This window comes from Lepisma saccharinum, chromosome 24 (assembly GCF_977018435.1).
Source record: "Lepisma saccharinum chromosome 24, izLepSacc3.1, whole genome shotgun sequence".
In the NCBI taxonomy this organism is placed as follows: domain Eukaryota; kingdom Metazoa; phylum Arthropoda; class Insecta; order Zygentoma; family Lepismatidae; genus Lepisma; species Lepisma saccharinum.
This window is the reverse complement of record NC_139252.1, coordinates 18,484,901-18,556,989: the sequence shown is the minus strand read 5'-3', so window position 1 is coordinate 18,556,989 and position 72,089 is coordinate 18,484,901.

Sequence of the window (72,089 nt, the reverse complement as noted above, 5' to 3'; positions counted from 1 at the left end):
AATCTGTTTGTTCATGTTTCAATACAGACGATGCTATGTAGGTTACAGAAGTTTTTACATCATCTCTGGCAACTGTTGAGAAATAGTGACGTCAGATAACAGCATTGGTAGGAGTCATGTGATGCATTAGCTTTTGAATTTTCGAAACCGCAAAATGATGTGGCTGAAATGTAGGTGACTATTTTCTAGAAAGAAATGTCTCGGATTTCTTTTGGTCCACGTTGCTTTGGCTAACATATCACTCCTCGACCTCACTAAAACGGATAAAACTAAAAGCTCTAGTGTGGAAAGTTCTGTTTTATTTTGAACTTCAGTGAAGAACATTTCAACAGGATTTCCAAAAGTGAGTAACTTTGTTTCTTAGCTTGCATGGGTTGGCTTTGAGTTATGAATATAGTGTTGCTTTTGTGAGTTGATTCTGAAAAACCAAACAGGCGTAAAGGATTGTGGATGGAAGGTAACTTCCTGAAAAACCAAACAGCCCTTATGTATTGTGGAAGAAAATATACTCACAAAACATACAAAGAGAGAGTATAGAAGTTTTTGAGTGTGTTTCGTGTCTCTCTCTCTGCTTTATGTATTTGGAGCATGTTGAAAATTTAATGTAACTATTTTTAAGAATTTGTGAGCAATATAGTATAGTTTCAAACCGCGTCGACTGGCACAAAGCCTGGCGTTTAAATATAGAACTACAAGCACGCCGCGCTCGAAAGCACGTTATTGAATTGTGAAACTATAGAAACAATGGCTGCGTATCCATTTTGTATGCGTACGAAATAAATTAACGAAAGACAGCACCACAAATTTGGTTTTCTTTTAATAAAGGTCAATTCCAATTGGGGGAAATTATGTTATGAGGCGCAAGCGCAGATACTTTCTTGTAGAAGAAGCGTGAAGAACTCAAAAGTTGAGACATTAATAATACCTGTTTGTTGATATAAACACTATTATTATTATTATTAATAATAATAATATGTAAATATTGTACATTTGACTGCATGCTTTGTACCTCTCTATGCATGTTGTTGAGCGAAGAAACAACATGTTAATTGTGAGCATGCTTTCTAAACTTCTAAAAATATGAAGGTACGAGTAAAATAATTTTAAAATTTACTGTAATATTTATCCGAGAAGATCATTCAACAATAAAGCCTGGATTGAATGCAACACACGTAATAAATAATTGACAAGAAAAAAAAATACCCATGACCAGGACTCGTGTTACAAAACACAACCCGCTCCGAAAAAGTGGTGTCGCTAACCACTACACCAAATTACTCGCTGTAGATTGTCCCGCCTGGAAGACCTCATATCCTGGCTACAAATTCTCCAACACAAACTTGCCAAGCGAATTCTAGCAACTACGCCGCTTAATTTCCATATTTGCATGGACGGTGGTAAGCTCTGCCAAACAAAACAAGTCTTTTTCTGTACCAATTTAAAAGTTTTATGAATCATTTCTTCTTTATTCTGACAGTGAAGTTGCGAGTGTGGAACTTCGATAGCTGCACGAGGCATCCATGTTGCTTCGCAACTTCTAGTTAGGCTGTTAACTGCAAGAAGAAGTACCAGTAAAGATAATCGATACCAGAGATCCAGTTACGAGTTAACTGTACACTTCGCAACATCTTATTTAACCGCCCCGAAATAATTCTAAGTCCCGAAATCGTAAACTTAGCAACATTGCACTTCGGCTCCAGGTGAGAGTAGCCAACTTTGAGTAGGTCCTTCCACTAGACGAAAAACGCTGCGGTGATAGGTTTTCAATTTAACACTTTGCATGAACTTAGAAACTATAAACCGCTATTATAATACACAATCAAACAGAAATAATAAATTGGAAAAAGAACCTTCAGGGATATTTACGATTCTGCTTGCTCGACTTGAAATTTGGGGGGGGGGGGGGTTTGAAACACTGAATAGAGTTTTTCTCCACCTGGAGGAAATTGCCATCAAGTTTGTGCAGAAAGAAGCAAATTTGTGAGGAGTTTATGCGACATTTTATTTACAATACCTTGCATAATATCGAACAGTTCTCAAAAACATATATTTTACGCGACTTGTCGAGAAAATGTGCTTGAAACACAGGAAGGTGGGAGTCTTCATAAACGTCAACATGTTTTTAACTGCATAACGTCATGAAGTTAACGTAGAGCAGTTGGTTAGGCGTTGCTTTCCTTATTTTTCATCAAGCGTGAAAGGTCGCGGGTTCAAATCCCACCCTCTCCTTTTTCTTTTCTTCTCTTTTTTTTGTTTGCTGAACAGATACCGTTGATATTAGAATATTTTAAAAATGAATCCGATGCATACTTGAGAGACGTCCCTTCTGCGCGTATTCCCCCTTAGAAGTTGAAGATTTCCAGGACTTAAAGTTAAAACTTTCCTTTTTAGTTATTGTTCATATGTTGTGTTAACACACACATCATGATTAATTCACAAATCACATATATGTATTCCGGATGAAAAATGTAATGTTATTTAAGTTATGTATTGTTTGTTCTTCACTGACACCTAAAATATTGATTATTTGATTTCGATATACTAAAAAAAGATATACAGTTATGTTAAGTAGTGATATAGTGCAGTACTGTAACGAAGGAGAGCGTTTAATGAGTTCAAATTGCTAAGATTGGTAATTTTATGTCCGTTCCTTCGTAATTACTGTTGTCAATCCCCTCACCACCATCTTACCATGCGTCTAAAACTAATAGTAAATCACTAATTAACATAAGTAAATGGTTATTGCGACGAAGGCCGATTCGATAAGAAACTACTGATAAGTATTTATATAGTGAGTGACAAACAAAAAATTCAAAACCTCACAATGATCGTTAATTCCTCACCGTTTGTATCTAAAATGTTTGTCGTAGTTGAACAGAAAGTACGATTATCAGATATAACAAACTTTCCGCAGTAACTTTGCAATATTCGAAACCACCATTACAGACTTAGCTCTATGTAACTTGATTCTGCGCATTCCAAGTGGCATGTGACTTACAGAGATAAATGTTAACTTCTTAGCATGGTGGATAAACTTTACACCCAACGATATACTCCTGAAAAAAATCCTGCCTAGGTGGAGAACCGCACCTACGCCCTACCTCGTAAGAATCAAGCACGCTACCTCTTCTCCAGGTATCTCATGTTAAAATTTGCTACCAGTTTGAAGAAACCAATTCACACATAATATGTCAAATTCATAAATTAATTTGTTTAATATGGAATAAAGAAGAAATCCCTCAACACTGGAAAGAATCCATAATTGTTCCTGTGTTTAAAAAAGGTGATAAAATGAACTTCAGTAATTACCGTGGAATTTCTCTACTCTCAACAACATACAAAATATTGTCTAACATTCTTTTAACAAGACTAACCCCATATGCTAATGAAATTATAGGTGATTATCAATGTGGATTTAAATGTAACAGATCAACTACAGATCAAATTTTTCACATCAGACAGACACTTGAAAAAAAGTGGGAATATAATCAAAATGTCCATCAGCTATTCATTGATTTCAAAAAAGCATATGATTCGGTCAAAAGAGATAAATTATATAATATATTAGTAGAGTTTGGAATACCTAAGAAACTTGTTAGTATGATAAAAATATGCACCAGTGAAACAGAAAGTAAAATTCGTGTGGGTATTAATATGTCTGACAAATTTACAATTCATGATGGGTTAAAACAAGGAGATGCATTAACTCCATTGCTCTTTAATTTTGCCTTAGAATATGCTGTTAGGAAGGTTTAAGAAACTAATAAAGGACTAAAATTAAATGGTGTGACTCAGTTGTTAGCATATGCAGATGATGTAGACTTACTGGGGGATGATGTGAATACAATTAAGAATAACATAACCCCACAGCTCTACAGCACCTTGGCTTACCTACCGACTGCTGGTCTCCCTCCCACACTGTTCCGCCGTCACCTGTTATAGCGTGGAGGTCTCAGACCAGTGTTGGGGTGACGGGTGATCAGCCCGACGAACCCCCAGCCGTTGTTGTAGGTCTTCTCGACCGGGTTACGCTCACTCACTCGGAGCTTCCCAATTTCCTAACGATGGTGGGTTGCCACCGGCCCTATACGTAGGCCGAATAACAATTAAGAATAGTGCTAAAATATTTTTCAAAACTGCTAAAGAGATAGGTTTGGAAGTTAACAAAGAGAAAACTAAATATATGCTTACAGGCCGAAACCAAGTGTTAGGTAATAATCAAAATCTAATTATTGATAACAACTCGTTTGAACCAGTTTCCAAATTCAAATACTTAGGAGTAATATTAACAAATGAAAATTATATTAAAGAGGAAATAAAAAGTAGGCTTAATTCAGGAAATGCATGTTACTTCTCTCTTCATAAACTTTTGTCTTCTCGTTTAATATCTAAGAAACTAAAAGTTAAAATATACAAAACAGTAATTTTGCCTGTAGTATTATATGGATGTGAAACGTGGTCCCTTACATTGAAAGAGGAACATAAATTGAGAGTATTTGAAAATATGATCCTTAGGAAAATATTTGGACCTAAAAGGGATGCGGAGACAGGTGAGTGGAGAAGGTTACATAATTTAGAACTACATAATTTGTACTCATGTCCAGATATTATTAGAATAATTAAATCAAGAAGACTTAGGTGGGCAGGCCATGTGGCACGAATGGGAGAGGAAAGAGGAGTTTACAGGATTCTTGTTGGGAAACCAGATGGTAAGAGACCTGTAGGAAGGCCAAGACGAAGATGGAGGGACAACGTTGAGATGGACCTAAAGGAAATCGGTAGGGATGGAAAAGAGTATATAGATCTTGCTCAAGATAGGGACAGATGGAAGGCCTGTGTTGCTGCAGCCATGAACCTTCGGGTTTAAGAATACTAGAGAGTTAGTTAGTTAGTTAATTCACACATAATGTCATATCTATAATTTCCTCATGGCAATTTTCATGAGGAAACGAATTCAGATAAAATCGAGAAACGCTGAAAGGGAAAAATGATGAACATGCGTTTTGTCATATTTTGTTAATTGTGTAAAAATTCCGTGTTTTGAGCAAGCAATCGTTTAGTTACGAAGTATTTTGTAGTTTGTTTAAAGTAGGAACAGGAGAGCGAAAAGGAGTCATTTGAACCAGACCCCGTTTGACAAGAAACTTCAGCTTTTTTCCAAAGACTGTATGAAAAGAGAGAGGAACGTATGAAATATAAAACATGTGTGAAATTAAAACAATGGAAACCTTGAAAGATAATACTAACGAACTTGAAACTATGAAAAACATATTTTCGTGGTAGAAAACTCCAAGTCATTTTCGAAATATGAACTTGATGTTTTTCTTTATTATGAAGTGGAGATATGGGACGATACGATCCCTCAGCAAGAAAATTTTAAGTAAGCTACCTTCAACTAATTAGGGTCCGGAAGTTGATGAAAAAGCAACTTTTTTTCTGACCCTTAAAAACAATGCTAAACCTGATATCATGTCCGTTTCCCTTCGGTTAGAGCCGAAAAACACTTTCTTTTTTACATATTTTTTTTTTTTTTTCATTTTTCGGCCTTTTTGGCTTTTAGTTTATTTGTCAGTATTTTTAAGTTTTTGTTGCATTTTTACTTATTTTTGAGGTTTATTTTCCTCCTCCTCTGTTGTTTCGTGCATTTTATATGCATTTACTAGTAAAACTTACATATTTAGATTTCTTGACATGGTCCTTTTAGCAAATTCACCATGAATCGAAAATACAGTCAATGGAAAACCATAATATTATTCTTAACTGAAATGTTTGGCAATGGATTAAAATACTTTGTGTGAAGATCTAATTTGAGGTTCTTTTTCGGGACACTATTATCGCTTTAATCTGTAGTTTTAAAGTAAAATTAGTCACAATATTAAATGCAATTACACTCTGGTATACGCGAAGCAGAACTGTATTTTCGGATTCTGGCCGACTACAGTATCATAGAAGGCCCACTCTGAAAGGAGATGAATTGGTTGATTTGGTGTTTTAAGTCAACTTTATGCATAGTAAGGCTAATCGGGACTGGATCTACAGTTTAAAGTGGGATCCGAACCGAGTGCATAAAATAACGTGAACCGTGTGGTGTAGGGGCATCGTTTGTTTATGGAATTGAAGGTCATGGTTTCAAACCTACTTCTTTGCAAAATCTTTTTCGGGAAGTAAACGGCTTTGGACGAGAATGCTTATCTACGTTTCTTGGATATTTCCGTTGATATTTATGCGCTTTATGTCCAGCATTTCCGGATGCAGAAAGTTGACATGTAAGTTCTTAATATGTGTTAACGTATAACAGCTGAATGAAAGGAAAAGTATTTCCTAAAATCCTGCAAATCACTGAAAGATTATAAACATTAGTAGAAGCATTACTTGAGGCATGCACAGTGGCGACGATTATGGAGTGTGGAGGGGCAAATGACCCAGCACTATGCTAAACATTATCTACCAAGGGAAAGAAACTGTCCTTGCCCTCCACCCTCCCCCCACCTTGCCCCAATAAGTTTTGAAACCCAATCGCCGCCACTGAGCATCCATCGCATAAATATTTACAGTAATATCATATAATATTATATTACGTTATTAGAACACTTCGTACTCGGTAAATAAAAAGTAAAAAATAATAAGGAAAGGGTGGGATTTGAACCTACGATGTTTCGATCTTGACGAAAACAGTAAAAAATCGAAAGTACTGTCATCTAACCAACTACTCCAGAAGATTGCTAACAGAAAGCTCAGTAAAACACGTTAATCTCAGTTCAAGCAACATTGTGCCGGAGTTTCGAACCATTTTTCGCCAAGAACCAAGGAAAAGACACACTTTGCAGAATCGTTTGGTGTTGTTCAAGGTATCTTTACTAAACATTTCGCATAAAATCATCATAAATTTCTTCTTGCATTCAAATGTGACCGCAATTCTTTCCAGGTGGATGAGAACCTGTTCAGTGTTTCACAATGCACATACATTTTCCTATTTTCAAATTCAGAACGAAGAATCTTGAAATATTTTGAACATTCGTATTTCTACTTAACATTTTTTTGTCTACCCATATATTTTATTATTGCTTTAGGGTATCTTTACTTTATGGAATGTGAACGAATGAAAAAAAAATCACAAGAGCGTTTTCATTCAAGAAGAAGGAATGTTGCAAAGTTGGCTACTCTTAGTTGGCTCTGAAGCGCTATGCTGCCAAATTTACGAATTCCGGACTTTGAAATTTTTCAGGACGGTCAAATAAGATGTTGCGAAGTGTACATTGAAAAACTGAAATTTTTCACTAACTTCCAGTTATGTGCTAACATGAACCTTAACTGAACATTGAAAAACCGGCCCTAAGACAAATATCTTAATCTTTAAGAAAGTCGACTTCCGGTTTGTCAAGATGTTACTTCCGGTCTGTCAAGAAAATTTTCTTAAGACAAATATCTTAAGATGTTTTCCAAGACATTGATTTTCTTGGCTCCTAATTGAGCTAGGATGATGATTTTTGGTTTGTCGGATAGGATTCGACGAGAACTATTCGACTAGCAAATAAAATCGATTCCACCCCCTGAAGTTTTCGGCAATAAAGACATTTTTTATTTTTTTGAGAAACTTGATTTGCTGGCTTAGTTTTTACTCTAATTCAAAAATTTTAATAGCATTCGATAAAAAGATTAGAAGTACTCTGCAACTTATTGGAGAGATGATGATTAGTGCTGGCTGTTTTCGAGTTATTTTGGATTAAAATTTCAAGATGTAATTTCTAAGATGTTTTGTAATTCATAAACTATGGGTTGTAGAAAACCCATTCTTATTTTATCTGCTATTGCTCGACGAATAGTATAAACATACATACAATAGACTCTCGCTAATCTGGCCCTCAATAGTCTGCCCCTCTCAGTAGTCCGGCTCACATTTGTTACTCAAGCAGAAATGACGCGCGCAACAATAAATTATTGTGTTCAACAATGTTGTTAGTTAAAAAATGTTAAACAATGCTATACATACGTACAGTATTTGAAATTGTGACTTTCTTACAGTAAAATTCAGTACATACTATGGCTTCTAAAAGGAAATATTTTACGCTTGACCTCAAGCAGAAACTCGAAATTTTAGATAAGTTGAACCGAGGCTCTTCGCAGAAAGCCATTGACTCTCTCGCTAATCTGGCCATTCCTCGCACATATGGGTGCCCGATTCGCGAAAGTGCCGGATTCACGAGAGTCTAGTGTAATGCTTATTGTTTGATTTAAAAAAATAGTGACTGAAAATAACTGTTTTCTGGAATTATGATTTATATTTCATACACCAAGAGGATTGAGGGTTAGAAACAGATTGTTTGGTAGAACAAGTTAAATATAATTATGTATACATTTGATCCACAAACATATTTTCTTATATTTTTTTTATTTATTTACAGGATTAATTAAGAAGCATATTTGTGGAAGACAACATCACCCAACAATAACATATACATAAATATAAAAAACAAACAAGCACTATTGCGAATTAGACTCAGAAGATTTTTTTGGTATGGATTTTTTTTGGGAACATACACACTTCACCAACCAAACAACACATAAAAATAACATACACTAAAAATCTTTCACCGACATGCGCTCCACGAAGACTTGCCCTGTGTGCGAGGAAAATATTTCAAGTAAATATTACACACAACATTGTCGTACCTGTGTGCCTGGTAAACATGTGACTGCTACCGAACAGTGTTCCGGATGTGGTAAACATATTACTATAAATAACATAAAAAGGCATCGACTTGCTTGCAAGGGTGACGGAGCCCCAGTTCCACAACCGTCCACCTCGACCAAGAGGAAGGCAGAAGCAGCTCCCATCAACGCGCCATCTGCCAAACGCGTCAAGCCTGTGACAAAAGCAGACCAAACCGCTTTCGAGCGTATATTGAAAGACTTTGTTCTCACTTCGGACGGCTCATGCGACGTGCGGAGTTTCTTAGATTGCGAGCGGGGCAGGATAATTTCCATCCTTCGCAATGCATTGGCCACGCATTCTACTAAGTTATACGCTTCACTATGCTGTCAGTATAAGAAACCAACCGATGAAACGTACAGCTTCTGCCACAGCACCAAGGCAAAGACATTGCATCTGGCGGATGGCGATAATCTTACAAACATCTACGACAAGTTTGTCGAGGAGCTGCTGGCCAAACAGGAATAGCACGAGGCTAAAGGCTTGGGTGGCTGGCTGTGTAGAACCCCGCACAAAATCTGCGTCAAACTTACCAAGTTCATGCCACTATCGGGGTCCAGCTATGCTCCCGTGCCATCCAAGTTTGCGGCAAAGCAGGCTGTTCTGAATATTCAGAACAGAGACACCAAGTGCTTCCTCTGGTCGGTGCTTGCTGCATTGCACCCTGTCCACTGGAAAAAACAACCGCACCGTGTTACCCACAACAAGCAGTACGAGTCGGAGCTGAAAGATGCGATGGTTCGGATCGACTACCCGGTGGAGGTCTCGGATATTCGCAAGTTCGAGGCCCGTACACACAACCCGCAGTTGGCTATCAATGTTTATGGCCTCACTGAGGAGAAAAACAAATTATACCGTATTCGGGTAAGCGACGTAGACACCAATGATGCTCAAGAAATCCATGTTTTCACTACAATCTTATTCGCTCTCTCTCTCTCGGCTTGTTTCTAGCTAAAAAAAAAGCGAACACAAACACCACATAGAAGATTGTCGCAGGTGCTTGTCCACTTTTGATAATAAAAAAACAGCAGGATTACCAGCACATCCTAGGTCCCAACATTGCTGCCGAGAAGCTTGTTCGCCACAAACTCTATTGAAATGCCAATGAGCTAGGGGTGGCAGTTTTGCCCAAACCTGGCACTGTCGAAAAATTCTACATGTACAGTGCCATGGTAGAGCACCCTGCTATCATCATCGCCGATTTCGAGGTCATCCTCAAACCTATGTCCACATGCTATCCTAATCCCAAAGTTTCCTCCACTACCCCTTACCAACTCCACGAGGCCTCGAGTTTTGCTTATGTTGTGGTGCGGCGAGGCCGACATTTTGACCCCGAGCCCTATGTGTATCGCGGTCCCGACGCAATCAAACACTTTCTTGAGAGGATGGTTGCGGAAGCCAACGAGATAGGGAAGTTCCTGGTGACCTCCAAGCCTATGCTACTACAGCTGTCTCCTGACGACGAGATCAAGCACAAGGAGGCTACTACTTGTTTTGTGTGCACCTGGAAGTTTACCACCAACAACCGTAAAGTTCAACATCACGATCACTTCATCGGCAACTACGTTGGTCCTTGGTGCAACTGGTTGCTACCTTCATTTGGTGCAAAGGTACATAAACCTTAATCTTAAAACTCAGCTAGCTTATCTACAGGGTAGGGTTCTTTGTAGACAACGAAACCAGACAGGATGCCTTCCAATGGAGACGTTTAAACGAATATATTATTTAAACACAGGATACATGGAGTAAGAATATTTACATGGCAAGCTACATTCTTCTATAATTTTCTCGTTTACAGTCAATTTTCATCTCAATATTCTTTTTATTATTTATTTTCTCTATTTGGATATTCTTCTATTTGTACTTCCTTCGTAATGGGCAGATCTGGATCGGGACTTCCTTCTCAATGAACGGTCTGGATAGGAACTTCCTTCTCAATGGACGGTCTGGATCTGGACTTCCTTCTCAATATGGAGGATCTGGACTTCCCTCTTAATGGACGTTCTGGGTCGGGACTTCCTTCTTGATGGACGGCCTGGATCGGAACTTCCTTCTCAATGGACGGTCTGGATCGGGACTTCCTTCTTGTCTTCTTTATGAACTTCCCTCTTGATTTCAATTTATTTAGGTTTTGACTATTTAACGAATTACTTTATTCTTTTCCAACCTTTTCCTCCAAGCTTTGGGAATAATACTAATATCCTCCCTTGGGGCTGCAATTGGAACGCGCCACCACTAACTAGGTACAACAGAGTGTATACTTGGTGCAGCCGATTGACATGCGCATCCAAGTAGGTGCTACAGTTAAACTGCGCAACCAAAAAGTGCTGTGGGGCGTCGATCAGAACGCGCTCGCCACTGATGTAAACAAAATTTCCGCTACGGGAATGGTGAATCAATCAAACAGATGCAATATCTGTTCAAAGACACAAACTTGTATCATTGCTTTGACTTCCTTAATTTTCATATTAACTTACATGTGATCATTGATTTGATTTATAAGATATATATATTAATTTACTTCTTTCATATTTATTCTTCGTCTTCTTATAATATATTCTATTGTTTTTCATCTTTCCAATTTGCTTTGTTCTTATTTATAAAATTATTCACATATATTATGCCAATTCTTAACCTTGCACGCCTGGTGCTGCCACCTCTATTCGTCTTTGGCAAACTATTCACATTACTTGGTCCTATTGGGTACGTAACATGGTGTAATTTGTTGGCCCAAGACCCGCGCTTCATCCCTGTATTTATCCACAATGGCTCGGGGTACGACTTCCAGCATCTGGTTACTCATCTTGGGTACGACGACATGCAAATCAACGTCCTGGCGCAGAACGAGGAGCGTTATATTAGCTTGAGCAAGTGGGTGCGAATCCCAGAATCAGGCTCCCGCATCGAACTTCGTTTCCTCGACTCCCTGAGGTTCCTCCCGGCCAGCCTCGATGCCCTAGCGGGAAAGCTCGGCGACGAACAACTGCTCATGACCTCTGCCATTTTTCCGAACTTGGACGTCGGTCTCTTCATGCCTAAGGGGGCCTACCCCTACGAATACATAACCGACCCTACCAAGTTTGCGGAGAAGTCGCTGCCTCCCCGAGCGAAGTTCTACAGCATGCTGCGAGGCTCAGGCATCTCTGAGGACGACTACAACCATGCTCAGTCCATGTGGCGCGAGATGGATTGCCAAAACCTTGGGGACTACCACGATGCCTACCTAAAACTCGATGTGACGCTTCTCGCTGATGTAATCCAGGCGTTTCGTGGAACTGCGAAGACCATCTACAATCTGGACCCTGCATACTTCTACAGTCTTCCTGGACTGGCATGGTCGGCCATGTTCCTTGTTACAAAAGTCGGGCTTGAGCTTCTTTCGGACGTGGACATGATGCTGTTCGTAGAACGTGCCGTTCGTGGTGGAATGGTCCAGGTGTCGCAGCGACACTCGCACGCCAACAACCACCACATGGCCACCGGTTACGACCCCTCCCAACCGTCCAGCTACATCATGTACACAGACGTCAATAACCTCTACGGACATTCCATGATGCTGCCACTCCCCTCCGGACGGTTCAAGTGGGCTGATCCCTTAAATTTTGACGTTGAAGGCTTCGACGATGTGGAATGCGGGTTCTTTGCAGAGGTGGACCTTGAGTTCTCCGAAAAGCTGCAGGATTTGTTCTGCGACCTCCCGCCAGCCCCGGAATTCAAGTGCCCGCCTGGATCGAACCAACCAAAGCTCGTCATGGACTTCGAGCCCAAAGAGCGTTATGTTGTGCACTACCGAAACTTCTGGTGGTTGATGCAGCGAGGGGTTACCGTTAGCACAGTACATCGAGTTCTTATGTTCGAGCATTCTTCATGGTTGAGACCATACATCGACCTCAACACCGAACACCGCACAGTGGCCACTTCTGATTTCGATCGCAATTTCTTCAAGTTAATGAACAACGCAGTGTTTGGGAAAACCATGGAGAATGTGCGAAATCATGTGGATGTGAGGCTAATATCAAAGAAAGCACAATGTCGCAAGCTTGTAGCAAGCCCGTTATTCAAGTCACGTACTATTTAGAATGAGCAGCTTGCTCTGGTGCATATAAGGAAGAGCGAGGTGAAGCTCAACAAGCCAATCTATGTTGGTTCCTCAGTAATTAGACCTGAGCAAGCTGCGCATGTTTAAAGTATATTATGGGATACTACGCCAGCACTATAACCACAATATCAGCCTACTCTACACGGACACGGATAGTTTGGTGTACCACGTTCGCACGGCCGACGCGTATAGGGATATAGCCACGGTACCAACTCTTGTGAACCTCTTCGACACGTCAGGCTATCCCCAGCCGAACCGATACACAATCCTGGCTCGCAACAAGAAGGTGCCTGGTAAACTCAAAGACAAGAAGGACAGGGATGTGATTGTCGAGTATGCCGGTCTTCGCGCCAAAGCCTATGCTATTCGGGCAGAGGGTTCCAACACAAAAAAAGCTAAGGGTGTGGGCAGGCAGGTCGTCCAAGAGCACATCAAGTTCAAGGATTACGTCGATTGCCTAAAGAAGACCAGATCGCCAATTCTAGGAGTGGAGCAGCGCATCCAGAGTGTCGATCATGTGTTGACAACCAACAAGGTGAGAAAGGTTGCCCTGGACGAACGCGACGACAAGAGGTGTGTTCTGAAATGTGGGATTCGCAGGCTCCCGTGGGGCCACTATTGTCTAGAAACTAGTAAGACATGCATCAAATGTAGTATGAAGTAGTAGTAGTAGATAGTGTAATGATGATAATGAAAAAACTCATGTAACAGAAGTTCCAATTTAATATAGACAAGATACTGGAACAATAGTGTTTATCTTCAAATGCAAACAGGTGGAGGTTTGGGATTTTTAACGGAACTAACTCCCTGCCGTGTCCTACGGGAGGAAAAAGGGGCACATGCAGGGCCAAAGAGGCAGTTTCTTTTTGCGCTCAAGTTTGATTATTTCTAAATGCATCAAAATTTAATTTTATTATTTTTTTCAGATTATACTCAAAAACTCTTCTCCACAAAAATAACATCATCGCACAATGTGTTGATAGGCAGAGTATCGTGAAATCTTAATATTGTAAGAAGATGTTCCATGAAGTATGCTCAATTATCAACCTCCACTCTTCGCAGTACATCCTGGACACTGCGTTGCAGGTTAACAAACAATCTAATGTTTGGACCTACGGTCAGTATAATTTTTATAGAATTATGCGATTTTTTTCTTGTACTTAAAACTGTTCGGTCACTCTTTCATTCTTGACATCATACACAAAAGTTTTCTCTGCAATAAGGATGACGCTGCACAGGGTGTCGGCGGGCAAGGCATCGTGGAACTCACACACAATCTTGATGTTGGTGCGATCGTTAACAACCACCTGCTTCCTCCTACATGTGTTGATGACGAACATGCGTCTGCGAGCTATAAACTCGTCAGGGTTGTAATACACGCCCACGTTGCTGGAGATCACCCTCTTGTACGCTGTGTACGCCTCGTACAATTTCAGGTAATCTTCGTTTGCAATGTTTAGGTTGTAGTTCTCGCGTGGAAAAATTTCGTTCCTACAATGTTTTCAAAATGATTGACACAAGCAGGTTTCTGAACGCACTGGTAACCGTAAAACTGGAAGAGGACTTGGGGATTCTTCAGGATGTTTGATTTGTACTTGAGGGCATAGTTAGATTCGTATTCCACCATAGGCATGAGCAGCTTCATAGACCTCACAAGACACTTGGCAGGATCGGGTAGTGTTTTTGGAATTGGGGTGGTCCCATCCGCACCCAAGGTGCTGTAACGCATCAGCGCATCGTTGTCGTTGGCGCTTCTGCGAAAAGTGACGCGCAAACCACCCTTCCACATGATCTCTGTGTAGTCGGAGAAGAAGCCTGGAAGCAGGCGCATGGGAAACAAAAATTGTGTGACTTTGGGTTTTGATTTTTGCACCTGCTTCGAATCCCTCTGCCTGGTATTATGCCGCATCGATCTTAGAGAGTTTCAGCGTTCCCACGGCTGAGGAGGTAATCCCAGGGTAGTCAACTCTATCGATGACGGTGCCATGCTTTCTAACTTCCACCTGCGAGAACAGGTGCTGCACAAAATTGTCCACGAGTCTTGATGTACAAATCAGCTCTGTGAGGGTGAATAAATCCGTCCCCGACGTCCACATCGAACTCAATAGCTCGGTTTGGTTCGTTGAGGTTAGCAAACGTGCGACGATTGGGAGGGAAGGACTGCAAACTCGTAACTTTCGATTTGCTCCATCATGGTTATTTATAACACATTGATCTCCACGACAGCAGTGGTCGTGGCTCCGGCAAAATCTACCACCTCGCCCTTTTCGTTTGTCACTGCTAATTCTATGTTGTCTGCGGTTACGAGACACAGGAAAATATATCGGTGAGGAGGGTGTGTAGATAATTCGCTCCATGAACTCTGAGTTTGGTTTGAGCGTAGCTATAACTCCTGTCTGCTTGTGGCTGCCTGGGATGCCGTCCGAGGATTTGGTGTATACCTTCTGCCACGTTGCAATGTATGTTCAGAGTCTCTACGGCTAGAAATTTTGGAATGTTGGCGCCGATGTGAAAAAAAAAAAAAAAATTGGGAGCACATACGTAATGCAATAGAATCAGCAGCTAAAGAAAGTATAGGATACCATAAACCGAGAAAAAGTAAACCATGGTTTGATAATGAATGTCATAATCTAATAGAAATAAGAAATCAGGCTAGACTAATGTGGTTAAATAACTCTGATGATACAAATCTAAACAATTATAATAGAATAAAGCGAGAAGTTAACCGCACGTTTAGAAGTAAAAAAAGAGATTACTTGAAAAGCAAAATTAACGAAATTGAAACAAACAGCCAAAATAAAAATATCAGGGATTTATATAAAGGTGTAAATGAGTTTAGAAAGGGGTGGCAACCTAAAGTAAACTTGATAAAAGATAAATTTTTCTAGCTGACCCAAGCGATATTATAAATAGATGGAAGAACTACTTTAATGACCTTTTAAATGTCCATGTAGGAGATAAATCAGAAGTAAATGAAGTCCACACAGCAGAACCTTTAGTTCCAGAACCTAACTTGACTGAAGTTAAAAATGCTATTAAAAGGTTAAAGAATAACAAAGCACCTGGCATTGATTTAATACCAGCTGAGTTAATTAAATATGGAGGAAATTCATTAATATGTCAGATTCATAAATTAATTTGTTTAATATGGAATAAAGAAGAAATCCCTCAACAGCGGAAAGAATCCATAATTGTTCCTGTGTTTAAAAAGGTGATAAAATGAACTGCAATAATTACCGTGGAATTTCTCTACTCTCAACAACATATAAAATATTATCTAACATTCTTTTAACAAGACTAACCCCACATGCTAATGAAATTATAGGTGATTATCAATGTGGATTTAAACGTAACAGATCAACTACAGATCAAATTTTTCACATCAGACAGACACTTGAAAAAAAGTGGGAATATAATCAAAATGTCCATCAGCTATTCATTGTTTTCAAAAAAGCATATGATTCGGTCAAAAGAGATAAATTATATAATATATTAGTAGAGTTTGAAATACCTAAGAAGCTTGTTAGTATGATAAAAATATGCACCAGTGAAACAGAAAGTAAAATTCGTATGGGTATTAATATGTCTGACAAATTTACAATTCATGATGGGTTAAAACAAGGAGATGCATTATCTCCATTGCTCTTTAATTTTGCCTTGGAATATGCTGTAAATAAAGTAAAAGAAACTGAAGAAGGACTAAAATTAAATGGTGTGACTCAGTTGTTAGCATATGCAGATGATGTAGACTTACTGGGGGATGATGTGAATACAATTAAGAATAATGCTAAAATATTTTTCAAAACTGCTAAAGAGATAGGTTTGGAAGTTAACAAAGAGAAAACTAAATATATGCTTACAGGCCGAAACCAAGTGTTAGGTAATAATCAAAATCTAACTATTGATAACAACTCGTTTGAACCAGTTTCCAAATTCAAATACTTAGGAGTAATATTAACAAATGAAAATTATATTAAAGAAGAAATAAAAAGTAGGCTTAATTCAGGAAATGCATGTTACTTCTCTCTTCATAAACTTTTGTCTTCTCGTTTAATATCTAAGAAACTAAAAGTTAAAATATACAAAACAGTAATTTTGCCTGTAGTATTATATGGATGTGAAACGTGGTCCCTTACATTGAAAGAGGAACGTAAATTGAGAGTATTTGAAAATAGGATCCTTAGGAAAATCTTTGGACCTAAAAGGGATGAGGATACAGGTGAGTGGAGAAGGTTACATAATTTAGAACTACATAATTTGTACTCATGTCCAGATATTATTAGAATAATTAAATCAAGAAGACTTAGGTGGGCAGGCCATGTGGCACGAATGGGAGAGGAAAGAGGAGTTTACAGGATTCTTGTTGGGAAACCAGATGGTAAGAGACCTGTAGAAAGGCCAAGACGAAGATGGAGGGACAACGTTGAGGTGGACCTAAGGGAAATCGGTAGGGATGGAAAATAGTATATAGAACTTGCTCAAGATAGGGAAAGATGGAAGGCCTGTGTTGCTGCAGCCATGAACCTTCGGGTTTAAGAAGGCTAGGGAGTTAGTTAGTTAGTTAGTGCTTGATGCCAGGTTCGAACTTGGTGTTGTTCTCGAATCCCAGAAGCTCTCCGACAGTACCCAGGTCCACGGTTTCCGAAGCAGACACCAGTTCCACTCTGTGGGTTACGGAATTTTGTGACAGCAACACATCTCTCGGCAAGTGGGCCTGCAAGGTAGACAGGTTGTACTGGCCAGGGGTGATGCTGATATTTTCGCTGCCAACCTTGATGGTGTTGTTATGAATCATAACATTGGGTCAGGTACATGCTGTAGAATGCGCGAAGAACAATAGATTTAGAATAAATGATGTCGTCATGCAATGCGAGTTTCAGAACTGAAGTCTCGCTTGTGGGATGGAACACTCCCATAGTGCTTCAGGTGCCACAATGCTTTTTGGAAATCCTCGATTGTTGGGTTATTTAATTGCGAAAAGAAGACGAGAATGGAAATGCAGACATGTCCGCAGTTCACATCGCTGAAGCCCTGTATGCGTTCGTCATTGTAGTAGAGGTTGGGAACACCGAGATACTTCACCAACCCGGCAGGTGGTGTGCCTTCGAATGAATCGAAAATAAATACTTTGTTGTTGTTGACTTTCAGGTAGAATATCCAATGGGTACCTTGATTTTCGTAACTGTCGAGGTTAACCACACCACACTCTTTTTTCTTCACAACAGAGGGTAGAGAATCGGACATGAATACTCCCCTGAAGTAATTGATCGCCAACGGTTCGAACAGAGATTCAATATCGAGGTTGGACAGGGGCACTTCTTTTTTTAAAACTTTCTCAAAGCTTCCGGGTTGTTTTTTCGCTTCCTGGTCACACCTTTACCCTTCTTCTCCATAGCCAGGTTGTGGCTTTTCTGCTCTTCCAGCTCGGCCTTGTTGTTCTTTGCGTCGTTGACGATCTTGGCAATGGCGGCACTGCCTCCTGCCAAGCTGCCTACAGCGCCTAGAGCTGCCAAAATAGCCGGAATGCTGAATATGAAACCTCCAGTCTTTTGCTGCTTTCGCGAACGTTGCAACCTCCTCAGTTGAGGGATGCTGAGCAGCAATTTCATCCCATGACCTTTGGCCAGGCAGGAATGTTTCTTCTCGATCTGATTTTTGGTGAGCAATCCATCAAGAGATCTGAGAGACTTGAGGGTTGTGTAGGGTACCTGGTAAACGACGCCATTGGGTTTCATGGTTACTATTTTCACAGGGTGTTATTTATTTACAGCCCCCACCCCAATTTTAATATTAATAATAATATCGTCTTTATTGAGAGGGCGTGTTTCGGCCTCGCGGGCCGTTCTTACAACAAACCCTTAAAAATAACAAAAAAAATACAATTGACACTTTACACTTCTTGAACATCAATGTTGCAGTAGAAAGAATAAAAAAAAATAAAAAACATTCATACTTATAATGTAAACAATTAATGTACTGAAGGTACAGAGTTAAATCTAAAACCATAATTAGAGTACAATTCTTACAGCTAAAACTAAAACTAATACCTCATTCCCGTTCAGTACAGAAAAGACAAATCCAGACACTATTCTTTGGACAGTAGATGCTTCTTTAGGTTTATTTTTAATGTTGCAGGGTGGAGCTCCCCTGAGGTCAGTGGTGGGGGGAGGTCATTCCATTCTTTTATTGCGGTGACTATGAAAGAATTTCCATAGAATGTTGTTCTGTGTACAGGAATCGTGAATTGTGTTTTTTGACGAAGGTTAATTTGCTTTTCTCTCTTTCTGTACAGAGAAATTTGATCATATAAATATCTTGGTTCCTTATTGTTCAGGATCCTGTACAATAACGACAATGCCAAAAATGTTCTCCTATTCTTAACGTTTAACCAATTAAGTTCCTGTAAGTACGGGGAAATATGTTCTCTTCTTTTGACATTCAGTATAAATATTATGCAACTGTTTTGAAGTTTTTGTAGCTTGTAATTTAGGGCACTGTTGATATTTATAAATACGGGAGAAGCATAATCAATTTTTGGCATTACAAGAGGTTGACCAGGTGAGTTTTCGTTTCATTGCTTAACACATGTTTGAATGGAAAAAGTTATTTCAGTTTGGCTATCGAGTTTTTAATTGTGTGTGTGACATGAGAACCCCATTGTAGATTCTCGTCCAATATTATGCCAAGGTTGCGTGCTGTTTCTAGTTTCTGTATTTTGGAATTATTCAGTGTAAGGAGGGGGAGTTTTAATTGTTCTAACTTTTTGAGGTTACTCGTTGTGCCTAAAGTTAAAATGTAAGATTTAGATGAATTCAATTTGAGTGCATTACATGCAGACCATTTAGATATTGAATTGAGGTCCTGTTGCAATGCTTCTAGGGCCATTGCACTGTTTCTTAATGGTGTTTGTATATATATTTGTGGTATTTGCAGTGTTTTGGTGCATCATTAAAATCTTTTATGTATAGGGAAAATAGAATAGGTCCTAGAATACTTCCTTGTGGTACTCCTTGTTTGAAATCAAGCCATTTAGACATGCACGATTTATTATCATGTACTAATTTTACACATTGTTGCCTGTTCGTTAGATAAGACCGAAACCATAACAATTCTTTATTTTTTATGCTGATAGATTTCAATTTCTCTGCCAAGAGGTTGTGGTTTATGGAGTCAAATGCCTTGGTGTAATCAAGTAGTACCAGGAAGGAAATTTTACTATTATCTATCCCCTTGGCTATGTCATCAACAACGCTAACTAAAGTAGTTACCGTACTGTGATGTTTTCTGAAGCCTGATTGATGTGGAGAATAGTTGTCATGCAACATCAGATGGTCTACTAATTGTTCTTTTACTGTGCGTTCTATAACTTTAGACATAATTGGTATTACGCTTATTGGTCTTAGAGGTCTTTTCGTTTTGTGTTCATAGTGATGATCCAACCCGTTCACCTAGCGAGGCGTCTCTGCTGACGAGTGTCCCGAAAGCTGCATGCTCCAACTTCCTGTCGGCATTGTAACGTGCGTCGAGATCTGTGTGTGTGTTGTAAGCAATGTCGTGATCCTTGCATGCAGCATCCAGGGGATTCACACTCTTGTCTACTCTCTCCAGTCGCTGTTCGAGTTTGGTACCGGGGCCACAGTACTGGTAACCTGACAGGTGCACCTCGAAGGGCAGGTTGTTGATAATATCGTTCACGAGACCTCGACCCTCCGCCATATTCCAAAATTTCGGAGGCAGGGTGTTGGTGATCTTGATGAGGTACCCTATGGCTTTGCTGTCGTTCACAATAAAGTTAGCAAGCTTGGAGCTGATCATGTCCACGATGCCCACCTTCTTGTTGTGGAAATTGCGATTTCCAGCATTCTCTTCGCTTGCGATGTCAAGCAAACGGTCCATAAGCTTCCTCACGCCGTCCACCCACACAAACTCTTTAGGTAGGGTATTGTAGATTTTGACGCCACTGCCAGTTTTGACCTGGTTCCATATCGGCTTGATGAGGTTCCTGTACTTCTCGCCGCTGCTGGATTTGACGCGATTCTGTGTTGCATCGTTGTTTTGGTACAGGGCGTCCGTCATGATCAAAATTTCCGGGTAACTTTGGTAATCCTTATCCGTGTAATCTTTGGGTTCCTTTTTGGTGATGAGCTCCCACAGTCCCACTGTGCCGGGATACCTGGTCCAGCTGTTCTTCTCGCCCAAATTGATTATCACGTCGTCACCCTCGAACGTGACTTTCGATTTTCCAATTTTCCAAACCACTCCCTGGTTGAGTTCCATGGTTGGGTACAATCTGAACACCTCGTTCTTTTCGAATTTCCCGGTGCTTAGGTAATCGCTCGCCAACAGACCCAACTTGACAAGCTTGTCCGAAGAGGTGCTGCCTAGGGCCTGACGTCTCGGAAGTGGTGCAAGTTCAAACGGAGTGGTGTGAATGCTGGATATCGGTGTGGGAATGGTATAATTTCGAGCAGTGAGTGGCACAAGCTCGTTGATCAAGTCTTTGTTTTGCTCTGTGACGTCTTTGATTTCTTTACCAAGTCCGCTGATGGCATCAATGATAGGTTGGTCGTGGCGCTTTTTCTCTTCGTAAATTCCACGATTCTCGGATTTCCACCCCTTGAACCGTTTTGCCAGGTAGTCGCGCAGCTTCAGGTTGTCGTCTGAGAGTTTGCGTTTCGCCATTGTTATTTATAATACATCAAGACATTTCTTGTAACGTTGCAACGTTTAGAAATTTATTAATTTTGTTTCTGTATTTTCCATCATTGGGCTTCCTCGTCATGTCTATTGTGACGAATTCGAAATCATCTTGGTTCCAGCATGAAGAGCAAAATTTGGAAAACTGATTGTAGTTTATGTCCCCACCTACATAATCACCGTAAGCGTGTTTTAAATTAGTGTGGCCTTGACGAAACAAACAAATGAAATTAGCATTGTCCCGGAGCAGCTGCTTGGGGATTTTGGAAAAAGTCTGAGCAAGGTAGAAGCAATTCATGCCTCTGTGCCGACCCTGAGTAAAGAAATTGCGAATCTCGTTCTGGTTCTCCAGGATCACATCGTCGAAGACCACCACCGAATTTTGGAGGCAACAGTCTAGTGGCATCACTTCAGAAGCAAAAATAGCTATGCCCAGCCCCTCGTACAGTTTCATCTGCTGACAGTACTTGGGTTGTTCCAAACTTTTGGAGAAAACGTACAGGTGCCTGTTCTTCCAATCTAGCCAGTCGGGCACAAGTAAAAATTGTCTACAACCAACGTTCTTTTTCCGCACCCCGAAGTCGCCTCACTACATCCCAAGCACCCGTTACACAATCACCTCGTTTGCGTCGATCCAACTTTTTTCCTCGAGCCCCAGCCATTTTACCAACAGTTTGTCACCTTTTCTACGTAATACTTTTTCAATAAGATACGTGACGGGGTATTTTGTTTTAGAAAGTTCCTCTTCCTAAAATCTTCCTTTCAGAATTTCGTCGCGATTATCTTTTATTATATACGTGTGACGGTTTACGGGTAGGATTCGAACTACGGTGAAAAGTTTCGTACTCCAATTTTAAGTGAAGCCTTTTTCGAACGCATGCTTACATTTACTGATTCTCACCTGATCTCCAATTTTGTATTTCGGTTTCTTGCTTGTAAATTTGTACTTTGGGCAATAAACTGTAGAAATTAAACGTCGCTCGTCAGATTTAACGTCAGCTGGTTTCACGTTTATCGTACGATGCAAACTGTGATTATAGCTGTTAACAAGTTCCGGAAGCATGTTGAGCCACCTGTAATTCCCCTGAAGCGTGAATTGTTTCCACATGCTTGTTTTGAGAGTTCGGTTGAAACGTTCCACTACGCTGGCTTTCATGTAACTAAAGGTGGAGTAATGTTGAATATTTTGTTTTTGAATAAATTGCCGAAAGACAGAGTTGTAGAATTATTTTCCATTATCTGTTTGAAGAAATCGAGGTCGCCTACTATTTTTATTGAAAATAGTTTTGAATGCTTCCACTACACAGGTTTCTGTTTTTGTCCTAAGGGGTAAAGCCCACGCAAATTTTGAAAATGTGTCCATAACGGTGAGAAGATAATTGTATCCCTTGTTGATTTTATGTAACTTTTACAAGTTGCCACTGCTCATTTCCACAAGGTCAGCTTGCCACAAGTCGTCAATGCTTTTGGTCACTACCGCCAGTCGTTTGTAGTTTCGCCGTGCAGGTTTGTGCAGCTCGTTCACAATAGCCTGCCTAGACAATGTGTGAAAATAAGAATATAGCTTGGATGGGATTTCTGGCCGCAGAAAATGCCGGGTTTTCTATGTACAGCTTGTCACCTATTTCTATGTCGATAATTTGAGTGGCATCTTCGGCATAGGCTGTCCCGCGACTTTCAGGGTGGGTGAAATCGACCAACACCACTCCTCTTATTTTAGGCTCGTCACCGATTTTCGTCACGGTCATGGTTTGGTAGTGGGTCGCTTGAGGCAAAGACCAGTAGGAAACTTTGACGAACTGAAGTGTGCCAGCGATGAAAACTGGTGATAGGCTTTGCCAGGAGTCAGCATGTAGAGTTTGGCACTCGGATGGAAGAGCGAGGAAAATTAAATGTTTGGAATACTGTACAGTTCGATGACAACAGTGGACTTGAGATTGTCGATGCTGGCGTTCAGGGTGTTTACATTGGTTCGATCCTCACTCTCCACATCCTCAAATCTACCGTTTATTGATTCCAGATGTTCCTCGATAGCACGGATAACAGTGTCGTAATCGGGCTTGATCTTCACATCGACAATAAGCCTCTTGAATTTTTCGTTTAACTCATGTAGTTGCGTTCTGAAATTGGTTATGTCCGATTCCTGGCTCGCCTCGATGCTGCCAATTTGCTCTTTCACATTGGCGATAATCTGCTGTAGACTTTCCACGAGTGTCAACTTGGAGCTCTGGGTTGCGAGGGCGTGGACCTGGGTTCTAATTTCCGCAAACAAGCCATGTAGCTCGCTGATGTTCTGGTTGGTAGGCAAGGTTGCAACAGACTCCCGAAGTAATTCAATTTCGCTTTGGATGTTTTTGATGTCGTCGGATTTGAGTATTCGGTTGAGAGCCCTCTTCACGCTTTTCAATTCCTGCGAGTTAGGCAGGGTGGCCACCGTATTTTGGAGCGACTACAAAACTTTTTTCACCGCGTCGATCTCGGAGGCAGCAGCAGCAGCGCGTATGCCTTCATGTAATTGTGTTATGTCGTCCTGGGTGGGGTGGATTGTTGCAAAGTTTTCAACTTAGTCTGTATGTCGTCGATCAAGTGATGAAAATGCGACAAATCTGATTTGATGTTTAGATTTTCCAGCTTGGTGATCTGCTGTTGGACGCTGGCCAGAGTATCCCTGATGCCTGGCAATTTGGATTCCAGTGCTTCGTGTACGTTTGCCAGATCCTTTTTGATGACGGCGAGAGCATCCTCAATGTGCGTTATGGTGCCTTGCAGCTTCCCGAAATCCTCGTAGGTCTCAAGTTGGAGTTTTATGTTGGCAACACTACGGGCAATGGCGTTCAGCTCGCTGGACGAAGGTAGATTGTCGATGAAGTCTTGTAGCGTTTGGAGTTTAGTTTTGACTTCGGTGATGGCTGCATGCAAAGCGTCCGTTTGAAGCTCAGCCTTGATGCTTTCAAACGTAGGAATTTCGAACCATTGAAACTGTTCGCGCAATTTGGCAATACTGGCGTTCACGCGATCGTAGTCATCTTGAGTCTTGATGCTCTGGATGATGGTTTGCAGTTCAGTCTCGTTTGGTCCTGCAAGTGTCGCTTCAGCTGTTCCACATCGGAGGTCTGCGTTTGCTGCACCTTCAAAAGTTCGTTCTGCAGTTTGCCTATGCTCAGCGCCAAGTTGTCGAGGTTGTCGATTGACGCGAAGTCGGTGTACTTTTGTAGCAGCGATTTGAGCTCGGCGTCGATCTTGAGTACGGGGTCCAGGCACTGAGACTGCAGGCTGGCTATCTCTGACTGGAGGCTGGAGTTGAGCGAGGACTGCAGGGCCTGCAGGTCGCTTCGCAGCTCCTTGACCCTGACGTCGAGCATGCGAAGCTCGCCGCCGTGGTCGTCGCGTTTCGTGTGGCCAAAAATATCGTTAGGCCTTGTTACTACTGTGGTTATTTATTATAGGGTTGGTGATTCACATCTCCACAAAAAGAGGGATGAGTTTGTCGTAGTCGTCCAAGAGCTCCACGTACAGGCGATCACCAGCAGACACATCGTACGTTGTAGTGGCATCCATCCTATCATGCTTGATGCAATAGATGTTCTTGCCGGAGGAAACCTTGACCTCCCCTTTGTTCTCAGGGTTCATGTTGAACTGCAGTTTGCCAGAGATGAGGAACCGGTAATAATTCAAGTTGTTGTTGAATACATAGAAAGTTTTGCCGACATCCTCGTCGTACTGGGTTAGAATGCTATTCAAGTGTATAATTAACAGACCGTTAAGTTTAGATAGCATGGAAGGCAGAAGTTCGTTGAAGCTCGACGACGACGACGACGTAGGCTGGACGGGCACTTCCATAGCTTGCTACCTGAAGCCAAACAGATTCATAGGCATTGATATTTTATAGAAACATTGCCAGCTGTAACGTTAATTGACCCCCTCTTCCCCCCATATCGCATTACATGCATGTGGGGGACAGAGGTATGCATGTTTCCGTTCGTGGCATTGCAAGAGAAGAGCCTGCTTAAGGGTTTTGGTTAGCATGCAATAGATGAGTATGCTAGAAAAGTAACAAGAGCATCAACACTGCACCACTATTGCCAGTTAGCTTGTGTTAGATCGTAGTCATTGTCTCCAACTCTACATCTTACTGCATACTTATCATCTTAGACGAAGCTAAAATATACAGCATAGAACGTAGTCAGTGCTGTCGACTCCTATTTGTAGGTTAGCCTCGCCTGTGAAATATCATATAGCAAAATTTTCATAGGGTAGGTTGACAACACTAAGTCCAAAAAAAGTTTGTGAAGCGATATTCTGGTACTACTCAGTGTTGTCAACTCATATTTTTAGCTTAGCTTCGCCTGTAAAATATCATATGGTAAAATTTTCGTGGGGTGGATTGGCAATACTACGAGCCCACTTCTCCAAAAAGATGTTGGTGAATCGGCTGATTACCTCTACTGTCGTCTATATTTTCGTCTGAATTGCATCCATGTAATGACGAACCAATACATTATAGGGGTTTCGCGTATAGAGGTACAAATATTGGAAACGGAGTTAATATATTGCACATATTATATGAGATAAAAGCAGAGCAGAAGGAGGGGAGAGAAGAAGGAAAAGGAGAAGAGAAGAACAGAAGGGACTGAAGAGAAGAGGTAGTTGCAGAAAATATCGTCTCAGCGTCAAGAATTGATGCATTGGTCAAATTATCGACATGAAACATTCAACAACATTTTGAAATGTATTAGAGAATGTATTAGATCGGTGCGAAATTCCTTTTGGCTTAGTTCAAAGCAAGGTAAAATCTTCCATGTAAGATATTTGATTTTACCTGCGATTATACCATTAAAAACATGAATGTAATTTTAATATTTATAAGAATTATCCAATTCTTGTCCACTTCTCGGTTCGTTGAAATGGAGATTTTGTAATTTCATATTTCCCCTCCCCCCATCGTTAATTCCAAACTGAATCATTCCGTTTCACATGACGTGGACAATGAACACAATGGGATAGGTCTAAAACTTACGAACATTTTCTTACATCGGAAGGGTTTGAACCTACGACCATCAGATTGACAGTCCTGAACGATAAATACTACCCTACAAGCTTTCGCTCCTGAAAGTAAGTAGAAGGAGCTGACCAATGTGAAATGTAGATGCAACTCTCCTCCTACATGTAATGTGCAAAACAATACTCGTTTGTAACAAAGAAAACGAAGGTAGTGCGACTCGGCGAAAACATTTAATGGAGAATTACACATGATGAGAACTTTTCATTCGATATTTGCGGAGGTATCCTTGTATTGAACTCGAGTGGGAAAAGGGGTAAAATTAGTATGTCCTGAATTGCCACAAATATAAATAGTTATTTCATTAATATTTGTCAATGTCTTTGAAGCAGTACACAATTATCATTAGAGTATTCACGATTTTATACATGAAAATATCCCTTTGAACGTGTGTAAATTCATTTATTTCTTTAATATTTTATAAATTTCATGTGCAGAACAATGTATCCACTATACACTGCTATTACAAATAATGTTACCATGCTCTTGTTTAATAGAAAGGGATTTAAAAAAAAAGAAAGAAAAGAACACCTAGTATGGAGGATAGAACCTGGGATCGCAATCAATGCTTTCAAGAACTCTAACCAATACACTACGCCCTTTGTTTCCCTTGGAGCAACTGTTTTTAATTATTCTGTCGCGTCAATATTGTAAACGTTATTCTGTAAAAAGAAGTTCAATATAGTGGCCGCGGTGGCTCAGTCGGTAACGCGTCTGACTACCATGCTAAAGGTCCCGGGTTCGATCCCCGGCCGGTTCAAATCCGGGAACTTTTCTAACGGTGGAAGCGGCCTACCCAGCGTCGAATAACATGGGTACCTGGGGGAAACCCTGGGGGGTAAAGGCGGTCAGGGGCGTGATGCTGATCACATCACCCCCACTCACGACCGGATCAAGAAAGTGTGGGGCGTTACCCCCACACCCCCTATACGCCTTCATGGCGTGGTGCTATGCACAGGGGAACACTTTACTTTTCACTTTTTTTACCTTTATCAATACTGTGTTATAGCTCTGTACTTCTAGAATTACTCTATACACATGTATTTGAAATTTAACTCTGAATTTATTTCTTCGTTGTTAGTATATCCAAGCTTGTGAATATATTTTATTTGTAATTTTGTAACGGTTACATGCTACGAAATAGTTCCTAATAATAGCCTCTGGTTGACCAAGTTGACAATATAAACAAGTGGAATACAGATTGTCTTCGAGCTTACATTGTTAAAAAGGAGCGGATACACGTATTACTATCCCAATACTTATTTAATAAGGTTTCTTGTTTGTCAGAAACTATCACTTAAACTATTGCATGTTGAGCTAGTGCCCACCTAGCCGCCTCTGATGAAATCTATCATTCTCCAGATTCTCTTTAAAATTCGACTCTTGTCATTTGTAACTTGCTGGGTGAGTCACTGTGCATTGACGCACAATGTTTTGCGATAATAAGTGGCCTTGAACAGCGTGAGTGAGTCACTTTGAACGCGAGCAAGCTACGCTACCAAGTTTGTCTGCCTTTGAAAACCAAGTCATTTTTTTTCACCGTTTCCGAACGCGATTGCTATTGTAGAAGTATATATTCTCTCAAAAGAGCAAGAAAGGAAATTCGACCAATATTCTCCCGTCGTTTAAAACCAAATATTATCTATTAATCGAAAAGTTCACGATTGTCAATAAACCTATCTGAGCATAAGGTGGATATAAATAATAAATTTAATAGAAAGATTCTCCAAAATTTCTCTCCCACTGTCTACGTCAGGCCAGTACCCGGGGGGATGGGGGCCATGCCCCCCTCGAACCCTCAAATATTTAAATGTGAACCTATCAATAACTACAAAAATAACATCGTCGATTTTAGAAATATGTAAAAATTTCAATTTTGTTCTTACAAAAATGAATCTGTTTCTTGCGCAAAAGTCTTCAGGCTGCAATATTGGATGGTTTTAGTTTTATAATGCAAGGCTAGCAGACGTCCGATTCACCGATTTAGTCAGGACAGTGCGTTACTTTCAATCCCTGTCCCGACTTTTTCGAACTGCAATCGTGATGCGAGAATGTCTCCTTATTATTGTTTTTTTCTTTCTTAACTCACAATTAGACATGTTCTTTATTGTAATAATAATTCCTGGTACACAACATTTAATTTATAAATATATTATTTTCTAATCATAGAATTATCATGATTTTTCAATGGCGCTCGCACTATTTGAACTATTTTGTAATATCTGTTTCTCTCTCTCTCTCTCTTTTATACATAAGCTATATATAAAAATTTGGGTCTGGCCCCTCCCTCAAAGAAATCCTGCGTATGGGCCTGGTCTACGTCAATGACAGAAATGCAAGCAATATTTTTATTTATTTTTAACCCAATTAAAGGAATGTGGAAGAACTTAAAATAAATAAAAAAAAGAGCGGAACGACTGTTACTCTACTTTAAAAATTGTTGTTCTTCGAGGAAGAAAAATAAGAAGGATTTACTACAGCACCTTAACTCAGTGTCCCACGAGTCTTTCTTGACTAATACTGTCAAATGTGAAGTGATTTTATGAATAAAATTTTCCGCCTGTTTACGTTTTACGTTGCGCAGATTTGGTAGTTTGCAAACGGTGTAATTATTTCGTGTTACCTTACGCAACAGAAAATACATTTCATAAGACTGTTATGAACACGAGACTTGCGTCAGTAAACAAGCATTTCGTCTGTTGCAGTATCACAGGAAAATAATATCGTCCTGCAATGTTCAAGCCTTTAGATATTTTCCATTAATAATGTCTAATCACAGTAATAATAATAATAACCCACAGCTCTACAGCACCTTGAAGGGCCTTGGCTTACCTACCGACTGCTGGTCTCCCTCCCACACTGTTCCGCCGTCACCTTGTTGGAGCGTGGAGTTCTTAGACCAGTAAAGGGGGACGGGTGATCAGCCCGACGAACCCCCAGCCGTTTTACTGTAGGTCTTCTCGACCGGGTTACGCTCACTCACTCGGAGCTTCCCAATTTCCTCACGATGGTGGGTTGCCACCGGCCCTATACGTAGGCCGAATAAATTCCGACCAGAGCCGGATTCGAACCTACGCCGTCCCGCAGCGAAATCACAGTAATAAGTTAGAAGAAATAACTCGCATTTTCACAACTACAAATATTCTCGTTTTTCTTCATCACTTCAAAAATTATTGCTCGAAGATATCTGTTATACTACAACAAAGCAATTCAAAATTAAAGTAAAAGTTGAACTAGATGTATACCCAACGACATTTACAATATTGGAGGGACAGAATACTTTAAAGTTGTTGTTTTAATCGAAGTGGTTAGAGTTCTCGATTGGACTGCTAGCGGTCCCATGTTCGATGGTGTTAGTAGTGGAGGTGGCCCGGTTCAAGGACAGAAAATGGGGCTCGGTGGGGCTCGCAGTGTTGCCAACGCCTTACTCGAAAAAATCACCAAGGTTTTTGTGTTTGGGTATAACCTAACCTCAAGCAAGGAGCTGGCAACACTGCGAGCCCCATTTTCGGGCGCAGTGTTGCCAACTCACCCCAAGAAAATTTCACCATGTGATATTTCACAGGCGAAGCTAACCTACAAATGGGAGTTGCCAACACTGATAGTGGAGGTGCACGGGTTCTGCGCTATTATTTGTGATTCAGTGTTGCCAACTCACCCCAAGAATATTTCACCATGTGATATTTTACAGGCGAAGCTAACCTACAAATGGGAGTTGGCAACACTGACTAGTGGAGGTGCACGGGTTCTGCGCTATTATTTGCGATTCAGTGTTGCCAACTCACCCCAAGAATATTTCACCACATGTTATTTTACAGGCGAAGCTAACCTACGAATGGGAGTTGGCAACACTGGCAACATCAATTGCGGTTCAGTGTTGCCAACTCACCTCAAGAATATTTCACCATGTGATATTTTACAGGCGAAGCTAACCTACAAATAGAAGTTGACAACACTGGTAACATCAATTGCGGTTCAATGTTGCCAACTCACCTGAAGAATATTTCACCATGTGATATTTTACAGGCGAAGCTAACCTACAAATAGAAGTTGACAACACTGGTAACATCAATTGCGGTTCAATGTTGCCAACTTACCTGAAGAATATTTCATCATGTGATATTTTACAGGCGAAGCTAACCTACAAATGGGAGTTGGCAACACTGACTAATAGAAGTGGCCAGGGCTGCGTCCGAATCAGCAGCAGATGTCACCTAGAGCGCTGTTCCATCCGGGACTCAGCCAATCTCTGTTGTCCGAATTTGCGGTAGACGTGGAGTCGGAGGGAAGAGCAGAGAGGCGCGACAGATGCACGCTGGCGCTGTGATGCTGCGCTTGGCAGCCATATTCTAACTTTCACTTTGTACAGACAACATTTACTGATTAGAGGATGTAAAACTCAGTTATATTTTAATATTTTATCGATAATGAATGCAGAAAAATTGTAAATGATGAAATAGCGTGTTATATTTTTAATGTGAGTAGTAAATAGGTGGAAATCATTGTCATGTTTGTTTGCGCCCCAGAGCGCGGTGGGTGAAGTTCGGGCTGACACCTGGCGGGAAAAGTGACAGGCGTACTACAAGGGGACATGCAGATTCGGACGACTTGGACGTGACTTCGAGTGCACGCGAGAGCAACGGGAGAGAACAGGATGGAGCGCTTGCCAATCCGGACACGGCCTTTGTAAACCTCTCTCGGGAACGATGTGCCACACACACGCGCGCGCGCCTATCTATCGGTAGATCACGTTCCGTGCATTTATTCGTTGTGCTGACACAGCGTGATGAGTAAATAATGCACTTTCTCATTGAAGTACGAATGCACCTTATCGTAATCTTCCAAGTCCCGGGGACACCAATATTTGTATATCGTGACTTTTGTAAACCTCTCTCGGGAACGATGTGCCACACACGCGCGCGCGCGCCTCTTATTATTTCCGTATTGTGACGCAAGCAAACAAACAAATATTTTTTTTTATTTTTTTAAGATTCCTGGCCCCTAACCCCGCCAGGGTGCGTGGTGCCCAACCAAAAAATGTTCTAACGGCTGCGGTTGTAGATTACCGCACCTCTGTAGGGTTTCACGTGTTTTTTTTTCTCTCAAACTTCCATGAAACCCTACAGAGGACCTCCGTAATACATGCAACGTGTACTAACGACTCTAGTGTTATTTGATGTTGTAATATTTTGGATATAGAGTTTTATTGTGTGATAGATAAAAATAATTATGTTTATTATAATATTTTTTTGATGAAGATAGAGAATGTATGTGTGTGTTACAAATAAAGTTGCATGCTTATTTTTTTAGTGTGTTTGTATGTGTATGTGTTTTTGATGTTCGACAGCATCTGAAACGTTAAAAAAAGAATTTTATTGTTAATTTTCTCATGTAAAAACAACAACAACAAAATTTTTGTGCAAAAATTTCTGATTGTCTTGTGTTATAGTGCAAAAAAAACTAATGAGAAAAAAAAATATTGTAACTGATAACTGATGAAATTGATATTGTAACTGATCTTGAACTAGTGAAATTTTCGTATTGTGCTATTGAAACTGATTGTGCTAGTACAAAAATTTCTTATTGTGCAAGAAAAAATGTTAAAAAACTTGTTAAAACTGCTCTGTGACCCTCTCGTTCTTCACGTCGTGGACGAAGGATTTCTCGGCGACCAGGATGACGCTGCACACGGTGTCCTCGGGCAGCGCGTCGTGGAACAAGAACATTTTCATAGTTTCACACCTCTACTAGATTGGTAGAAAAATATACTAGTGGGCAATAAAATCTGAAGAAGATTCGTGTCTAGCAAAAATAAGCTAAATAGAATTACACATGCATACAATATTTATTGTGCTTTTTCTATCTACAATCATATTTTTCTTATATATTTTTTTTATTTTTTTATAGAGTTGATTAAAACACATATTTGAGGAAGACAACACTCTACCACCAACAGATCACATATAAATAAACATACCCAAAAAAAATGCGCTCCATGAAAAATTGCCCTGTGTGCAAAACAACCATATCAAGCAAACATTTTGCAAGACATTTTCGCACCTGCGTGCCAGGCAAGCATTTGGCTGCCACCGAACTGTGTTCCGGATGCAATAAACACATTACAATTGCGTATGCCAAGAAGCATAAGCTTACTTGTCTAAGCAAAAATACATCTGGGGCCCAGCCTTCGACCTCCACCAAGAGGAAGGCAGAAGCAGCCTCCATCAATGCACCACCCGCCAAACGCGTCAAGCCTGCGATAAAAGCGAGCCAGTCTGCTTTCGAGTGTTTGTTAGAGGACTTTCCCCTTACTTCGGAGGACTCATGCGACGTGCGTAGCTTTTTGGAGAACGTGCAAGCCCAAATTATTTCCATCCTCGGCGATGCGCTTGCAACGCACTCCATCAAATTCTACGCATCGCTACGTTGCCAGTACAAGAAGCCGTCTGATGAAATTTACAGCTTCTGCCACAACACCAAGGCGAAGACGCTGCATCTGGCGGATGTTGACAACCTCGAGGTTATTTACAACAAGTTTGCCGAGGAGCTGGTGGCAAAGCAGGAGGAACATCAAGCCAAGGGCTCGGGGGGTTCGCTGTGTGGTGAGCCTCACGAACTGCGCGTCAAACTTTGCAAGTTTGTACCTCTCTCCGCCTCCAGCTACACCCCCTTACCAAAAGCAATTGTGGAAAAGAAGGCCGTCCTGAACATTCAGAACAGTGACGCCAAGTGCTTTCTCTGGTCGGTGCTTGCAGCATTACACCCTGTTGAGCCAAAAAACCAACCAAAACGCGTTACCCACTACCTACTCTACGAGCCAGAGCTGGAAGATGCGATGGCTGGGATCGACTATCCGGTGGCGCTTTCGGACATTCGCAAGTTTGAGGCCCGTACACACAACCCTCGGTTGGCCATCAACGTTTATGGCCTCATCGACGAAAATGTGGTGTACCCCATTCGGGTGAGCGACGTAGACGACGACGGTGCGCAGGAAATTCACCTTCTGCTCATCAAGAATGAAACTCACCATCACTACACCCTCATCCGTTCTCTCTCTAGACTTGTTTCGAGCCAACGGAGCAGTGATAGTCACCACGTTGAGGTGTGTCGCAGGTGCTTGTCTATATTTCGTAATCGAGAACAGCAGGATTACCAGCGCATCAGAGGTCGCAACATCGCTGCCGAGAAACTCGCTCGCCACAAACTTTATTGCAATGCCAACGAGCCTGGGGTAGCAGTTTTGCCCAAACCTGGCACCGTGGAGCGTTTCCGCATGCACGGTGCCATGGTGGAGCACCCCGCTATCATCATCGCGGATTTCGAGGCCTTTCTCAAACCCCTGTCTACTTGCGATCCCGACCCCGAAGTTTCCTCCACCACCCCTTACCAACTTCACGAGGCATCCAGTTTCGCATACGTTGTGGTGCGACGAGACCAACACATCCCCCCTGAGCCCTACGTGTACAGTGGTCTCGACGCAGCCAAACACTTCCTCGAGAGGATGGTTGTCGAGGCCATCGAGATAGGGAAGATACTGTTGGCCCCCAAGTCTATGCTCCCACTGTCCCCCGACGATCAACGTAGACACGACGAGGCCATCGCTTGCCCTGTCTGCGTTAAGGAGTACACCGCCAACAACCGTAAAGTCCATCACCACGATCACTTTAACGGTAGGTACGTTGGTCCTTGGTGCAATGATTGCAACCGTAGGGCCCGGGACCCGCGCTTCATCCCTGTGTTTTTTCACAATGGCTCGGGGTACGACTTTCACCACCTGATCAAGCATCTTGGGTACGACAATGCAAGAATCAATGTCCTGGCACAAAATGAGGAGCGTTATATTAGCGTCAGCAAGTGGGTGCCGATCCCCAACTCAAAAAGCAAGAGCATCGAGCTTCGCTTCCTCGACTCCCTGAGGTTCCTCCCAGCCAGCCTCGATGCTCTTGCAGGGAAGCTGAGCAACAAACAAATGCTTATTACCTCTGCAAATTTTCCAAACTTGGACGCCGGTCTCTTCAGGCGTAAGGGGGTCTACCCCTACGAATACATCACAGACCCTACCAAGTTTGCGGAGACGTCGCTACCTCCCCAGGCGAAGTTCTACAGTCAGCTACGAGGCTCGAACATCACCGACGAAGAATATCACCACGCCCAGTCCATGTGGCGCGAGCTAGGTTGTCGAACTCTCGGAGACTACCACGATGCCTACCTCAGACTTGATGTGACGCTCCTCGCCGACGTGTTCCAGACGTTCCGGGCGACCGCAATGAACATCTACCACCTGGACCCCGCCTACTTCTATAGTCTCCCCGGACTGGCGTGGTCAGCCATGTTTCTGGTGACGAAAATCAAGCTGGAGCTTCTTTCAGACGTAGACATGATGCTGTTTGTGGAACGCGCCGTGCGGGGTGGAATGGTCCAGGTGTCGCAACGGCACGCGCGCGCCAACAACCATCACATGGCTACTGGCTACGACTCCACCCAACCGTCGAGCTACATCATGCACACGGACGTGAATAACTTGTACGGGCACTCCATGATGCAGCCACTCCCCTTTAGAGGGTTCGAGTGGGCTGACCCTTCCAACTTCGACGTTAAAGGTTTCGACGATTCGGAACATGGGTTCTTCGCCGAGGTGGATCTTGAGTTCTCCGAGAAGCTGCAGGATTTGTTCTGCGATCTCCCCCCTGCACCCGAGTTCAAGTGTCCACCCGATTCCAACCAGACGAAGCTCGTCATGGATTTCGAACCCAAGAAGAATTACGTTCTTCACTACAAGAATCTCCGGTGGTTGATGCAGCAAGGGGTCACGGTCCATGCAGTTCACCGCATCCTCAAGTTCGAGCATTCTCCATGGTTGCGTCCATATATTGATGTCAACACTGAACACCGCAAAAAAGCCGAGTCCGAGCTTGATAAGGATTTCTTCAAGCTCATGAATAATGCGGTGTTTGGCAAGACCATGGAGAATGTACGGAATCGCGTGGACATAAAATTGGTGACGAGGAAAGAGCTATGTCGTCAGCTTGTCGCGAGTCCATTGTTCAAGTCTCGAACAATCTACAACGAGCAGCTGGCTCTGATTCACATGAAGCAAGGTAAGGTGAGGCTCACCAAGCCCATCTACGTCGGAGCCACTGTTCTGGATCTGAGCAAGCTCCACATGTTCGAGACGTACTACGACATATTACGTCCACACTACGGCCACAACATCTCGCTTCTCTACACGGACACGGACAGCTTGGTGTACCACGTTCGCACAGCCGACGCATACGGGGATATAGCCAAAGTTCGAGCTCTTCAAGAGCTCTTCGACACCTCGGGCTATCCCCAGCCGAACCAGTACGGTATCCTGGCCCGAAACAAGAAGGTGCCCGGTAAACTCAAGGACGAGAAGGACGGAGACGTGATTCTTGAGTTTGTAGGTCTTCGCGCCAAGGCCTATACCATCAAAGCCGAGGGTAGCGTTACCAAGAAGGCCAAGGGTGTCGGCAGACAGGTGGTTCGGGAGCATCTCACATTCGAGGACTTCATGGATTGCCTCAAGACCAGGTCGTCGATTCTAAGAGCAGAACAGCGCATCCAGAGCGTCGACCATGTGTTGACCACCAACAAGGTGAGGAAGATTGCCCTGGATCCCAACGACGACAAGAGGTGCGTTCTCCAATGTGGAATCCACACATTGCCTTGGGGACATCGTCGTTTAGCAGAAAGCAAAACCTGCAACATATGCCCATCTTCAACAGAAGATTCATAAAAAAAAAAAAAAAATCATTTTGTTAGTTATTACAAAAAAAAAAACACTGTCTGTTATTACAAAAAAAACTTTGACCGTATTCTTAAATAACCAGCATACCTATGAATCTTTTTGGTTTCCGAAAACAAACCAACATGGAGACTGTACACCGCGCGACGACAGATCATGAATTTCTACCTTCCATGTTAACTAAACTCAACGGTCTACTGATTGTTCACCTTAACAGCATTTGGACGAAATTGGATGACGATGTGGGCAAGATGTTTTACGTCTTCAACAACAATTTACATTTCTACGAAATTCCGATCGATGGAAAACTTCAAATCGCCGTGAATCCGAAAAACGTAGGCGAAATCAAAATATCTACCGGCAAGAACATTTTTCGAATCAAGCACGACAAGATGCTTTCTAGCATTACGTACGATGTTTCTGCAGGAGATTGTTTATACGTGGAACTCCTAGGAGATTACGACAAACTCATTCCTCTCTTCGTAGAATTACGAATCGTCTATCCTATTATAAATAACCGTTAACCAAAATGCCTAACGATATTTTCGGCCACACCAAGCGTGTAGACCACGCAGAAGAGATTCTTATGTTGGACGTCCGAATTAAAAAGTTGAGGAGCGATTTGATTGCTTTGCAGGAGACCTTAAACAAAAGTTTAGAGTCCGAGATCGCTACGCTCCAAACGCAATGTCTCGACCCCATTCTGAAAATCGATTCCGAACTGAAAACGCTCATAAAAAATTATGTCGACGTACCTTCTTACGACAGCGTTCAAAATATACAGTTGAGCGTGGATTCGCTTCAAAATGATTTGGCCAAATTACAGCAATTTCAATCGAAAAATGAAGATTTGGAAAAATTGAAACTCGAAATCGAAGAACGAACTTCCGCAATCGAAAAGAATTTCTCTGAACTTCAAACCGTCGTGAAGGATATCGATGTAGAACGCTTGCACGTTGTTGTTTCCAAATTACAAGAAGAATTCACCAGCACGTTGGAAGAAATTAAATCCAAGTTACAAACTTTGGAAGATACCATGACGAACCTACCATCGTCAGACGAACTGCAGGTCATCGGCAAAAGCGTCGCGAACATAAAAATTCAATTGGAGGCTTATCAAGATTTCGAACACATTCAAACCACCATCGCTACGCTTCAGGCGTCTCTGGAGTTGATCAACGAAGAAATTAAAAATATTCACGCTGAAGCGAGTGCGTTGACGAGCATTCAAGACACGTTGAGCACGGTTCAGCAGAAGATGGAATATTTGGAAAATTTGAACGTCGAATCCAATCTTGCTCATTTTCATCACGTGCTAGACAACATACAGGGTGACTTGGAATCGTTACGGACGAGCGTACCTTCGAGCGAAGATTTGGAAAAATTGAAAACGGCGGTGACGGCACTATCCGAATCGAGCGACATCAAAAGTTCGTTGAGCGATCTCGAGAGTAAGGTGGCCAATCTCCCCACATCCAAAGAATTGCACGCTTTGAAAAGGAACATATCACGTATGCTGAAACGATTGGAAACGGAAACGGCGAACGTGGAACAGATTCGAGACGAACTTGCTTTGCTGGTGTCGACGTTGCCCACTTCGCAGAGCGTCGCCGATCTTCACACGCAGTTTACAGAGATGCGAAGCATCGTGAACGATCTCACCGAGAAGAGCTCAAAATTAAATCAAGTCGAGAACCTTCAGAGTATCGTCGTCAACATCAGGGATCAAGTTGGAGTGCTGGAATCCACGCAGGAATCGACGCTGGCCTCTTTCGGTGCCAAATTACAAGAACTCAACGAAAACTACAAGCAGTTGAACGTGGAAGTGAAAATCAAACCGTCGTTTTCTACAGTAACGGATACCATCGTCGAACATTTGTTGCCCATACAAAATACACTGGGACAGCTTCACAGCAACCTCGTTAGCGTCGATACTAAATTCGCTAAACTGCATTCTCTGCAAGCCATCGAAATCAACAGCATACCCAATCAACAAAGAATCTCCACGTTCGTCGAAGGTAACAAACTGTACATGTTGCATCCTTATCATCCGTACTACAAGTTTCTCCTCGATGGCACGATTCAGATAAATGAATTTTCATACTGGTCTCACGGCAGAAAAGCTAGCGTTCCCACCATGACCTTGATATCGAATCGTGGTGTCCAGAAAGCAGGAAACATTCCTCTGGCACGTTGGAACGAAACGCGCAACATATATGAAATACACGAAGACGAAGATCTTACCGTTTTTGACGTGAGTGCCGGCGATAAGTTGATCATTCAAAACACGAGCGAAGTGCCACCCTCTTTGAATCCCATCACGCTGGTGCTTCTCTTCAAACGTAATCTCTAAAAAATGTCTAGGCAAGCCATCGTCGAAGAATTGCATAAACCTGCACGCCGCAACTACGAACGTTTGGCGGTGGTAACCAAGGGAATCGATGACCTCTGGCAAAGTGACCTCGTGGAGATGAGTAGCGGCAATCTAAAAAATGTGCATAAATTGAACAAGGGCAACAAGTACCTCCTCACCGTCATAGACAAGTTTTCGAAATTTGCATGGGCTCTACCTTTGAAAGCCAAAACGGGGACATGCGTCACGGAAGCATTCAAGACAATTTTTCGCGAAAGCAACAGACGACCTCAGTTTTTGCAAACAGACAAGGGGAAGGAATTTTACAATGCCGTATTCCAAAAGTTTATTCAAAAACATGACATTCGACATTATTCAACCTTCAGTCACATCAAAGCCAGCATCGTGGAAAGATTTAATCGAACCTTGAAAACACACATGTGGAAACGATTCACGCTTCGAGGAAATTACAAATGGGTCGACATACTGCCGGAACTCGTCGATACCTATAATGATACGGTACACAGAACGATAGGCATGAAGCCAGCTGACGTTACGAAATCTGACGAGCAACGTTTAATTTCTACAGTTTACTGTCCAAAGTACACTCCCACGACTACCAAGAAATCAAAATTCAAAATTGGAGACCAGGTGAGGATCAGCAAATTCAAACGCACCTTCGAGAAGGGGTTCACAAAAAATTGGAGCACGGAACTTTTTACAGTGGTTCGAGTTTTACCCGGAAACCGTCACACGTATATAATAAAAGATAGTAGTGGCGAGATTTTGAAAGGAAGATTTTACGAAGAGGAACTCTCTAAAACAAAACATCCCGACACGTACCTCATCGAGAAAGTATTGCGTAGGAAAGGCGACAAACTGTTTGTCAAATGGCTGGGACTTCCGGAAAAGAGTTGGATCGACGCGAACGAAGTGATCTTGTGAGTACGTGGAACGTGGTGAAACGTCTACCTGATTCGGAAAATCGAAAGAAGAAAAGGAACGGCGAGTTGCTTCCCGACAGCATCCGCTGTCTGATCGTAGGTCCTTCGGGGTGTGGGAAAACAACACTGCTCGTGGACAATTTTCTCCTCGCACCGAATTGGTTAGATTGGAAGAACAGGCACCTCTACATGTTCTCGAAAAGTTTGGAACAATCCAAATACCAGCAACTGATGAAACTGTACGATGGTCTGGACATTGCAACGTTCTGTTCGGAAATAAAACCACTCGACGATTGTCGTGAAAATTCAGTCGTTGTGTTCGACGATGTCATCCTGGAAAATCAAAATGAAATTCGCAATTTTTTCACGCAAGGTCGTCACAAAGGAATAGATTGCTTCTTCCTAGCTCAAACGTTTTCCAAAATTCCAAAACAGTTAGTACGCGACAACGCTAATTTTATATGTTTGTTTCGTCAAGATCACACCAACCTCAAGCACGCGTATGATGACTACGTAGGCGGAGACATGAACTACAATCAATTTTCGGAACGCTGCTGCTCCCACTGTTGGAACAGTGACGATTTCGGATTCGCGACGATCGACATGACGAGAAAACCCAACGACGGAAAATACAGAAACAAAATCAACGACTTTCTAAACGTTGCAACGTTGTGAGAAACGACGTGTATAAATAACGTTATGACGAAACAAAAAATTGAAGACGAAAATCTCAAGCTTCGCGATTACCTCGCGAAACGCTTCAAAGGTTGGAAATCCGAGAATCGCGGATTCTACGAAGAGAAGAAACGTCAAGATCAACCTGTGATCGACGCCATCAGCGATCTAGGTAAGAAATTAAAGGCGTGACGGAACAAAATAAAAATTTGATCAACGAACTCGTACCACTTGCAGCTAAAAGTTACACCGTACCCACGCCCATTTCGAGCATTCCTTCGACGCCGTTCGAACTGAAGAACGTACCGCCACGACGTAGAGCCATAGGTAGCACGCCATCGTCTTTGGATAAGATCGAGTTGGGGCCTTTGGCACGAGACTACCTGAGCACGGGGAAATTCGACAAGGATGAAGTGTTCGGATTGTATCCGAGCATGGAGAGCAACGAAGGCGGCGGTGTGGTTTGGAAGATTGGAAAATCGAAGGTGAGTTTCGAAGGCAACGATATTAAAGTTAATTTAGGCGAGAAGGATAGTTGGAACAGGTATCCGGGTACGGTGGGACTGTGGGAACTTGTTGCCAAAAAGCAGCCGAAAGATTACACCGACGAAGATTACCAGAGTTACAAGGAAATTTTGATCATGACGGATGCCTTGTACCAGAACAACGACGCCTCGCAGAATAGGGTGAAATCGAGCAGCGGTGAGAAGTACAGAAATCTCATCAAACCGATTTGGAACCAGGTGAAAACAGGCAGCGGCGTCAAACTCTACAACACCCTGCCCAAAGAGTTTGTGTGGGTGGACGACGTGCGCAAGCTCATAGACCGATTGTTGGTTATTGCAGGAGAGGAGAATGCTGGCAATCGTAATTTCTACAACGAGAAGATAGGAATTGTGGACATGATCAGCACAAAACTTTCCAACTTCATCGTGAACAACGACAAGGGCATAGGTTACCTCATTAAAATTATCAACACGCTGCCTCCGAGATTCTGGAACGTGGCAGAAGGAAAAGGACTCGTGAACGACATCATCAACAAGTTACCTTTCGAGATGCATTTACCCGGCTACCAGTACTGCGGACCGGGTACCAAACTCGAGAAAAGATTGGAGAGAGGAGACAAGGGCGTGAATCCGTTGGATGCCGCATGCAAAGATCACGATATTGCCTACAATACCACTCGCACCGATCTGGATGCACGTCACGAAGCAGACAGAAAGTTAGAGCACGCAGCTTTCGAAAGATTCGTCAGCAGAGACGCATCGCTGGGAGAAAGAATTGCAGCACTGGGCACCACCATCGCCATGAACACGAAACAAAAATTTGGATGGGGTGTGTAGAAATAAAAAAATTTCTCGAACCGTGAAAAAAATTTCTTCGGTATATAAATAACACTACGTAAAAAAAAAAAAAAAAAAAAAAAAAAAAAAAAAAACTCCAGTTGCGTTTGCCATCTTATAAAAATGAGTAAACAATCACTAGACGCCCAAGCATTAAAACAAATGCTAAATTCATCAGTCGAATATGTAAAAATTCAGGAATTGGAAGTGGACAAACCTTACACGATAACTTCCGGTTCAATTGTTTCTACCCAGTATGGTCCCAAGGCGCGTCTGTTGCTCAACGCACAATACAGTCTATTTTTACCAGATCGATACGCTAACATGTTATCCGACGAGAAGCTAGCTATTTTAATCGAGAACAAAACTCAAATCGTGTACAAGGGTACAAAGGAACTTCTTGGTAAGAAAACAAAGCACGTAATAGAATTTGTGTAACAGTTCTGCGCGGAGTATATTCTTGAAAAAAATTATACGGAACAAAAAAAATCTCAGAACATTTATATATAAATAACATACCGAAAAAAAATTACACAAAACAAAAAAAATCTCAGAACATATATATAAATAACATACCGTGAAGATAACATATAAAGCATCAACATGAAGCCTAAAGGTGTCGTGTACCAGATACCTTACTCCAATCTGAAAAATCTAGGTGCCCTCGATGGTTTACTCACCAAGAAACAACGCGAGAAGAAACGTTCTTGCTTGACGAAAGGACACGGAATGAAATTACTTCTCAGCACACCTCAATTGAGACGCTTGCAGCGTTCGCGGAAACAGCAAAAAATCGGAGGTTTCATATTCAGCATCCCAGCCATCCTGGCAGCATTGGGGGCCGTTGGAAGTTTGGCCGGCGGTAGCGCTGCCATCGCGAAAACAGTCATCGACTCGAAGAAGAACAAGGCAGAATTGGAAGAACAGAAACGTCACAACCTGGCTATGGAGAAGAAGGGGAAAGGTATAACCAAAAAACAAAAAAATAACCTCGATGTTTTGAAGAAATATAAAAAAAAGAAGAAGCCCTGTCCAACTTCGATATTGAATCTCTGATCGAACTGTTGGGAATAAGAAACTTTAGGGGTGTTTTCATGTCCGATTCTCTACCCTCCGCTGTGAAGAAAAAGGAGTATGGCGTGGTCAACCTGGACAGTTACAAAAATCCTGGTACACATTGGATATGCTACCTCAAAATTGACGATGACAAAGCATTTGTTTTCGATTCGTTCGGTGGCACACCGCCTGCCAGGTTGGTGAAGTATCTCAGTGTTGCCAACCTCTACTACAATGACAAACGCATCCAGGGTTTCACCGATGTTAACTGCGGCCACCTTTGCCTTTCCGTTCTCGCATACATGTCTAAAATAAATAACCCGTCGGTAGAACATTTTCAGAAAGCATTGTGGAACCTGAAACACGATGGGCGTGTTCCATCTCACGAGCGAATCTTCGATCCTGAAACTCACGCTGCACGACGACATCGTCTATCCTAAATCCGTGGCTCTGCGTGCATTCTACAGCATGTACCTCATACCTAACGTCACGCAGCACAACAACAAAATTAGCGTCGGAAGCGAACACATCGTCGTCACGCCAGGCCAATACAATCTTTCCACTTTGCAAGCTCAGTTACCCAAAGGCACGTATTTTTCTCAAAATTCGGTCACGCACAGAGTGGAAATCGTGTCGGCAACGGAGACCGTGGACCTGGGCACCATGGGAGAACTTTTAGGTTTCGAGAACAACACAAAACTCGAAGCTGGCATCAAGCATACGGCAACCAACATTCCTAAATTTCTAGCCATAGAAACTCTAAACGTTCACTGCAACGTGGCAGAAGGCATGATCACTAAATCTTCGGACGGATTGTTAGGAAGTCACAAGCAGACGGGAATCATAGCTACGTTCAAACCCAGTTCCGAATTCATGGAACCGATCATCTACACACCCTCTTCGCCGATCTATTTTCCAGTATGCCGCAACCGCATAGACGACATAGAGTTGGTGGTGACGAACGAGAAAGGAGAGGTGGTGGATTTCGCAGGTGCAACAACCACTGCCATCGTGGAGATCAACGTATAATAAATAACACACATAGTGAAAATGGAGCAAATCGAAAGTTACGAATTGCAATCTTTTCCTCCCAACCGTCGCACGTTCGCCAATTTAAACGAAGCGAACAGGGAGATCGAATACGACGTGGACATAGGGGATGGGTTCGTTCATCCTCACAGAGCAGACCTCTACCTTCAATTCGACGTGGTGAAGAAGGAAAGCGGAGACGCGTTTCCCGCAGCAGCAAATTTGATACTCGTGGACAACTTCGTGCCTCACCTGTTCTCGCAGGTGGAGGTGAGGAAACACAACACCGTCATAGACAGAATAGACTATCCAGGCATCACGTCGACGGCAGTGGGAACATTGAAATTATCCAAAACAGACGTAGCGTACTATCAAGCAGGAGGATTCGAAGCAGGGACGAAAATATCGACGACAAGTCACACAGTGTTCTTTCCCATGCGTCTGCTGCCAGGATTTTTCTTAGACTACAAAGAGATCATGTGGAAGGGAGGATTGCGCGTCACGTTTCGAAGAGCAGCCAACGACAACGACGCGCTGATGCGATACACCAACTTGAACGCCGACGGCACGCCGATAGCCAACACATTACCCGAAGCAGCCAAGTGCGTCATCCGGAGCATGGAGTTGAGAATGCCGATCGTGGAATACGAAACAAACTACGCCCTCAAGTACAAAGCTGAAATCTTGAAGAGTCCGCAGGTGCCGATTCGCTTTCACAGTTACCAGTGCGTGCAAAAGGTGGCGTCGGGAAGTCACATGGAATTCGACGTGACGACACAGTTCAACAACATACAGTTCGACATGCCAGATTTCGTCGTGGTGCTTTTTCAGACCGGGCGCGATAAAAATCAGGAAAAAAATTCCAGCAAATTCGACAACTGCAAAATCAAGAACGTTTATCTCAAGAACGGTAGGAATGAAGTGTTCCCACGCGAGAATTACAACCTCGACATGACCAAAAACGATTACCTTAAACTTTACGAAGCTTACACCTCTTTCAAACGCGTGACCGAGGGAAACGTGGACATGTACTACACGCCCAGCGAATTCATAACCCACAGACCCATGTCCGTCATCAATACCACAAAGAGGAAGCAGGTGGTGGTCAACGATCGCACCAACATCAAGGTCGTCTGCGAGTTTAACAGCCCGTTGCCCGAGGACACCGTATGCAGTGTGATCCTGGTCGCCGAGAAGTCCTTCGTCCACGACGTGAAGAACGAGAGGGTCACAGAGCAGTTTTAACAAGTTTTTAACATTTTTTCTTGCACAATAAGAAATTTTTGTACTAGCACAATCAGTTTCAATGGCACAATACGAAAAATTTCACTAGTTCAAGATCAGTTACAATATCAATTTCATCACTTATCAGTTACAATATCTTTTTTGCACTATAGCACGAGAGAATCAGAAAATTTGCACAAAAAAATTTGTTGTTGTTTTTACACGAGAAAATTAACAATAAAATATTTTTTTTATCGTTTCAGATGCTGTCGAAACATCAAAAACACATACACATACAAAGACACTAAAAAATAAGCATGCAACTTTATTTGTAACACACACACATACATTCTCCATCTTCATCAAAAAAATATTATAATAAACATAATTATTTTTATCTATCACACAATAAAACTCTATATCCAAAATATTACAACATCAAATAACACTAGAGTTGTTAGTACACGTTGCATGCATTACGGAGGTCCTCTGTAGGGTTTCATGGAAGTTTGGGGAAAAAAAAACACGTGAAACTCTACAGAGGTGCGGTTATCTACAGCCGCAGCCGTTAGAACCTTTTTGGGTTGGGCACCACGCACCCTGGCGAGGTTATAGGGGCCAGGCATCCTAAAAAAAACAACAATTATTTATTTGTTTGTTTGCCTCACAATACGAAAAATAATAAGAAGCGCCAGCGCGCGCGTGTGTATAGCACATCGTGTTTCCCCCCGAGAGAGGTTTACAAAAGTCGCGATAGGTCTCTCCCTTTTTATCTTACAGCAACGTTGGCATCTCTATCTTTTTTTTTAGTTGCAGGTGGGTTGCCAACACACTCTAGTTAATAATGCTACATATTATACACACACACGCACACACATACTGTGTTGCCATCCATCCATCTCTCTCTCTTTTACGGCAGTATATATTTGTTGCCGGCTCTATTGCCCAGTGTATGTATGTTACGCCAGTATATAAATTGGCTAAGCCCTTGCCAAGTAAGAAAAAAAGCTGTAGGTAGGTGTTGGCAACACTGTCGGTTGTTTAACTCTTCCCTCTTTTTCCTCTCTCTTTTTTTGTAAAAAGCTATGGCAAAAATACCAGTAGGTTGGCAAATTGCTTTATGCACTGTAAAGTCTCAAGCAGTATTGCCAGCTCCTTGCTTTAGGTTAGGTTAGACCAAAATAAAAACCTTGGTGACTTTTTGAGTAAGATGTTGGCAATACTGCAAGACAAGCCTCAAGCAGTATTGCCAGCTCCTTGCTTTAGGCTAGGTTAGACCAGAATAAAAACCTTGGTGATTTTTTCGAGTAAAATGTTGGCAACGCTGCAAGGTGAGCCTCAAGCAGTATTGCCAGCTCCTTGCTTTAGGCTAGATTAGACCAAAAAAAAACCTTGGTGATTTTTTCAAGTAAAATATTGGCCACACTGCGAGAAAATAGAGCTTATGCCTTAGGCCGTGTCCGGATTGGCAAGCGCTCCATCCTGTTCTCTCCCGTTGCTCTCGCGTGCACTCGAAGTCACGTCCAAGTCGTCCGAATCTGCATGTCCCCTTGTAGTACGGTTGTCACTTTTCTCGCCAGGTGTCAGCCCGAACTTCACCCACCGCGCTCTGGGGCGCAAACAAACATGACAATGATTTCCACCTATTTACTACTCACATTAAAAATATAACACGCTATTTCATCATTTACAATTTTTCTGCATTCATTATCGATAAAATATTAAAATATAACTGAGTTTTACATCCTCTAATCAGTAAATGTTGTCTGTACAAAGTGAAAGTTAGAATATGGCTGCCAAGCGCAGCATCACAGCGCCAGCGTGCATCTGTCGCGCCTCTCTGCTCTTCCCTCCGACTCCACGTCTACCGCAAATTCGGACAACAGAGATTGGCTGAGTCCCGGATGGAACAGCGCTCTAGGTGACATCTGCTGCTGATTCGGACGCAGCCCTGGCCACTTCTATTAGTCAGTGTTGCCAACTCCCATTTGTAGGTTAGCTTCGCCTGTAAAATATCACATGATGAAATATTCTTCAGGTAAGTTGGCAACATTGAACCGCAATTGATGTTACCAGTGTTGTCAACTTCTATTTGTAGGTTAGCTTCGCCTGTAAAATATCACATGGTGAAATATTCTTCAGGTGAGTTGGCAACATTGAACCGCAATTGATGTTACCAGTGTTGTCAACTTCTATTTGTAGGTTAGCTTCGCCTGTAAAATATCACATGGTGAAATATTCTTGAGGTGAGTTGGCAACACTGAACCGCAATTGATGTTGCCAGTGTTGCCAACTCCCATTCGTAGGTTAGCTTCGCCTGTAAAATAACATGTGGTGAAATATTCTTGGGGTGAGTTGGCAACACTGAATCGCAAATAATAGCGCAGAACCCGTGCACCTCCACTAGTCAGTGTTGCCAACTCCCATTTGTAGGTTAGCTTCGCCTGTAAAATATCACATGGTGAAATATTCTTGGGGTGAGTTGGCAACACTGAATCACAAATAATAGCGCAGAACCCGTGCACCTCCACTAATCAGTGTTGGCAACTCCCATTTGTAGGTTAGCTTCGCCTGTGAAATATCACATGGTGAAATTTTCTTGGGGTGAGTTGGCAACACTGCGCCCGAAAATGGGGCTCGCAGTGTTGCCAGCTCCTTGCTTGAGGTTAGGTTATACCCAAACACAAAAACCTTGGTGATTTTTTCGAGTAAGGCGTTGGCAACACTGCGAGCCCCACCGAGCCCCATTTTCTGTCCTTGAACCGGGCCACCTCCACTACTGGTGTTCTTTTTTAAATTCTCCTTTTATTATAAACAAGACCATGGTAACATTATTTCTCATAGCAGTGTATAGTTGCTACATCGTTCTGCATATGGAATTTATAAAATATTAAAGAAATAAATGAATTGACACACGTTCAAAGGGATATTTTCATGTATAAAATCGTGAATTATGATACTCTAATGATAATTGTGTACTGCTTCAAAGACATTGACAAATATTAATGAAATAACTATTTATATTTGTGGCAAATCAGGACATACTAACTTTACCCCTTTTCCCACTCGAGTTCAATACAAGGATACCTCCGCAAATATCGAATGAAAAGTTCTCATCATGTGCAATTCTCCATTAAATGTTTTCGCCGAGTCGCACTACCTTCGTTTTCTTTGTTACAAACGAGTATTGTTTGCACATTACATGTAGGAGGAGAGTTGCATCTACATTTCACATTGGTCAGCTCCTTCTACTTACTTTCAGGAGCGAAAGCTTGTAGGGTAGTGTTTACCGTTCAGGACTGTCAATCTCATGGTCGTAGGTTCAAACCCTTCCGAGGGCAGAAAATTTTCGTAAGTTTTAGACCTATCCCATTTTGTTCATTGTCCACGTCATGTGAAACGGAATGATTCAGTTTGGAATTAACGATGGGGGGAGGGGAAATATGAAATTACAAAATCTCCATTTCAACGAACCGAGAAGTGGACAAAAATTGGATAATTCTTATAAATATTAAAATTACATTCATGTTTTTAATGGTATAATAACCCACAGCTCTACAGCACCTTGAAGGGCCTTGGCTTACCTACCGACTGCTGGTCTCCCTCCCACACTGTTCCGCCGTCACCTTGTTGGAGCGTGGAGTTCTTAGACCAGTAAAGGGGGACGGGTGATCAGCCCGACGAACCCCCAGCCGTTTACTGTAGGTCTTCTCGACCGAGTTACGCTCACTCACTCGGAGCTTCCCAATTTCCTCACGATGGTGGGTTGCCACCGGCCCTATACGTAGGCCGAATAAATTCCGACCGGAGCTGGATTCGAACCTACGCCGTCCCGCAGCGAACGATCTCAAGACGAGTGAACGCCTTAACCCGCTCGACTACGGAGGAGGACTTTTAATGGTATAATCGCAGGTAAAATCAAATATCTTACATGGAAGATTTTACCTTGCTCTGAACTAAGCCAAAAGGCATTTCGCACCGATCTAATACATTCTCCAATACATTTCAAAATGTTGTTGAATGTTTCATGTCGATAATTTGACCAATGCATCAATTCTTGACGCAGAGACGATATTTTCTGCAACTACCTCTTCTCTTCCGCCCCTTTTGTTCTTCTCTTCTCCTTTACCTTCTTCTCTCCCCTCCTTCTGCTCTGCTTTTATCTCATATCGCCTTCCCTACTTTTCTCGCATTTTATCTCCATCCCACTCATCTCCACTCCTCGTATCTCCTTTCCTGTCTTAGATTTCCGACTCCACTGCACTCTTCTCCTCTTCTTTTCGTTCTTCTCTTTTTCTCTCCTTTACTCTACTCTCCACTCCCCTCTTCTCGTCTCCTCTTCTCGTTTTCTTTTCTTTTCTCTTTGCTCCATTTTCCTCATCTCTCCTAGAATATTTTTCCATTCTCCTCACTACATCTCCTCTCCTCGTCTATCTTCCCTTTCTTCTCTCCTCTACTTTTACTCTTCTCCTTTCGCTTTCTCTTTCTCCTCTCCTTTTTCACCATTCGTTTTCTCTCACCTCTTTTCCTTTCTGTAGACTCATCAGCGATGAAATACTAGAAAACCTATTTTTTTCCTTTGAGAAAGAATTTTGTCACTTGCGATATAATAGTGATATTTTTTATATTTATATACAATAATACTTGTTTTTATTTCTTTCGTGTATTTTAAAAATATATATAGTGCATGTGGCAACCCTGAAATTGAACCTAACTCTACACGCAACCCACCAACGCCTTGTGTAAATTGGGTTGCCTAGTTTAAAATGTCGTTGTCCTAAAACTTTTGAGAGACACTGTACAAACCACAATGTTTAGATAACATTTTGTGCATAATGTCGTATGACTTTCTTTCTCATTAAAGATATACAAAAATTTTGAAAAGTATATTTTCTGGGTTTTATGCAACCCAAGAAAGGACTTAATATAAAGTGGTGAGAGAGTAGGCTTTATTTAAAAATAGTCCACATAAAAACTTTAGCTATTTATAAAAGTTTGTTTATATTCTTATGAACTGCAGCCTCTTAATGCTAAACCTAAATTTGAGCAAATTATACAAAGATAGTTCAACAATTTTCAAATGAGTTTCTGCTAGTACGTACAAAGATATGGGGTTACAGCGTACAAATTTTCTCATCTTTTTTTCTGGCTCTTTCTGATAGGTACAATATTTTGATGCGGACTACATAGTTGAAGACAATCACAAGCTTCACGCGTTACCCTTTAACACCAAAATATTATTTTTATTTTTCGGCAGTAAATTGACTGATCCAAAATTTATTTTTGGAATTTTGAGTAATACAAAAATAGTACAGAATTTGTATGATGAGATAGTGATGGTACAAATACATATATGGGGTTATAAAGTAACTGAGCCTTATTAAATACAGGGTGATCCATAAGTACGGAAACGTCCGTCTAAAACACTTATGGACTGTGAAACAGGAATAAATCAGATCAAAACATGATACAGGGAAAGGAGGATTCCGAGTAAAATATGTGACCAAAATGTCTGCATATCCAAATTTACTGCAAAAATTTAATTTTAAGAGCCTTTGTAATAGGCAGAATATTCTATATCACTTATACTTACATAAAACTGTAAACGGTGTATTAGACAATAGTTATTTCCTCAGTCAACTACAATTCAATACGAGGAAAAATAATTTTCGTGGGCGAAACTTACTGATTCCCAAAATACCTAAAACTCAGAAATATATAAGCAGGCCATTAAGTAGAATGTGTGATACTATTTCAATTAATAACCAGGCCTTTGATTTATCATTGCCATTCAAACTATATAAACAAATGATTGAATCATAATTATGACAACAAATACATTTTAATCATTTCGTTTCTCATTATTTTCCATTATATTATACAATTATATATCTATATGTGTTTAATATATGTAATTATTGTACAAGTCGTTGTTCTTGTATGGTGAAAAACAAGTGAAAGAACCAGATTGTTTAATTTCTTTATTGATTATGTAATTGATTACTTGTATGATCGGTTGATGTATGTTTGTATATTTGCTAATTTTTTATCTGTGTAAACCATCCTGCCATTTGTAATTGAAGGTTTACCTCTGTTGATGGCAGTAATAAATAAATAAATTGTGGGAAAATTTTAACGCTGCCTTTTGCCAGTTATTAATTTATATAATTAATTTTCTGTATGGAGTAAGCTGATAATTGTTAAGAATTGAAAAATATCTCAATGGATGAGGCTTTATAATGGAGTAAATGTGTAAATATGCCTTACGGTTTTCATGATATAAATTTTCAAAATTTGGGTTGCGCAACTTTTGGAGCACTCTGTACCACACCAAGAAGTATGTTTCGATAAACGAGCCAATCTTTTGAACACAGTTTGTTGGAACGAATTTCCTGTTGGTTGCATCCTGGTCGACGATGTGCGGCGAATGACAATTTCTCGGGCGAAATCCGTCCTTTTATAGCTATAGCAAGATCAACAGGGATGAAGCGTCAATCATACCTAATGGACCAGCACTGGTTGCCTGACAATTGATTTAAATAATCATATTTTTGTTGGTGTAAGCCCTATGTAAGTGTAGTTCAAAATAGGGATTATATTTCGAAAACTTGACCTCCTTTAAAAATGCTTAATGACTTGGTTATGTTTGGCCATTGCAGACATTTGCAATCATTCTGATAACTCAGTTAAGAAAAATGATAGAAAGATGCGGTAAAAAAAAACATTGTTTTAGTACACTTCATGCTAGATTTTATGTTCTATACGTTTCTCATAATCTCTAATGCAAATTGTTGAAATTTAGGACATAAACTGATATTCAATTTTTAATCTCCGTGGCGGAGTGGTTAGCACAGCACGCAAGGACGCTATTCGCGGATTCGAATCCCGGCCTAGGCATGATTTTTTCTGAGTGTCCCTTCTTCACTTTCATCATATAATTATTCATACCTACCCTCACGATTAGCCGAAAGTGGCAGGAATGCAAAGTAAAATAATTGAAATCAATCAATCATAGTAAAAAAAGAGAGAAAGAAGATAAGTTCATTACATGAGGAAAATATGGTGTGTTACAACAAACATATTTTCGTATAACATGCAGAAATTATCATTATTGTTCCTTTTGTAATTCATGATTCTTCTCTTGAATGTCACAATGAACTGTCACATCACAAAGTTGGAATTCCAGTGCTATAGCCGGAAATTAGAAAGCAGAAGAAATTGTAGATTGTACAAGTTTAAGGCCTGGTGTTTCAACTCAAAGGAACATTTTCTCCATTACTCAATTTAATGCTTGTCCCTAGGGACAGTGTATACGTTTCCATGATTTTTTAGTTCTTTATATTTTCAACTTGAATGGAAGTTTGTTTTTCAAACGTTTCTACAGGACTCTTGGGTTTCTGACAAAACGAAATACACTCTAAGTTCTCATGTAAAAAAAAATTAAACCACAGAACCTGGTCTTTTTATACGATTTTTAGCACGAGTGTTTTCAAATGTAACATACTTCCGTTATTCTAACCTAGTTTCGACTCATTTGTCCTTTTTGTAAAAAAAAATACAGGGTTGTTAACTTTTTTAGGTTTCGAGTAAAGGGAAAATATCAGATTCCCAAAGTGAATTATAACTGCATATTTAACGAAGTCTTGAGTTTTTCCCCCAGTTGTATAATTTTTTTTCTTCTTTCAGGGATAAAAATTGATCAGTTCAAAAGAAATGAAGAGAAATATTACATGTGTCTTGTTATGAGAGGCAAGAATCAAGCTAAGAATGACATATTTATATCTTAGAAACTAAACAATTGTCAAGATACAGAATTTGTGGAAATGATGTTCATAGTTTAACGGGACATAAATTTTATTTGTTCGTAAATGTGTAAGAACAGTGTGCCGGGTATTTCCCCCACAAAAAAATATCCCCCGGAAAGACCGTTCATCCCTGCCATGGATGTTTTTATTCATCTCAAAGAAATTGCAATTGAAAGGCATACAGCCAATGTGTATGATTAACTATGTAACAATCACGACTGAAAAATAATTCGCATACATTCATGGTCCAGTCATCGCAGATTTCCCTATGGAAAAGTATGCACCATTCTGCAACTGAACAACTTACTCTGCCGATACAACGGTGTCGTCCTAATTGCGAACAGTCCTAGTTCCGAACACTTTCTGCCTAAACAGGATTAACCTCGAAGGGCAGTGTCCTAATTGCGAACACAATTTCCGCCTTTGGACCTACAACTTTCTCTTCCACTTCCTGTGTCTTTTTAACGATTTCTTTCAGGGATTTTGAGATTGGTCAGAGCCTTGTTGGAACATAGATAATTCGAGATGATTATAGTCGTTGCGTAGTATAAATAATTTAATAACAAATGTGTGGCCTATTTTATATAGAAACTACGTACATACTGCACACTTCTTAACTGAAAAGAGCTTCGTCATTTAATAATATAATTATTAATTTCAAATTCAAATTTCAAAACATGACACTGTACTTAAAATTTATGTATACTATCAATCCCCTCATACCTGTTAGTGCTCCTAGCCACCTTTTCGTCCAAAAAAAGAAACGAAAATCCATCATGATAAGTCAATCGGGTTGGCTATTGTTGCTAGTCGAACCAGCTGTCTCTCTGAGTCACTACCCTTATTAGTTTCTGAAATGGAAGTATTTCCTCACTTTTACATGTTCGCAATAAGATGATTTAGGCACTGTTCGCAATTAGGACATAACCGATACAACAACAGACTGTTTACCATTTATGTTTTCATGACATTGTGCTGATATCTTATTAGATGTGCATTAAGTTTGAATTTGGCAATAGAAAAATTAGTCAAATTTTCGGTGCTACTATTTCGGTAGCTCTTTTTGTATGAGTTTTGTTCTGCTGAGAATGGAAATATGTGTACTAAATGCCTCTAAATTACGTTTAATTTTTATCATAAGATTTAATGACCGAGGTCATAAACAGACAATATTTTACTTTACCGATTGGCAACATATACAAATTTGTACACGCCCCCCAAAAAAGCAACGTCTAGAAATGAAATCACAAATACCCCACTGAGTACCCGTCCCAACAAAGCAAAAAGCTTAGTTCGCAGATTGTGTAAGAATGTAATTGAAATGAACAATTGATTAATTCATTTTGCACTTATAATTTCAAAACAATTCAAGCTATAAAAATGAATTTTGGCCAGTTGCGCTTTCAACTAATACATAATCTCGCCGTTAAGTTGTCTCTTCCGCCTACAATCGATAAGCATTGACTTATAGGTAACGCTGGATAACTAAGAAACATTATTGTGCATTAAGTTTGAATGAAAACACACAAGGACACCAGCGTACGCAGGATATTTTTTTAGAAGGGGCTGGAAATATAAATGTGAATATTACACAGCTGTGTTCTAGAGGAGGGTGGTACACAATAAAATATTTCGTAATAAACACTTCTAACTTTCGTTTTAAACTTTGTTCGAGGACAAAAATGGTAATTGGGGCCAATTTAAGGAGGGTATGCATTTAGCGCTTCGTTTTATCCCCGAGTGCTTTACTGCATTCATTGGTAAAGTAAAGTAAAGTAAAAAAAGTAAAGTGCTCCCCTGTGCTTGGCACAACGCCATGAAGGCGTATAGGGGGTGTGGGGATTTAATTTTCTCAAAACTTCGGAGGTAGCTGTAGTTCCTTCAGCTACACCTAACGCACACCAGTGTGCAAGGATGAAATTTAATTGACTGATGATCTACAACCTTACTGCAACATAAAGAAAATCTTGATTGGCACATTCGTTTGTCGATGAAAAAAATAAATAAACGTGTGACTGTTCCACCTTACAGAACAAGTTCATTCTTTTCTTGTATTTTCTTTAATGTACAATTTGTACATTTGTACAAAAATCTATTTTTAACTTCAAATGTTTTATTTTAAAGTTTAATAACGTTTGTTTCCTATTTATGTTAAATTGTACAACGTTTATGGGCTTGGTGATATTGTTGTTGCTATGGTAACATGAATAACAGTTGTGAAGTTTTGTGATAAATGTTTCTCTAAGAAAGTGATTTGCTGAGTTTCTATTCATGAAAATATTAAGGTAATTTAGATATGTAATCAGCCCGTAGAAGTTTGGCTTTGCCTTCGCGAATTGTGAAAGATGTTATTCATTTAATAACAGTACACGTATAATTAATCATCGACGGCAACAGCACAAAAATTGGTGGCCAGTAAAGTGGAACGATTTAACAGTTCTAATAATGTGTACAGTGAACTAGTTTCAATGTCTATGTTTTGTTTTATTGTGCCTGTTTTGTGTGTTCACATTACAATGATGCAATCGTCGGGAAGTAATTATAATTTGCGATGCAGAACTAGCACATCTGAGTTCAATACTGGGTAATGAGTCTACGAACAGCCATGAGTTATTACATCTTGTAAAATGTTGCCAAGATTCAGGAAAGGAAAGGTTGATCTCTTGTAACAAATGTGAATTTTCGTTTCACATAGAATATGTAGGATTGGCTGACAAACACTGGGATTTGTATGAAGGTAACGAGAGGTACTTGTGCAAGACGTGTGATCCGTCTTATGATCCATTTGCAATGGAAGATTTTGTACAAAGTCAAAGTGTGCAAGAGGAATCTCAGAATGATAGTGTCAGCGTTACTCTTAACCCTAATCCTACCATTCCTCAACATGTTTTAGTTTCCCAACTGTCAGCTTTGTTCGGGGAACTGCGTAGAATTAGTGATTTTCAGAAGCAGTCGCAGGAACAGTTCAGAGATTTCCAGAACCATTCACAGAAACAGTTCAGTGGTTTCCAGAAGGAGTCCAGAGATTTCCAGAAGCAGTCTCAGGAGGAGTCTACGGATTTTCGCCAGCAGTTTAATGATTTTCAGCAACAGATCACTTCTGAAATGTCTCAATCACGGAAGGAAATGGAATCACTTAACCGCAACGTCAAGGAAATGAGGCAATCATTTAAAGAAGAAATAAGTTTAGTTAATTAATCATGTCGAATTCTACATGACTTGAAACTCTTATTATCTTGCTCTTTGTTTTCTTTGCCTTTGACTAGTTGATAACACTCTATCTGAGATAGATCCATTCCATTTTAATAGAATTCATATTTTTTCCCTAAGACCTTTGACATAATTACTGAGTGAATTATCCAAATGCACAACGTCGATCAAGGTAGCAGTTTAGGTTTGCAACACTCCATTTGTATGTTGAACGCTCTCCAAAATATCAGTAAAAAATGACTTGACTTGTTGTTTTATTTTGCTATGATCACAACATTAAGAAATGTTAATAGTCGATGGTCCTTTTCACTTCCGTACCTTCAGCGTCTCATTTTTCTGCGGCATCCCTGGACTTGCGGCCCCTAGGGTTAGGATAGCCTAGTGGCAAAACGCATTAATGGTGGAGAAACAATAAGACTATTAATAATCCTCCCATAAAGTACAATCATTCTGGATTTGACGAGCAAGTAAACCGTGACGTTGACGATCGGAGAGCAAAAACACAGGTTTTACTGAACATGCGCCGACCCCCGTGGCACAGGGCGCTACGACGCTAGGGCTCCAGGGTTCGAATCCCGCCATTGGCATGGGTGTTAGTTGTGAATGATTCATCAGTTTCATCATATCATCACTCATCTTCATATTCGCGATTAAACAAAATTTGCAGAGAAAAGCAGCAGCTTCATAGATAGTCTCGGATGAGCTATTTGCATCTCGTCCAAAGTTGCTTACGAAAGAAACACAAACATCATATTTAATTTAAACATTTAAGACATAAACTTGTAACTGTATTACAACACACTAACTCTTAACTATCAATAACTTTGTAACGACCCTGCGTGGTCGCCACATTTAACGACCCTGCGCGGTCGCCATATTATATTTTTGTTAAGAAGAATGCATGCTAAATGTACCTGCGAGGCGTACGCTTTTAGTTTAAATGTGTTAACGGATCCACCTCTACGTTTATTAGCTTCGACCCTGCGTGGTCGCTCTATCACAGGCTCTATTCTGAAAACGTTAACGGATCCACCTCTACGTTTATTAGCTGCGACCCTGTGTGGTCGCTGTATTCGGTGAATGTTATCATTTATTGTCATTTATACTGTTCAATTCGTTAAAGAGTCCTGCGAGGCTCAATATCAATTGTATTGTCTGAATGCACACAGTTTTAGTTTAAATTGACACGTGCAACTAGTGATTTTCCCACTAGTGTTTCCTTAATGTCACTTCTTGGATGTTTCTCAGTACGAAGGTTGCAATATGTAAAAAAATGAGTTAGCAACGCCTACTTGTAGTTAAAATTTTCACCACCTATGCGCCGCCCCCGCGAGTATAAAGCCAGCGCAACGAGGCCCGCAGTTCACTTTCATTCTTCGCCGAGATGCCGAGGGCGCAGCACCTCGTATTCTTCATTTAGCAGCGGTAGTAAGGAACATCGTTCGATTCCGGACACCCCGGCCATGGAAAAGGGGAAAAGGAAGAAGAGATTCCGAAAAGAACGACCAGAAACTGAAGCAGAGGGGGATGCAGCTACCGCAAATGATTCCGACTCCGACAGCAATCCAGTGTCGCAGACTAGTCGCCAGACACGTGGTGATAAGCCCGTTACCCACACACCAGAGAAGACACGCAGGCCACCCTGCATATCAATCTTCAGTACGACTGGTATGGAAATAGCCAACCAAATATCTGATGTTGTTAGAAACCGGGCACAGTTCATCTATACCAAAGGATGTTGCAGAGTTACTACGATCGACCAGCGGGATTTCACTAAAGTATGTGCATTCCTTAACAGCAGAAAGATAGGATACGCATACGGCTCCTCAGCCGCTGCGAAACTAAAGGTTATCCTTCGACAGCTCCCGGCGGATTTGGGCCCCGAGGGAGTGGCAGAATTTTTGACCAAGGAACACGGATTCACCATCCACAGTTCCAGTCGCCTCAAGGTTCCAATCCGACGCTCTCAGCAAGCTACTAACGTGGATCCGGTTACCCCTGGTCCCACTCCGTCCAGGCGATCATTACCTTTGATAATGGTCGTCTTGCCAAATGTACCGAAGTCGCACGAGATCTACAAGCTCGACCACTTGAGAATCTACTCGATGAGGGTGGAAAAATATCGCTCTTCACAGGTACTCCAATGCCACGCGTGCCAGAGGGTCGGGCACGGTCAGCGGCATTGCTTCGCTCCGCCCCACTGCGTCAAGTGCGCGGGGGCTCACCGATTTGCTGACTGCCCGGAAAAGGACCAGGCCACACCACCTAGATGCGTTAATTGCGCCCAGCAGCATTATGCAAGCTACAGAGGCTGCCCGCTCTTCAAAAAGTAAAAGCAGAGAGGAAAACCCCATCTGACAACAGACGCCGAGCTCCAACCCGGCCAATTCGACAGGAAGTACCAGTGACGTCATCCGTCACGGCTCCAAGACCAGCACCACTGCAGAGACCGACCAATCAGCGGCCACCACCTAGCAGGAGAGGCCCAAGCACTCCGGCGCCTCGACCGGCTACCCGCCCAGCAGTTCCAAAATATCCGACCAGTCCACAAGCGACCCTCCTGGACCTACTTCAACAACAAGCACAACCGGACATCCTGACAGGGCTCATAACCCTACTTCAAGAATTGCAGGAGATTCGGCAGGCGCCGGACCGTTCTTCTCGACATTGGTTTATCACCCATCAAGTCGACACTCTGGTGCCGTAAGGTACCCCGTAATGTCCTGTGTTGTCCTTTGTGTTTTTTCTTGTTTGGGTCTTTTTTGGGAACATTGTATGACCATCCCTCTTGCGACAGTTGCAGAGGGAAATGTAATTGTTGATTGTATAACTTCAAATTTGTGTTAATAAATTAAAATCCCGATACCTGTAAATGACTAGTGACAACAAGATGCAGGTCCCCACAAAAGATGACATCCTGACCGACTAAGGTAAAAAAAAAAAAAACGCAGTTCAATTGGCTCCCTGATGTCAACAGGCAAACATCCATGGTTTACTGGCCTCCCAGCCTAAGAACTAGAAGCCATGCCAGAAGGAAGGACGGAGAAAGAAGAAAGAAGATGATGATCCTAGCAGCAACCTACCTACCTGGTCCGCTCGCTTAGGCTGATAGGTGCCCAGGTTCTACCTGCCCGGCTTGTCTGGGAGCACCCGGACCTTCCTTTCTAACCTGCCGTCCCTGCATAGGAGACACCGGTTGGCTTGCCAATTCTCAGCTTACGCCGGGGGTGTCGCGGCATGCGGGAGTACCGATTGGTTTCGGCCAATTCCCAGCTGTGGTTGGGGTACGACGCACAACCTACTCTCTTTTACAGGGGAACCCGTGGCGTCAGCGGCGACCAAGGTCCTAAATAAAATTAGGTCCCCATACTCCCCCTGGCGCCTCACAGCGAGGAATAAATTGGATGTTCCCTGCCCCCCCCTTTTCTCTTCGAGACCAGAGGTGGTACAGGTAAAAGCACGTTTGTGGTACAGGTAAAAGCACGTGGGTGGTACAAGTAAATGCACGCGCGTGGTGAGGATTTCAGGTAAAGACACGTGTGTAAGTGTGCTAACGGACACCCTTGTGTTAAGATTGTAATAAACAAAAATATATATATAAAGCTGGTATAATCTTTCCTTACACCCAGCAAGCCCTGAGATAATTCTGAGTCCATGTTCTACGGATGACAAAAAGTTAGCGCATATGGGTAGACTTTTGCCGTCCACCTAATTGCACGGTTTAGTGTGTTGAACGCAGCCCGTGCCAGTACTCCTGCGCTGTCTTGTTAGTGTAGTGCGGAGCACGTGGGGAGGACGTTGCAACTTTTAATAATTAAAAAGTGAAACATGTTGTTAAATAGGAAAAACCCAATTCAGCTCTTGTTTCCTGTTTCTTGTTTCCTTATCACACCATGGTTAAATTTACGTGTTATGGTTGTCAGCCGTGGATCGGCGGCTAGCGTTTCGGGAAGTAAGAGCGCATCTGACGGCATTTAGACTTACAGCTTTACACTGACTTGTCACTGGACGAGTCAGTGCTTCAGTATCCAGATAGCTGGTGTCCAGTGTGCACGTGTTTGTAAAGTGTTAAGGTGTTAAAAGCTATGTTAGATTGTCTTGTTTTAGTTTAAGTATTTCTGATGCTTTTCTGCAGTTATCCGTACAATTTAAAACAAGGATTTTTTATAAACAACTCTTACGTCATTAAGCATTCTTGTAGAGATGTCAGAAGGCGTTTTGCAGAAGAATTCCCAGATGTTCCTGTTTCACAAATTTAGGGAAACAGGGTCTGTTCTTGATAAGAAGCGAAGGATAGAACGGCGTGTTCTTAGGAGAAATTAGACGACGTTGGAGCACGATTGGAACATACTGCACAAGAAACAGACATTTTAATGGCGTTTGTGAGGCGATCTACCAACCTTTTAAACCTGAAGCTACACAATAGAAGAATTGAGGATTAAAAGTGGTAAACGTTGTAAGTGCCACAAGCAAAAGTGTTGGGAAATCGTATCGTTACGCGCATCAGCCTGTTAGAACTTGCACACTAGTGACCTCTTTACACACCCTTTGAACTACTTACAGTGCTACCGCCCACATTTCACGTTTACCACATTATAAAGCATGTGACATTTCACAGTTTAACGTGGAAAACGGTGTTTGAATTATTGTGGCACTTACAGCGTTTACCAATTTTAGACTTCAATTTAATGATAATATCAGGACAGAAATTAAAGCAATTTCGGAAGAAGAACTAATAGATGTTAGTGAAAATTTGCTTTAAAAAATTCCGTAAATGTGTGGAAGCAGGAGGACATCATTTCCAGCTCCTCTTGCAACAAGATATCTGCTCATTTTCATTGTAACTGTCCATGTAATTGTACGAGCTTCTTTCATTACATAGCACTGTATATTTATTTTATCTCGAACGCTTTCACAATACCTTCCTCACCCACAGTAATAAAATCTATTTGGAAATGGAATTAATGTTTGAAAATGATTGTGTATGAAATGAGAAGAAATATCCAATAAGACTGGTCTACAACGAAAAATCATCAGATAAAATAATTGGTACTGTAAAATAGGTTTGACCCCCTGATTCCAAATCTATGCTTAGTTTTCCCCCAGCACGTACAGTTATTGAGGTGAAACGGGGTTATGAAATTCACTGGGTGTAACTTCTAGAGATGTGCCAAGCAACTTATATACAAGCTGCAGCCGCCACAGATCAGCCATCTGACCAAACGGCTGAATTCAGCTGCTTTAATTTCCCACTTGCTCTGCAATAAACAGAAGGGAAAAAATACTTGGTTGAGCCCTACTGCTCGAGATACACTTTCACTATAGGTCTTTCCAGTTCTTACGGCGGGTGCTCTAGAAGCTGACAAGGGAAGTGGGGAGCTGAGAAGAGACCAATCCAGCGCGATAAGAAGGGCAGCAGCCTGTATAACGAGGTTCACGTAGTACGTATTTCCACCACGTCGTATCTCTCGGCGCCACCGCTGTTGTAGGTTGGTCTGCGGTGAATTTCCCGCTTCCCTTGCCAGCTTCTAGAGCGCCCACCGTAAGAACTGAAAATACCGATAACTACGGTTGTAACAGTTTGAGATGCAGGTCAGTGCACCATTAAACTGGTACATATATTCAGCAGCTGAGTTAGCTATTCAGCTTATTCCAGCTGTTTTGCTAACTTACTGAATCTGTTAAGAATCTGAATTCATCGTGCTGAGTCTGGGTCTGACCAGTAACGTAAGTTAGTATTTGCCGCAGCGAGCGAGAAGACAGTTTTCGTTGCAGGATGTCTTCGTTCTTTGTTTGTTGTACGAACATTACAGGTCTTTCTTCAAAGAATAAGCATACAATAGTGTATCTAGATTTGTCATCTGCAAGAAGACCAGTCGTACACGACGAATCTTTACACATCCCAGAGCCTCCGGAGAGAAGACAATTACATTTACAAGAAATGGAATGTGCAGATTTTTCCTCTGAATAAGAGTTATGTCAAGATGAGTACATACCCGAGTAGATAACTTCAGAACCAACACAATTTAATCAGCAGGAGTTGTATGACTTCATTAGAGACCTTTCATTGTCAAAATAGGAAGCAGAATTCCTTACTTCAAGACTAGAAGTAAGAAATCTCTTAGCAGGTGACACCCGAGTCTGTCATTATCGAACACGGAAACATGAGTTAATCCGAAGAAGATATTTCTTGCTCCTCTGTACATAAAATGTTGGTTAGTAAAGTGCTTGGTGATGGTAATGGCAAAACGAACTCTAAAGCGTTCCAATACCTTACTGCTAAATTTCCGGACATAAGCACAGCTAAATTTAAAGAATCCATTTTCGTATGACGTCAAATCCGAGACATTCTAAAGGAATGAAAACCCTGACTGCTGAAGAACGAGAAGCTTGGAGAAGTTTTCAGTGAGTTTATGAAACCCCAGTCTCCGGATTTCATGAATATTGTGGATAAACTTTTGCGTCCATAAAAGAAAATGAGATGTCGGATGTCACTTAAACTACACATCCTGCACTCTGATTTGCATATCTTCCCTAAAAACCTTGGCGATGTGAGCAGGATTGGCAAAATTTGTGTTTCTTTTAAAAGAAACAAAACAAACAGTTTCTTTTATTTATACATGTTTTAAATATTTTAAACAGTGTTTTAAACAAGATTCGAAAAAAAAACATGTTTTAAACAAATAAAACGTTTGAAACATAATGCCAAGAAGACTTATTTTCTAAGAATAATGATTAATAAGGAATCTGCTAATCAAAGGATGAACTGTGTTCCTGTTATAAAGTAAACACTTCACTAAGTTCTTAAAATACACAACATTTATGTTAAAATGTCGTATGTAGGCTTTTCGAGAAGCTTCAACTAAACCACAGTTGCAAGAAGTTGATAGTAAATGTACCTTTGAGGCCAACCCTGATTTTTTGACCTCTAAGAAAACCGCACCAAAACCTCAAAAACTCACTTTCTCTCCACGTTCCGCGCCTCATTTATTGTGCTGACGATGTTTCACAGCGAAGAAAAGCAGGTACGAGAGAATACACTTCTCGTACTTCAAGTACGAATGCACCTTATCGTAATTTTCTAAGTCCGGCCATGTTTATATATCGTGATCTTTGTAAACCTCAAAAAATGCTCGGAACGATGTGATCTCTGCCGCACACACGCGCACGCCTCTCATTATTTCTGTATTGTGAAGTGTTTTTTTTTCAAGCAAACAAATAATAATTGTTTTTTTTTAGGATTCCTGGCCCCTAACCCCGCCAGGGTGCGTGGTGCCCAACCAAAAAAAAAGGTTCTAACGGCTGCGGTTAGATAACCACACCTCTGAAGAGTTTCACGTGGTTTTTTTTTTTTTTTTTTTTTTTTTTTTTTTTTTTTTTTTTTTCAAACTTCCATGCAACTCTACAGAGGACCTCCGTAATGCATGCAACGTGTACTAACGACTCTAGTGTTATTTGATGTTGTATTTTTTATTTTGGTATAGAGTTTATTGTGAGATAGATAAAAATTATGTTTATTATAATATTTTCTTGATGAAGATGGAGAATGTGTGTTACAAATAAAGTTGCATGCTTTTTTTTCTAGTGTGTATGTGTGTGTGTGTGTGTGCTCGTTGTTCTGCAGCACCTGAAATGAGAAAGTAAAAAAAAATCATTGTAACTGATTGTCTCGTGCTATAGTGCAAACTGATGAAAAAAAAGACATTGTAACTGATAGTGCAAAAACTGATGAAATTGACATTGTAACTGATAGTGCAAAAAAACTCTGGTGAAATTCTTATTGTGCATATTATCATTGTAACTGATTGTGCTAGTGCAAAAAAACTCTGGTGAAATTCTTATTGTGCAAGTGCAAAAAAAACTTCTTATCTAAAACTTGTTAAAACTGTTCCGTGACCCTCTCGTTCTTCACGTCATGGATGAAGGACTTCTCGGCGACCAGGATGATGCTGCACACGGTATCCTCGGGCAATGGACTGTTGAACTCGCAAACGATCTTGACGTTGGTTCGATCGTTGACCACCACCTGCTTCCGCTTCGCTGGACGTGTATGGGTAAAAAATAGAACAGCATATTCTTGGTTAATTAACATGGATGAATGGAATGTGTGATAACTAAAGTTTTTTCTCGTCTGATAGGAGGGGGAAAAAGTTGATTTCGACATCTGAGAAAAGAAAAAGATCGCTCAACAACATTGGAATTGACCATTATTATTTATCCTCGTCGTTGCGATGTAAAAAGGAGAAGATTTTTCCATGTGAGTTTTCCTTATATTATTAGTTGGTTATATTATTGTCTCGTCCTCTAGATCTGTTAGGAGACACAAACTTCCAACTTCTTAGGATTTTATGTATTTATAATATAAGAATTTTAGTTTCTGCGATATAATACATATATTCTCTTATTTATTCTTTGACTTTTACATTAACTGTCTCTCTCTCATCTAGTTTTATATTCTTATTAACAATTCTACAAGCAACAACGTTGTTGTTATATTCTTTTTTTGTTCAATGCAACATGATTTTATTTTTTAAACACACTTAATGTATGCACCTTTTACAAAGGAACGAAGTTCTTTGCATCCATGGACAAAATTATTACTTTGTATATATTTTAACTTCCAGAAGACAGAGAAAAGTAACACACATTTTCCGAATTAATATCATTTTTCATTTGTTAGTACTTGAATTTTGGAAACTGACACACACACACTAGCATTTTTTACGATTGTTTTTTGTGAGTATGTGTTAAATCACCACGCTCTTCCTTGAGCAATATTATTCCCTTGCTGCGACGAACAACAGTCAACTGCCTTTGTTGTACATTTTAAAAAGGCAGAGAACATGTTTCTAAGAGGTAGGGAGATAATTGATCAAGATAGAAATATCGGAGAAAAGAGAAAATTTGTAAGTGGAGGATAATGAAAATTTTACATTTTGAGTTCCCTATCGTGATAAACGGTTCAACTTTTGCAACATTTTATTCTTTGCTATCTAGTCACCCATTTGCATTTACCATCGGTTGGATTACAAATAATGTGGAGTTCAAAAATGAGAAAGGGCATCCAGTTTTGTATCGAATAACACACTTATAACCCAAAACAAAAATACATTAGAATCTTCGATACCAGGTGCACGTCACTATAAAAAACTGCATTTTCTGAATAAATCTATCAATTCATCAAGTTCAAGGATGCAAAACTTTAAGTTTTCACTCTCAGTCTCCTTTTTTCAGCCCTCCACGCTAACAATCTACTTCCGTGCCACATCACGCCAAGAGTATAATTTGATAGCACACTTTCGCTAACTCTAAGAAAAATCACTGGGGTGTGAAAATATATTTCTCCCATAAAACTACAACATACCACAATCGAGAAAAAAATGATCTGTGAAATTGCTACATGAAAAACTGTAAAAATCCATTTAAAAAAATAATCACGAACGAAACTATATATTTTTTCAAATAACGATTATTGACATTTCTAACAGGGAACACAAAAAAAAATTGACAGAATATTTTTTTCTGCTTTTTATACCAACAACGGAAAAAAACTATACACCACCCTTCCACCTTACCAATGGGAGAAATTTGCACACACATAATATTATTTTCTGTTGCTTCGTATGAATTGGGCGCTTTTTACAAATCGGTGGAAATCAGAGAAAGGCAGATCTCGAACATGGACACCCTCATCAAAATTAATTGGAGACCAAAATCTCAGGAAATATTGATAAAGGATGAGCTTTCTACTGAAAATTTAATTACTTATAAACATGGAATGCGCGATATTCTCTAAAAAACTCAACCCTCCTCGCCCCCCTGAAGAATTCGAATCCTGTTAAAACAAAAAAAACAACTTCAACACGGACAACAAACATGATTCACAAGAAATATTATCATATAAACCAACGATTTTTTTAACAAACCTATTTCGTTTAATTAAAAAAATCGTCATGAAAGCACATGCTACTATACAAACTATAAAAAAATACAATCCCTGGCATAAAATGAAGTTTAAAGAAAATTAATGAAACTTATTTCTTATAATGAACCTCAACCTATACAATTTTTTTCATTCTGCGTACCACCAAAAATATGAATTAAATAGATTCGATATTTTGCAGGATTTATATGAAACAGACGTAAATAAGAATTGGGAGCACGTACGTAATGCAATAGAATCAGCAGATAATAAAGTATAAATCAAGAAAAAGTAAGCCATGGTTTGCATAACCTAATAGAAAATAGACTTAGGTGGTTAAAGAACAGCATGTTTAGAAGATTACTTGAAAAGTAAAATTAACGAAATTGAAATAAAAGTATCAGAAGTGCAAATGAATTGAGAAAGGGGTGGCAACCTAAAGTAAACTTGATAAAAAAAAATGGCTGACTATTTTAAATAGATGGAAGAACTACTTTAATGACGTTTTAAATGTTCATGTAGGAGATAAGTTAGAAATAAAATAAGTACGCACAGCAGAACCTAACTTGATTGAAGTTAAAGATGCCAAAGAGATAAATTAGTCGAGAAGAAACTTGTTAATATGTCTGACAAATGTACAATTTATGATGGATTAAAAAAAGAAGAAGAAGATGCATTATCTCCATTGCTCTTTTAATTTTGCCTTAGAATATGCTTTTAGGAAGCTAAAAGAAACTAACGAAGTACTGTTAGCATATGCAGATGATGTAGACTTACTGGGGAATGATGTAAATACAATTAAGAATAATGCTAAAATTATTTTTCAAAGCAGCTAAAGAGATAGGTTTAGAAGTTAGCAATGAGAAATCTAAAGATATGTGCTTACAGGCCGAAACCAAGTGATAACAACTTGTTTGAACCAGTTTTCCAAATCCAAATACTTAGGATTAATACTAACAAATGAAAATGATATTAAAGAGAAAATGAAAAGAAGGCTTAATTCATGTTACTTTTCTCTGTCTCCTCGTTTCATATCTAAGGAACTAAAAAATTAAAAAATATATATATAGATCTTGCTCAGGATAAGGACAAATCGAACTTTCGGGTTCAAGAAGGGTAAAGAATTAATTAATTAGTTAATATTCAATGTAATATGGTTTCACGTATTAAACAAAAACAAAGTTAGTAATATGGTATTCATATTGACAAGGGAATTCTTACAAATTCATTCTCCTCGTAAGTTTTGCCAATAGCATTTTCATCCTGTGTTATTTCAAATCTTCAATTATGCAATGCAAAAAGGAGAAAAATTTCCATGACGTGGTAACATGAATTTTGTACGTTGAAAGAAAAATGGAAACGAAGAGCTGTGCTCCAAAAAAATACAAAAAATAAACACTTAACTCTGACGAGCGGGAAACATAATAGAAATCAAGGACGGAAAATATGAACAGAGGAAAGTGGATATTCAAAAGAAGGTGACTGACTCTTCGATAATAATTTTTACTTTCTCAATCCGAACAAATTCATAAACACTATCATCATTGAATGGTTGGTTACGTTGTCCCTCCAGACGAAAGATGGAATGTATACAAGCCTGTGCCTTCTAAGTTCATCGTGGATTGCGAAATGAAATATCTAACCGGAAACTTCCGATGATTTTTATTTTTTTTAGAACATGCTTCGCTAAGGAGGTCAAATGACAAGTTCCGTAATTCGAATAACTTGTTGATTTCATTACGAACGAAGAAGAAGAAGGAATGCATGACACTTAATGCTGTAGTATTATTACATCAGATCATCTTTTATCTTGTTTGCGTCGATTAATCTCCTTACGTTCTTGTCGTTTTCGTCCAGAGTCACGTCCATCTCTCCCGTTATTACAATCGCGACTTCTAGATTATCAATTTTTCTCCCAGTAATTTTATGAATGTAGTTTTTTGATGATCATCTAGCGAACACCGCAGAAATTTTAGCAATGTCGATCACTCAATGGATATCATCATCTTCGTCCAATACAATTGTTGAAAATTTTATATAGTACTTCCAGGAGTAGGTCGGTTAAAGAAACGCGAGCCCGAAGATTCCACTTTTATCTTGTTCTGGCTTGTTTAATCGATTTTGAATTTGAGATTTTTTATTTTTTTATTTTGCCTTTCGCAACACGTTTGACTAATCGTGACAATACGTTTCAACCTTTCTGTATAAACGTTTCAACGTTCCGGTAAACGTTTCAACGTTTCGGTAAACGTTCTTATACGTTCTTAAACGTTTCAACGTTTATATAAGAACGATGAAACGTACTGTGATACTCATCTTCACGATTAGTCAAACGTATCATTCATTCGCTGTTCATATTTTCCATCCTTAAATTCTAATAATTATGTATTTTATCTAACAACAGATTAAATTAAATACCAAACATTATCGAGAAGCAATTCCCAAAACATTATACTAAAATATTAACATTATAATAAGTGTCCTTGCATATCCATTTCAGTCTTCAAACTGCTTCCAATAGCTTCCATACGTTGATTCGCAATTAGTCAAACATGTCAAATGTAACTGCTATTAGTAAACGTACGAGGAAAAAATAAGTTTTGTAGAAATTCTCTTCTCAATAAGAATACTATATTACTACCTTTATTACATTAAATATTAATTAATTAATTAATTCTCTAGTACTCTTGATTCTGAAAATTCGTGGTTACAGTTCAATTTGTACTTATCCTGAGCAAAATTTATATATATTCTATTACAATCTTTACAGATTTCTTTTAGATTCATCTCCATCTTCGTTTTGGTCCTTTACCATCAGGTTTTCCAACAAGATTCCTGTAAAATCTCCTTTCTCATTAGTGCCCACATAAGTATTTGTGATTTAATCATCAATCTAATAATACAAACTAACTAACATAAGTTATATACTTCTAAATTATGCAACCTTCACCATTCACTTGTTTCTTCATCCCTTTTAAAATATTTTCCTAAGAATCTTATTTTCAAATACTCTCAATGTCAATGCAAGGGATCAAGTTTTCGCATCCACAGGCACAATTACTGTTATTGGATATTTTAACATTTAGTATCTTAGATATTAAACAAGAAGACAAAAGATTATGAAGAAAAAAGTAACATGCATTTCCTGAATTAAGCCTACTTAAGAGACCTGTAGGAAGACCAAAACAAAAATGGAGAAACAACGTTGAGATGGACCTAAAGGAAATCGGTAGGGATAGAAAAGAGTATATATAGAACTTGCTCAAGATAGGGACAAATAGAAAGCCTGTGTTGCTGCAGCCATGAACCTTCGGGTTTAAGAAGGCTAGGGAGTTAGTTAGTTAGTTAGTTAGTGTGTCTCACTGCTATGCGGAAAATCCTACAGGAGTTTTATTTTTCTTGGAAGTCTGAGATTCACCGAACCCCCATATAGTACTAATTATTTTCATCGTTGCGATATAAAAAAAAACATAAGTATTTGTGTTGTGAATAGAAAAGGAAGAAAATCGCATGTCACGGCATTTGATGTTATCTGTAACAAAAAAAGCATGAGGATCATGTCGGAAATAAACTTGTAAAGAGCGAGGCTTGAAGCATGAAGCTTCGAGGATGGCAGTTTCTAATTAGCTCCGTATTAACCAACTAATTCTTTTGCCTTCTTAAACTTGAAGATTTAGCAACAAAAGCCTTCTATCTCTCTCAATTTTGTACTAATCACACAGCTGAAAGCTTGCGTGTATCACTCTCACTGTTTATTCAGATTTTGACCTTAACTATTGATCATGCATATTTATTGCATGTTTCCCATGTCAACACAAAATATATATTTTCTCTTGGATTAATTTTAACTATGATAATGAAAATTTAAGAAAGAGTAGAGAGAGAGAGAGAAAGAGAAAGAATACCATAACAAATAGCTTCTAACATTTTAAGATATATCCTACCATATTCTACATATTCAACGAATTCATTTGATTACAATGCAACAACATTTTATTATTACATCATATGTTTCAATATTTTCATAAACATCCAAACATTTGACAAAACATTTTTTTTAGTTACGAAGATAGGAAGAGAAAAAAGTAGTTGAATAATTTCGAGAAGTATTTCTTAATAGGGGACAGTGTTTTAATTTTTTTTTTATTTCTTCCTTTCGTGTAACCACTATGTTATCGATACGAACAAGGCAAGACCAACATTACCACTATGTTATTGTGTTGGGATTTTCCATTATCAATTGTGTTCACACACAAAACTTAGTACCTGTCTGCATCCATACCTAGATCAAAAGATTCGAACCCCTTGTAACTTATTTAATTATTTACGCTTGTGCTTGTATTTGCTCTCTTCGGGTTTAAAAAGCCTAGAGAGTTAGTTAGTTGGTTGTTTCCCACTGCACTATTTCAATTTTTGAATAATCACATGTTAGTTATGAATGCATTGTTGACATCCTGTCTGATCTTATATGTGTTTGGGCTGAGGCTCCGTATCTACCTGCAACATTTATTTTCTTCTTTTTCTTGTTATCTGCTTTCTATATTTAACATTAGAAACAACACATTCCCATTAACAATATTTCATGTTATGCAAAACATTTAAGTTTATACACCATCAGGGTGTGGGATTGCAACAACGTTACCACTACGTCATCCGACAAAAAGCCAGAATCGGTATTGTTATATTTTATTGCTCAGGTCATTTCATTTTTTAATATGTATAGCTATAGTGAACATACTAACTTAAGCCCTCAGACTCGTAAACCAACAAAATATACACCTCTGTTAACTGCCTTGTATTTGGGGAAGGGGTAGCTGTTGGTGCAATACACGTTGAAGTTTTGTTTTCTAAGTGCCACACATCAATCTCATCATAATTATCATTATTCATCCTCATCGTTGCCATTAGCCAAAATTGCCTCTTCTTTTTTACAAATTCTCGTACTGATATTGCCTTAGCAGATTAACAGAAATCGTCTGAAATTTGAACTCGTGACACCTCCCAATGCCGTTGCAAGCTTATTTGTGATTGTTCTCCTCAATTATTTAAAGTACCTCACTTTCATATTCAAATACACACTAGTAAAAAGATTCATATCACATTAGTGATTTTAAATTGTATTCTTGGGGCCACTTTCTAACATTGTTGCCTGATATTAAAATAAGCGAAAACACTCTGCTATGCTTAATAAAAAGAAAACATCCATTCATTGCCAGATTGTACACTTGTATAGGTCGAGGTTCATAAGCCTCGTCCATCTCATTCCAGGGACTGCATATTTTGTATACAGTTTATAGTGGAATCACAACACAAGTTATAACTTATTATTAGGTTGTTAAGAATATCGTCAGTAAATATGAGAATTCTTGCTGTGAAATTTCTATGCTGTTTAACCTAATAGAATTCGAATCCATGAGAGAGCCAAGTACTGAGCTTTAGCATTCCATATTAGCAAAACCTTTATACGTACGTATTTATAACCTCAATTTACTAATCAGGAAATCCCCCTTAGCCAACCAATTAGCACATTTATATGACCTTCTATAGAGGAAGAGGACATGACATTTCCGAGCCGGTATTATTGATGTGACATTCTTAACAAGTTAATGCATCAATCTTTACGCAAACACTTAGGAATGTTTGGAATGCAAACAATTCTTGTGACAAAACAAGTAATTGGGAAATTCTTTTTAACCAAGCAATCAACACAAATCTCTCTTTTTTTTATAGAAAAAAGGGAAGGGCATAACATTCCCAAGACAGTATTATCGATGTAACATTCTTAACAGGTCAATGCCTTAATGTTTACACACATACATAAGCGCATCAATCTCTACACAACCACACACACACACATATACAGGAATATTTGGAATGGAAAAAAATTCTCAGAAAATTCCCCTTAGCCAAGCAAATCACCAGTTACATAACCCTCTCTCTCTTTTTTAATAGAGAAAAAAAGGTCATGACATATCCAAGCTAGTATTATTAACGTGACATTCTTAACAGGTCGACGTCACATATACACACACGCTCACGAAGGGCTCATACTTTTCTGTTTAGAAACGCTCCAATTACCCTTCTACTCTAAAGTAGGTCAAAGCACGTAGAGGCTCTCGTGTAGTTTAGCACGTAATAAAAAAAAATGCAAAATACCCCGACAACGTTTCAGCTACGAGGACCTCATTACCATGAGC